The sequence below is a fragment of the Mchenga conophoros genome, linkage group LG14 (assembly GCF_057382185.1).
Source record: "Mchenga conophoros isolate Kocher_MC1m ecotype Shallow Benthic linkage group LG14, M_conophoros_male_GT1.1, whole genome shotgun sequence".
In the NCBI taxonomy this organism is placed as follows: Eukaryota; Metazoa; Chordata; class Actinopteri; order Cichliformes; family Cichlidae; genus Mchenga; species Mchenga conophoros.
In genome coordinates, this window is record NC_140539.1 from 20,272,570 (window position 1) to 20,344,658 (window position 72,089).

Consider the following 72,089-nt stretch of genomic DNA (forward strand, 5'->3'; position numbering starts at 1 on the left):
TATCAAACTCAAAGTAATGTCAGTACTTCCAAGCTTTGAACGCTGCATGGTCGTACTCTCTCCCGCACTCCATATTATCCATTGTTGATCTACACATGTCTGCTGCTGTCATGGATGTCGCACTCTCGTACGTCATTGTCATGAGACACTCTCAGAAACAAAATCACGGTTTAGTAATGGAATAACGCAGCACGCTTATGGGAAAGTAACTGTAATCTAATTACTTTTTTGCAATAGTAATCCCTTACTTTACTCGTTACTTGTAAAAAAGTAATTGGATTACAGTAACTCATTACTTGTAGCGTGTTACTGCCTGAAAGACAAAAGGAAAAAGAGAGCATAGGGACAGAACACATACTATGGGAGAGAAATTACTAAATTTAATGAGTAGCAGCAGCAATGGTATAAAGGGGTTGAAAAGAGTTGGTGGAGAATCAATGCTCAGTGCATATCATAAAAGTCTAAATCCAAACTAGGAACTTAGAAATTCTAGGATCCACAAGTTAGCTTGCTGTCTGACAGCTCTTCCTCTCATAAAGGAATTATGGATTTGATCAACTGGTCTCTGAATGCAATTGACACCCCTTCTCAACGAGAAGTCTGGGCTCGGGTGAGCCTGACTGCTGAGGATATCTACCTATTCGGAACCATGATAACAGGGTTCTTGCTGATCGGAGCTGGCTTGGCCCTGGCTTATCGAAGAATTAAGGAAGCGGAACCGGCTGTTCAAACCCCCACAAGGCTGCCCTCTGGGATTGAAATGATGGGACGAGGGGTGAGTTTCTCAAAATGGGCTCATTGATAAAATATTCTGATTCTGATTCTGATAACTCTTCCTTTTGTCTTCTAAGAGACTAGCAGATCAGAAAATTGAATCTAAAAGTTGGACATTTCAGTAGAGACACTACAGCGATAAATTCCTGCCCAAATTGTGGACTTACAATTTGGTTTTGTATTTTTTCTCTGTTTCTCTGCTCATTTTTACTGTGTTAGAGTATAAATTCAAGAGAATGTGTATTTCCATTGTTTCCTATTTGACTTGACTTGCACTGCCATAAACAGGTGTGGCTGATGAATGCAAGGCCAGCAAGGCTACTCAGGGCCCCGGCTTTTGTCAGAGGAGGCGGGGTAGATGCCTGAAGGTAAGAGGGAGCCAGAACAGGGTAAGTCTGCTCACTGGCACTGGTGGATGAGGTTTGCCCTAAGTTCCAGAAGGTTCTGGATGTTGCATGGGTTGTCTTGGTTGACACTCCTCTACAATGTTGCGTGGAGATCAGGGGTGGTACCTCTGGATTGGCAGACTGGAGTGGCGGTTCCCATCTTCAAGAAAGGGAACCGGAGAGTATGTTCCAGCTATAGGGGGATCACACTTCTCAGCTTCCCCAAGAAAGTCTATTCCAGGGTGCTGGAAAGAAGAGTCCATCCTTTAGTCAAACCTCGGATAAAGGAGGAACAATGTGGTTTTCGTTCTGGTCGTGGAACACTGGACCAGCTCTTTACCCTCTTGAGGATACTTGAGGAGGAATGGGAGTTTGCCCAACCAGTCTACATGTGTTTTGTGAAACTGGAGAAGGCATTCAACCGTGTCTCTAGGGATGCCCTGTGGGAGATGCTTTGGGAATATGGGGTGTCTGGCCCGTTGTATCTCGGGGTCTTGTCAAGTGAGGGGAGAAGGGAGCTGGAGACAGATGGATTGGTCCCATGACTGCAGTGATGCGGATGCTGTACCGGTCCATTGTGGTGAAGAGAGAGCTGAGCGTAAAAACAAAGCTGTCAATTTATGTTCTACGTTGGTCTACATCCCTACTCTCACCTATGGTCATGAGCTTTGGGGATTGACTGAAACAATGAAATCGCAGATACAAGTGGTAGAAATGAGCTTCCTCCAAAGGGTGGCTTGCCTCTCCCTTAGAGATAAAGTGAGGAGTTCGGCCAACCATGAGGGGCTCAGAGTAGAGCTGCTTCTCTTCTACATCGAAAGGAGCCAGATGAGGTGGTTCAGGATTTTGACTAAGATGCTTCCTGGGCATCTCCTTGGTCAGGTGTTCCGGGCAGACCAAGGATAGGCTGGAGCGATTATATCTCTCGGCTGGCCATGGAAAGCCTTGGTATTCCCCCGGAAAGGCTGGAGGAGATGGTCGGAGAGAGGGAGGTCTGGGCTTCTTTTCTTAGGCTGCCCTCGCGACCTGGCCCTGGAAAAGTAGAAATGGTTGGATGGATGGATGGATGTTGAAGGTGGAGCTGCCAGTCAAAACGAAAAGGATAAGACCACAGATAAGATTCATGGATGTAGTGAAGGAGGACATGCAGAGGGTTGGTGTGTCAGAAGGCAGCTAATCTGCTGTTGCGACCCCTATAGGTTGCTGCTGAAAAAAGAAGAGGAACAAGCCAAGTAACCCCTGTAATTTGTGGTCCTAAGCCACACTACACTTGACTGTTGCAAAGCTTGTCAACGTTTTCATTGTAGCATGGCACTTGACAATTATTGATTAGCAGTTTTGCCATGTAAAATTGTCTAGTTGATGATTTATGCCATGTGGCAATATGCTTTCTCTGCAAAATGTAGTACTTTGAGCTGACTTGTTTTTTGTTTTTTGTTTTTTAAAAGGATCTTGTCCAGTGAGTCTTAAATATATGCCTTACCACAATGTGCAAGCTGAGGCTTACACATTATGCCTCAAGCAAAAAAGATTAGTCTTTCAAAAGTAAAGTTTTTGTTTTTTGTTTTGTTTTTGTTTTTTGCATCTTTGCATTTTGTGCATTAAATGCTTTTAAGGATGAGGACTAACCAGCTGGGGTATTGTCTGAAAGTGTGCGTGACTTCTTTTCTGTTGCCAAAGACACTATTACAACATATAACTTACCAGTCATAACAATTTCAGGTTATTGCCATTTTTGTAGATTATTGATGACAATATGAAACTTCAAAAGCAAACTTTTATAGGATGGGTGTTTAAAACTGATCAAACTGCTTAAGTATGAGTTTAATCCACTTATAATGTCAAAAGTATAATTTCCTAACAGGATTTTGAGATTAAGGTCAATTAATGTTGATCCAGTACAAACTAAGCTTTCAATAAATGTCAGAAACATAACTTTGTTACTATGTCTGTCAGTCTGCATTTTTACAAAATCCCACGAAAAACAAAGTAAATTTTTATGACTTAATTGTTCTCAAAAAAAGTCACCTCTGTCATTTGTGCTTTTTGCCTTACTATTCAGAGTCTCTCCCAGAACAGTTTCCACACATCCTATTAAGCCAGAGTTGTTTTGATTTCTACGAAGACTTGTTTTGAAGACTCGTGGAAATAAATGATTTAGAAAGTAGGGTTCTGGCAGGTTTGTTATTGTGAGGAGCCTAAGAGGAGCAACGTTAATGAGGAGGAACTGGAGGACATAAAGAAATCCCTAAACTTTATGTCTGAAGAAATAACAACAATTTCAAAACAACAAAAACTGATACTCAATTTAATGGATGATAGAACTAAGAAGGCAGAGCGAGGAAAAAGACAATAAGATTGCTATGCTGGAAGGACGGGTGTCAGATCTGGAACAAATTCAAGAGTAAATGATGTGATAGTGACAGGACTGGAAACCAAGCATCAGACATACGCACGGGTAGCAGCAGCAGAGAGAGGGGAGCCACCCGAGCAAGAGCTACGCTCTTTGGAAGAGCAGGTAATGGCCTTCTTTAAAAGCAAAGGTATAGAAATGGACAGTAAAAATATTGAGGGATGCCATCCTCTTCCGAGAAAAAATCAAATACCTGCCATTATCATTCGTTTTGTTAATAGAAAACAGAAAAAAGAACTGCTCAAGCAAGGAAGAAAGCTAAAAGGTACAAATGTTTATTTAAATGAACACCTAATCAAGAAAAATGCAGACATTGCAAGACAAGCAAGAATATTAAGAAAACAGAAGAAAATACAGTCAACTTGGACGTCAGACTGTAAAATATTCATTAAGTTAAATGGAACACCAGAGCAGGCTAAGGTTCTAGTCATCAAAGAGATGACTGAACTAGAAAAATATAACTGATAAATGCAAAGCAGTGCTAAATATGATGTGACCGTCCAAGTGCACAACCAACGCAGATGTCTGACAATTTTCAACTAACAACTCATATAGATATTGAAAATAAGACATTGATGTATGACAGCAACATAGATCCTGATTGTAATTTCTTTAACAATAAGACAAATGAATGCAATTATTATACAAATGAGCAACTTAAAAAGGAATTCAAGGTAGAACAGGGTATAACAATGGTTCACTTTAATAGTCGAAGCTTATATGCAAACTTTCAATCCATCAAAGACTACATAACACAGTTTGAACAGCCATTCAATGTGATAGCCATATCGGAGACCTGGATAACTCCTGGAAAAGAAGAAGACTTTAAAATAAATGGATATGAATTCCTTCATGTAGACAGGATCAACAAGAAAGGAGGTGGGGTGGCACTTTACATTGATAAAAACCTAAAGTACAAAAGAATGGGAAGAATGACAACTGTTATTGATGGAGTGATGGAATGTTTATCAGTGGAAATAAGTATAGAAAAAAGGAAAAACCTAATTGTCAGTTGTATATATAGAACACCAGGATCTAAGATTGAGATATTTAAGGATAATATGGAGGACTTATTTACAAATATAAATCAGAAAAGAATGTTTATTTGTGGGGACTTTAATATTGACTTATTGAATCCAAATCATAATAAGAGTAGAGAAGAATTTATTGATTCCATGTACAGCATAGGTTTATTTCCACTGATAACAAGACCGACCAGAATAACATCTGATTGTGCAACTCTATTAGATAATATATTTACAAATATAATAGAAGGAAAGATAAAAAGTGGGCTGTTAATCAATGATATAAGTGACCATTTACCAGTCTTTGCATCGTATAATTGCCATTATAAAGTGAACAACGATGGATATAAGATTATTTACAAAAGAATAAGAACAGAGAAGACCTTAAATTGTCTTAGAAATGAACTTTTAAAGCAAGATTGGAATATTGTATATGAACAAACAGAAGTTAATAAAGCTTACGAAGGATTGTTAAGAACATTTAACACATTACTTGATAAAAACTGCCCAGTAATTGAAATCAATAGGAAACACAACTATGCAGGAAGACCATGGATGACAAAAGGACTACAAAATGCCAGCAAAAAAAAGAATACCCTATATCGAGAATTCATAAAAAAGAGAACAATAGAAACTGAAATGAAGTATAAAACTTACAAAAATAAATTAACTAATATAATGAGATCCTGTAAAAGAGAGTATTACATTAAAAGGTTAGAACACAATAAAGATAACACAAGAGATATATGGAATGTATTAAACAGAATAATCAAAAATGAATCAAGGAATAATGATTACCCTGGGTACTTTATAGAAGGGACAAGAAGTATTAATAACATGGAGGAGATAGTAAATGGCTTTAATGAATTCTTCGTAAACATAGGGCCAAAACTGGCAGAGGAAATAAAGGTTGATGGAATAGAAAGGGACACTGGTGAAAATATTGAAAGGAATAGTAGCTCAATGTTTTTAAGAGCAGTGGAAGAGAAAGAGATTTATGACATGGTTAGAGGACTTAAGAACAAAACCAGTACAGACTGGAATGATATTGATATGGTAACGGTAAAGACAGTTATTGATGGTATCGTAAAACCATTAAAATATATATTCAACTTGTCATTTCAAAAAGGAGTTTTTCCACAAAAAATGAAAGTTGCTAAAGTTATTCCCATTTACAAAACCGGTGAAAGACATCATTTTACAAACTATAGACCAGTGTCAATACTCTCCCAGTTCTCTAAGATACTGGAAAAACTCTTCATAAAAAGATTTGACAGTTTTGTGGAAAAATATGAATTAATGACAGATAGTCAGTATGGGTTCAGAAACAACAGATCAACAGCTTTGGCACTGATAGATTTAATGGAAAAGATAACGGAATGTATGGATAATAAGAGGTATGCGCTCGGAGTTTTCTTAGATCTAAAGAAGGCGTTTGATACTGTTAATCATGAAATTCTATTAAAAAAACTGGAAAAGTACGGGTTTAGGGGAGTGGTTTTGGAATGGTTAAAAAGCTATGTAGGGAATAGGCAACAATATGTACAAATAAATGAATATAAATCTAATTTGATGGATATAGCTTGTGGAGTACCTCAAGGTTCAGTACTGGGTCCAAAAATGTTTATTATGTACTTAAATGATATCTGCAGAGTATCGGAGATTTTAAAGTTTGTAATATTTGCAGATGACACAAATATACTGTGTTCAGGTGGGGAATTGCCACAGGTTTTGGAAATGATCACACAGGAATTAACGATATTAAAGAAGTGGTTTGATATAAATAAATTATCATTGAATCTCGATAAAACCAAATTTATGTTGTTTGGAAACCAAAAGAAAAACATCGAAGTAGAAATATGTGTTGACAATGTATATTTAGAAAGAGTAAATGAAATAAAATTTCTTGGGGTGATCATTGACCACAAGCTCTGTTGGAAGCCACACATTACTTATGTTCGGGGGAAATTGGCACGGGGCATTGCCGTCCTGGGAAAAGCAAAGCATATGTTGGATCAGAAAGCACTACACATTTTATACTGTGCTTTACTACTGCCATATATGAGCTACTGTGTAGAGGTCTGGGGAAACACATACAAAAGTAACACACAAACAATAACTATAATACAGAAAAGGGCCATTAGATTAATAAATAATGTAGGGTACAGGGACCATACAAATGCACTCTTTGTCAAAATGCAAGCTATTAAATTCCAAGACTTGGTGAAGCTTAAAACAGCGCAAATAATGTATAAAGTCAGAAATAAATTGCTTCCCAAAGAAATCTGTAAATTGTTCATAGAAAGAGAAGGTGGGTATAACTTAAGAGGGAAATGGAATTTAAAAATACAAAGTGCTAGAACAACTTTAAGAACTATGTCTATCTCAATTGCAGGAGTTAAATTATGGAACAGTCTAACAGAAGAAATAAAAGACAGTCAAAACATAAAACAGTTTAAAGTAAAATATAAAAACCTAATTTTAAATAAGTATAAGAATGAAGAAAACGGGGTTAACCCAGGATGGTAATGTTGCTGGTAATGGTGTTGCGGTTCTTTTTTGGTTGTTTTTTTGTTTTTTTGTTTTGTTTTGGTTTGTTGTTTTTCCATAACTTGTGTATCTGCAAATATACACATTCTGTATTTTTCATATGAAAGAAACTATACTGTGGTGGGGCTTGCTAATTTCTTGTTTTTGATTTATGTATGTTATGTTTTGTTTTACTTCATATGTTTATATGTTTCATATGTTGTTTGTTTAATTTAAGACAAAAAAAAAATTAAATGAATGAGAGGTAAAACTTGAGGGGGTAGGGACAAATAAGTAAATACTTCAGCCTACTCCTTTTCAAACAAATAATGGAATGATATTTTGTAATGATTGTGAAGGCACATGTTTGAAATGTTTGAAATAAAAATGAACTGAACTGAACTGAACTGAACTGAGTGGCACACAGTCTCCACGTAGAGTCCCATCAGTTTCAAGACAGAGTAAACAAAATGCCATTCTGTAGACCTTGAGTTGATAAACTATTGTTTTAGCCTTCACGTTGCCCTGATACTGTATAGCTTTGGCTTCAGCAGTATTGTGGATATCTAACTGACACATACTTATTAGAAAATGTTTATGCACTCAGACCAAAACAGATGTTTCAGATCAAAAGAATTTAATTTAAAATCTCCAAACTTTAAACATTAAATTTGCCTTCATAGCCTGTTTTTGGGGTAAATAACTGAACACTAAGTTATGCCCAATAGTCCAGGCTTAGATCTGGTGTGCTGATGTTGTGTTAGTATATGTGCATGTTCATGGTGTATGAGAAACCCAATCCAAACTCTGTAACTGTAGACCATTTACCTTTTGTAGAGATAGTAAATGATACCCCATTTTATTTTTTTCTTCACCAGCTTAATGCAACTCCTACATTCTATATTCAGCATTACAAACCTGTATGTTTGACTAAGCTGAAACTGATATCGATTTGCTCCTCCCCCTGTCCATGCAGCCTGGAAACTGACAATACTGAGGAGACTGTGCCAACATTGCGAGAAGATTTAAATGTAAAATTCTGTCCAGAACCAGTATATTCTGAGGCAAAATACAACTAATAAAAATGTATTATTGTATTTATGTAATATGTATAGGAGAAAGGCATGCGCATTATCTTTTGCAGCCTTCAAAAGAGTAAAGCTGTTACATATTGAGACATTATCTAACTAAACTATAAGAAATGTAATTTATTCAGCCTTCATACAAATTTTAAATGGCTGTGCAAAAGGAGGTAGCTTGCAAATTATTTGATAATAACCCAGCTGGTACACCACTGCAAACTAAATTGTTCTTAAGTAAGGCTGTGTCCTCTCTATTTCCCTCTCCACTACAGTTTTTTGCCTGCCATTAAAATCCTCCATCCTTATCTGTCGCCTTCTTTACTTGCTTTGGCACAGTACTTTTTTAACCTCCTAGGACCTGGCGTCCACATATGTGGACATCACATTTTGGGTTATTTAGACCAAAATACTCACTTTTGTTGTACAAGGGCCTGATATCCACTTACGAGGACATTATACTGCTACTGTTCTATCGAAATTTTAAACGAATATCCTCATATGTGGATCTAATTTTTCTTAGAAACAAAAATTAGGTAAAAAAAATAAATAAATCTGGTAATTCTTTGTTTTTACATTCATCAGGTCCCAATCAGCCCAAATATCAAAGAGAAATTAAAAATGAAGGTTAGAAGGTTAAAATCTGCACATTTTTATCAGAACAGTCTGTTCTCAGAATTTCTGTTGCAGATTTTTTTTTTTAAGCTAATAATTTGGATAATAGCTTCAGGTTCTCATTCTGTCTCCTATAAAGTATGGCATTGAATTGAACTTGAATGTATTTATATCAGTTGATGCAACCTTCAGTAGAAACAGGCATAGCCATTGTTTCTCTGACAAGCAGACAAAGTTTTACAACTCCTCACTAAATAGGCTGGCAGAGAAACCACTGTGCAAAGAAAGTGAAATCATTCCAAAAATGTGCTTTGTAAGAATGCAGACTACTTTCAGTCTATTTGAGGACTTTTTTTAATACTTGGATTTGGAAAAGTACCTGAAATGCTGCTTTGGTGGTACTGTGCATTTGAAGGCACTGCCTTACAGTATGTATAACATATGTCTTTCTACTACATCTAGTGAACGCTAACATTGTAGTTGCTACATACTGTACCATTTGTGGAACTCTGTGCAAGCACATTCTAAGTGTAGCTGAGTCTCTCTGGCCTCAAAGAACTTTGTGTAGCTGACATTAGGGATGAAAGATTTACCAAAAGAAAGTTCTAGTAAGGAGAAGACGGGTGAGGCAAAGAGACATGAGAAATGAAGAAAAAAAAGACAAAGTGACAAAAGTGATGCGACAAAAAAAAAAAATGCAGAAAAGAACAGAGGGAGTGAAACATTAGGCACAGGGATCTGAAATATGGGTGAACTTGGGTGAATGTGCCCCACAAATGCTGCACCGCTCACACAAAACCAGCTGCTAAGAAACCTTTCTCTCTCGCACGCTTTATCACATTCCCTCTTTCACCTCTGTCTCGCTAAACTTTTTACCCTCATATTTATCTCATGATGTCAATTAAAAATTAGATGAGTCGGCAGAAAAAACAGCAACTTCAAGCTACAAAGTAGATGAAGCTGCACTTTAAAACCCATAGCACTCTCTCATTGTGCCAACATGTATGGGGGAGGTGGGATTTCCTCTTTAACAAATAATTCAAAGACATTGTTTGTCTGTGTTGAACAGTTATATTCAATTTATAAAAGTATAATTCAACCACAGACATTTGTCTCCAATGTATGATGCACATATGTTTTACAGGATGTATACACAAGTGTAGGCTGGGCTACAAGTTAAAGGACAATTTTACAAACTAACAAAAGCAAAACACAACTTAAAGGTCTCTAAAGTCTACAGGATGTTATGGTAAATGTTTTCTGTCAGCAATCTGAGAATTAGGCTTTACCATCATGCTCAGACAAACAAGAACATATTCTGAAAGTGGGGGAAAAAGTAAGAAATAATAATGATAGATTGGTTTTCAGTAACTTGTTGTCAAACGGCAACTATGAGGATAGTATGTGTATGCATGTACCACTGAATTAACTTTGAGCTTGATGTCTCCAAGTTGAATTTGGGCAACCAGAGAGTGAGCCCTGCATAATGCATAGTATGTGTGCAGTAGTGGGTATCTGGGGACTCCCTGTATATCTCAGCAAAGTAGCAAACTCCTCACTGCTGAACAAGAAGAACAAAGAGCTGCTTGAGCATAATGGCCTAAACATGGCAGCTCTTCTTACAAAATCGTCATCTTTTACTGAGAAAGAAATCAAGTAATTCAGTCAGGGAGTCAAGATATATTTTTAGAATTCCCCCATGACTAAACCAAGGGGTTCACGCTCTTTGGTTACTAAGCAATGCAAAAACCGCTCAGTCTCTCAGGCTATAAATTTTAATCCAGCTCTAATCTTTAAGTGCCTCCAGAAGACTAAAGAGATGCAACCATGGGTTAAACCAGACTGGGATGATCTCATTCGTTACTATTTAAATGCAGGCAGAGTGGGAGTACTTCTACAAGGATTTTTGCACTGTGTAAAGTACTCTGTACATAACATTCATTACACATTGGTTAGGTTCAGATCTTGAAATCTGTTGAATCAATTCTGTTTATTTATATTGCACCAAAGCACAGCTACACTTGCCTCCAGGTGCTTTATATGGTAACGTAAAGATTCTACAATATTAGAGAGAAAACACCAACAATCCAACGAACCCTGTTCATTCCATTACCGTCATCGATTTGTTTCTTGACTAAAAAGGGAATCAGTTCACTGACTGTCACAGGGGGACTAATGATTAGTAAGAACCGCAAAAGACAATTGAAAGTGTCAATATGTAATTGACATTAAATCATCACATTGGCCTAAATTCCATCACACTCTTTCCCCATGGGTGTTAGACTTCACCAGGGCTGCCCTTTGTCACTGATGTTCATTAGTTCATGGACATAATTTAGGTGTAGCCAAGTGATTGAAATTTTGGCGTTCATCTTGGACAGGACTGGTTCACAACTGAGTGTGAGTCGGAATGAGAATCAGCACTTCTGAAGATAGTCTGAGGATATGAAGGAGATTAAGTATCTCAGGGTCTTGTTCAGCACTTTGGGAAGAGTTGAGATCTTCAGTGATGCAGATACTCCACCGGTGTGTACTTCAAGAGAGAATTGGGTGTCAACTTACCAATCATTCCTACCCTCACCTATAGTGACAAACTGAGGGTAGTGACTGAATGAATCAGATTGCGGATACAAGCAGTAGAAATAAGCTTCCTCTGAGATAGGAGTTCAGTCATTCGGAAAGGAATCAGGATAGAGCTGCTAGTTCTCCATACGAAAATGAGCCAGGCGAGGTGGTTTATGTATCTGACTAGGATGCCACTTAGGCAGCTCTTGGATGAACTGTTGTGGGTATATCATATCTACTAGGAGGAGGCCCCAGGACAAACCCAGGATATGCTTGATAGATTATCTCTCAGCTGGCTTGGGAATGCTTTGGTATCCCTCTGGATGAACTGGAGGAAGTGGGAGGTGGGAGAGGGAGATTTGCCTAGACTGCAACCTGGCCTCAGATAAGAGGCAGAAAATGAATTGACTAACAGATGAACAGACAGACAGACTTTGTTCCTTCTGATAATCCCAGCTAATAACCTTAGATCCAGGCTTGATATTAAGTAGCTATTAATTTTCTGTGTTTTTATAAAATATTAAAAATTAAACACCAGTGTTGTTCGTTTATTAACTTGGTTTAAAGAAAACAGTCTAATATAAAGCTGACTCTACATAACTTTGATAAATTACATTTCTGCTTCAAGACCATTTCCATATAGCCACATTCATGAGCTCAACAACAAAAAAGAAAAAAGACTTGAAAAACCTTATAAATCATACTTAGGTTGCACAACATGCACACTACTCAGTTTCCATTATGACAGATGCTGTGTTCAGCTTGGAATGACTGTAGGGTTTGGGGTACACTGTAAAATGAAGGTATGCTATGCAAATGAGGACCTGGAGGTTGTGTAAATTCTTTGTTTCTATCTGTGTCATTCATTGTCATGCTCAGCATGGCTTTCCTAAACATGTTGTACTGGATAGGTTGATGCAGATTGATAATTGCATATTGTACTTGTAGATAGCGAACATTGCATCTTTAGTTTAGGCAAAGTCAGCATATGGGGATTGTGCCACATTCCCATACCTCGATTTCCCCACATCATGTTGATGTTGTACTTTTTGCATATGTGAGTATGAGAGACTTGCCTAGAAATTTCAGTGATGTCACTTTTGTCATCAGAGGGTGTACACAAGGATCTGTGCAGATGTCCACGTTGTGACAACAAAATCACTAGGCTACAAGGGCCCCATATGCTGGAAAACTACAATGGAAACATTTGAAGTTGCACTGTGTAAAGAGATGCACTACAGGCTTTTTTTTCTTTAACTCTGCAACTCCTCAAACTCAGAGATAGAGTACTTATTTCAGCTAAAACAGAATGGAACATTGATTTTAGAATACATTTGGTTCAATTTCAATCAAAGACAGGGGTACCACACTGATCAGGTAGAAGGCATGCTGAGGTTGGTCAGCTGTGACAAAAGATGTTTGGTCATAGGCCAGAAGCTCTGATAGATTCATCAACTGGGCAAATTCAGCCAACTGATTGACTGATGACCCTGCACTAGCATTAGTCATGCTATCTGCCATCCGATACAAGGACTATGTCAAGCTCAGTTTGCAACATATTCTGGATGAAACACATTGGCAATATCCCTGCATTTAATAGCAGGAGTCTGGCCCCATCATCATCAAACCTTTCATGTCTACCTCCTTCAGCAGAAGAATGGAACTGTTGTGGCTTAGCTCAGCTTTTCTCTTCCCATATTCAGATTTGAACCAGAACATCATATTTGCTGTATAATGCTTCCAGAAATGAATATAATACTCCAACATTACAGTTAACTTGTTTTTACAAGAAACACAGAGAAAAAACAACTCACCGTAACTCCCTCAATCAATACCTACCGATCAATAATTCAGTCGGTGAATGGTCTCTTTAAAGGTATAAGGAAACTGAACATTATATAGTCAAACACCCATAGTGCTATAGCAGTAGCAACCAAGACTTGCTTCTCTGGGTAGACCTGTACAGAGATTTCAGGGCCTAATTTTTGTAGGATTTCTAATTCTGTGTTGTGTTGTATATGAAGAAAGACACACTTCTTCATCTGACAAATTTATTTGCCACTCACACCAATTTCAATTGAATCACAACAACAGTTTGTTAATTTATTTTGATCATGTAAACAATATACAAAGTTCATTTAGCAAAAAAAGAAGAGAAAAAATGCTATACATCAGCGGTCCCCAACCTTTTTTTGCACCACAGACCGGTTTATGCCCGACAATATTTTCATGGACCGGCCTTTAAGGTGTCGTGGATAAATACAACAAAATAAAACTAGTACTGGTACCGAAAAAAAGAAAATTTATTCATAACACATGTGAAACGACCCAGGAAAACCAAGTAAACGATAAAAACGATAACAAAATAACGCTGAAAAGCGATAAAAACCCTGAAAACTATACATTTCACACCTGAGCCTCAACTCTTGCTGCCCGGTACCAAACGACTCACGGACCGGTCCGAGGCCCGGGGGTTGGGGACCGCTGCTATACAGAATAAAGCTAATACATTTCAATATTGCTTCAACTGTTCTGATTCCGTTACGTATTAAAAGAGAGTGGGAAGAAGTACACACTTATTTAATCCCACCTCTTTGCAATAAGTTATCAGTCAGTATTTAATCATCCTCCGTACTGATATAATCTGCAGTAATAATGACAAACATATTTCTGATATAATATATACATCACATCATAAAATGTCCTAAAAATTTCCCTTTTTTTATAACTCATGAAGATCATATCTTTATAACTCTTTTTGACCTGCTTTATGTTTGGACATGGCTTCAACTCCATACTCAAACGGTTCCACAGCTTCACTCCACGCACAAAAACACAAAAGCTTTTTCTGGTCATACATACATTCACAGCTTTGAAGTTACAAAAACCCCTTAAATTATAACTTCTTTCTTCCTAAGTTTCTCATCTATTATTACCCCAAGAAATTGATTTTTACTGACTCTTTCAATATCAACACCATTTATTTGAATCTTTGCGTTTGTTCTTAAACCATAATTTCAGTTTTATTCAAATTTAATGATATTTTGCTTTTATCAAGCCAGAACTTCACTTTACTTGTTTCATTAGTCATCTCATCCAATAAATGCTGCAGATCATCACCAGAGCAGAAGATGTTTGTATCATCAGCAAAGAGTACCATTTTTAATACTGTGGACACTTTACAAATGTCTTTGATGTATAAGTTAAAGAATTCTGGGGACAAAAATGATCCCTGGGATATACCACAAGCAATGTCCATACATAAGGGGCAACAACCATTTAATTTCACAAACTGCTTCCTGTCACTTAAATAACTCGGAATTCAATTTAAAACCACCCCTCTGACACATAACATTCCAGTTTTCTTATTAATATATCATGATCTATAGTGTCAAATGCCTTTCTCAAGTCTATCAATAACCCAGCCACATTTTGATATTTGTGTATGGAATTTGTGATGTATTCTATTGAATCTAATAGTACCAATGATGTTGATCTGATTGATCTGAACCCATATTGACTCTCAGTGAGTAGTTTATGTTTATCTATAAACAATTTTTCAAGAATTTTTGAGAATTGAGGTAGTAAAGAGACAGACCTGTAGTTTGTGAAATGGTGTTTGTTGCCAGATATGTATGGAGGTATAAGTTTGGCTTTTTTCTTTCTGTCTGGAAATTGACCAGTTTGAAATGATAAATTACAGATGTATGCAAATGGTTTTAAAATAGCCTCAATGACTTTTCTAACCACTATCATATCAATATCATTACAATTCAAAGATTTCTGATTTTTAAATTTTTTTTTTTGACAATTTCAAAAACCTCATTTTCATCAACGGCTGTGACAACCATCGAATAAGGATTTCTGTCTATCAGGGTATCCAGTTTTCACTCTGCTTACCATGGGTCAGTGATCTAATGACCCTACACTAATGCACACAAAACAGAGAGACGCCAACAATCAAATAATTCCCCTCTGAGCAAGTTCTTTGGTAACAATAAAAAGGAAAACTCCAGCAGAACCAGGCTCAGAGAGGGGAAACCATCTGCCACAAAAGGTAGTAACTATTGTTGGCCATTACAGTGTTTCTTTAGAATGTAAAGGAAATAAATGGCATGGCATTTATATAGTGCTTTTGTAGTCTTACTGACCACTCAGTCAAAATGTCAGTTAAAATGTTTTAATAAAGGTTCTGCTCCACATGCTCTTCAATCTACCTGGTAAAAGAGAAGAACACAGTATAGTATCCAAAATTATTTTTTAAAAAATCCAAAATGTTGAAATAAATGAATCCAACATACAACCCTTTATAGCCTCACCTATACAGTACAGAAAAACCATGGTCTAGAAAAGAAATGCTCAAAAAAAGAAGTGCCTGGAGCAAACTGAACATGTACCTTACAAAGAAAAAGTCCAAAGCAAGAGAATGCACAAATATTGGAAGTTTAAAAAAAAAATTAAAAAGGCTTACAAAGACAACCTCCAGCATTTTTCTTTTCAGGAGGGCAAACTATAACAGTAGTGCTAAACCTCAACATGTTACAAAAAAAGTAACTCTGTAAGAACAATATATATATATATATATATATATATATATATATATATATATATATATATATATATTTCATATGGAGCAATACTGGAAGAGCATATGGGAGAAGGATGCAATGCTCAGTGGCTAGAGGATCTGAGGGCAGACCACAGCGACCTCCCTGAACAGGGTCCAGTAACCATCACAGTGGCAGATATCCAAGAAAGGGTCTCCAGTATGAAGAGTTGGACAGCACCAGGGCCCGACATGGTTCACGCCTACTGGCTGAAGAAGCTGACTGCACTCCACGAGCGTCTGGCAGCACAAATGAACCAGCTGCTAGTTAACGAGAGACACGAACAGGCACATGGGTCAATACATGAGCGGGACACAGAAAGGAATTGGCAAGAATACCAGAGGCGCAAAACACCAGCTACTGGTAGACAGAACAATCAGCCGAGACTGCAAGACCAGACTGACCAACCTGTGCACTGCCTGGATTGATTACAAGAAGGCCTATGACTCAATGCCCCACAGCTGGATACTGGAATGCCTAGAATTGTACAAGATCAATGGGACCCTAAGAGCCTTCATCAGGAACTCAATGGGGATGTGGCGTACAACACTAGAGGCCAACTCCAAGCCCATAGCACAAGTCACCATCAAGTGCGGGATCTACCAAGGAGATGCTCTGTCCCCACTGCTGTTCTGCATAGGCCTGAACCCCCTCAGTGAGATCATTAACAAGACTGGCTACGGATACCGACTACGGAACGGAGAAGTTGTCAGCCACCTCCTGTACATGGATGACATCAAGCTGTATGCCAAGAGTGAACGAGACATCGATTCACTGATCCACACTACCAGGCTATACAGCAATGACATTGGAATGTCGTTCGGACTGGAGAAGTGTAGCCGGATGGTAACAAAGAGAGGGTAGGTAGTCAGAACTGAGGGGATTGAACTACCAGAAGGCAACATTGCAGACATAGAGGACAGTTACAAGTACTTGGGGATCCCGCAGGCGAATGGGAACCATGAAGAGGCCGCTAGAAAAGCTGCAACCACCAAGTACCTGCAGAGGGTCAGGCAAGTCCTGAGGAGTCAGCTGAATGGTAAGAACAAGATCCGGGCCATCAACACGTACGCCCTGCCCGTGATCAGGTACCCTGCTGGGGTAATAGGCTGGCCAAAAGAGGAGATAGAAGCCACTGACATAAAGACAAGAAAGCTCCTTACCATGCATGGAGGGTTTCACCCCAAGTCCAGCACCCTGAGGCTGTATGCTAAGCGGAAGGAAGGGGGCCGGGGACTGGTGAGTGTCAGCACCACAGTCCAGGATGAGACAACGAACATCCAAGAATACATTGGGAAGATGGCCCCAACTGACCGAGTGCTCAGTGAATACCTCAGGCAGCAGAAACCCAAGAAAGAGGAGGGAGACGAGGAACCATCATGGAAGGACAGGCCCCTGCACGGTATGTACCACCGGCAGATAGAGGAGGTGGCTGATATCCAGAAATCCTACCAGTGGCTGGACAAAGCTGGACTGAAAGACAGCACAGAGGCACTAATCATGGCAGCACAAGAACAAGCTCTGAGCACAAGATCCATAGAGGCTGGGGTCTATCACACCAGGCAAGACCCCAGGTGCAGGCTGTGTAAAGATGCCCCAGAGACAATCCAGCACATAACAGCAGGGTGCAAGATGCTAGCAGGCAAGGCATACATGGAACGCCATAACCAAGTGGCCGGCATAGTGTACAGGAACATCTGTGCCGAGTATAACCTGGAAGTCCCGAGGTCAAAATGGGAGATGCCCCCAAGGGTGGTGGAGAATGACCGAGCTAAGATCCTGTGGGACTTCTAGATACAGACGGACAAAATGGTGGTGGCTAACCAACCGGACATAGTGGTGGTAGACAAACAGAAGAAGACGGCCGTAGTGATCGATGTAGCGGTTCCGAATGACAGCAATATCAGGAAGAAGGAACACGAGAAGCTGGAGAAATACCAAGGGCTCAGAGAAGAGCTCGAGAGGATGTGGAGGGTGAAGGTAACGGTGGTCCCCGTGGTAATCGGAGCACTAGGTGCGGTGACTCCCAAGCTAGGCGAGTGGCTCCAGCAGATCCCGGGAACAACATCGGAGATCTCTGTCCAGAAGAGCGCAGTCCTGGGAACAGCTAAGATACTGCGCAGGACCCTCAAGCTCCCAGGCCTCTGGTAGAGGACCCGAGCTTGAAGGATAAACCGCCTGCAGGGGCGTGCTGGGTGTTTTTTATATATATATATATATATACATGTATATATATGAAAAACATTCCCAGTAGCTTTTATTAAACCAGTGGTTCTTAACCTTGTTGGCGGTACCGAACCCCACCAGTTTCATATGCGCATTCACTGAACCCCTCTTTAGTGAAAAATAAAATATGATTTTTTTCAAATTCAAGACAAAGATATGTTTTTTATTGGTGCACAAAATGAGCGGTGCATGTCACGGTGGAGGCTCTGCCGAACCCCTGAGACCGATTCACCGAACCCCTAGGGTTCGATCGAACCCAGGTTAAGAACCACTGTATTAAACGTAATTCAGTGCATTACTCAATCACACAAATCTGACAACACAAAGCAGCCCAATAAAAATGTAAGCGATCGTCACAGCACAGTGATTCTACTGTAGAAACATATTCAGGTGGAAATAGAGGCTACAGCGCTGTAAACCGGACTGCTCATCTGTGGAGTTGTTACCTGTTGAATTTGCTGTCTGTGCAGATGCTTGCCAAGAGCTTAAGTTGTGTTAACAGTTTTATGCAATTGTTTCTGTCCTAGTTATAGATTGTATTGCTTGGTTAACTCTAAGTTATATTTTTGGAAACATTTGTGGACGTGCATGTTAGTCATTGTATCTATAAAGATAAAGTATATAGCTTAAAAAGTTTTGAATGAATTTTGATAAAACCTTCATGTTAACAATCCACTGAGATTGGATCAGGCAACAAACATGATTTGTATCCTGTTTGGAGCTTTTAGAAAATTAGTTTAGCCTTTAAACCTTCGGTAAGATTCAGGCACTTACAAGGATTGGAAGTTACAGCTCTTTCTTAGTAATGCCTTAATCTGTTGTTTCATAGTGACAAACCCAACATCTTCCTGTAGCAGCTGTTTAGTTGGCAATCTTGCTGCAACAAATCCTAAAGTAGAGAGAGAGTAAAGGCAATAAAAACATCTAAACTGTATGAGCATACCATTTGTAATGAGCCTGGCAGCTATGACATCAATTAAAACCCATTAAAATATTTACAAGATTTCACTAAAAAGCAGACCCCTGAGGAAATAAGAAGTAATGCTAGATGTTACTGAATTTGTTCTCAGTGACACTGCAGTTGCATCACGTCAGAAAAATATGTTTAAAACACAGAACATTTAACATGCCATGTTATTATACCAAAACACATCTAAAAAAACAAACATCAATTCACCCTCAACATTGGACCCCTGCTAAGACAGCAGACAGTCTATGAATGCAGCAGGGAGGATTAAAAAACTAATAGAAAAAGAGTAGCAGTTGTAGAGCCATCAGAAAGTGAAACAATAATCAGATACCACAAAGTGTTTTAATTCACATCCTGTGGCACACTGGCACAAAGAGCCAGAGAGAGAGAGAGCAGCTCTGAGGAAAATCTTTACTTCTGCTAACAGAGACAGAAATAAAACACATAGATATGGCGAGAACAATACAGGGAGTGTAATTAGTTTGATTCCCTTATCACAAGATTTTAAATCCTTCCTAATTATAAAGATATTTTTTGATACAGAGATTCAAAGCATGAGAACACAGCTTGTGGAGGAATCTCAAGCTGCATGGGTCACTTGGAGGTCAGTTTAATGAAAAACTTAATTTACAGTAGGCTAGTTCACTAGATCAGTTGAAATCAGGAAACTGCTGCGAAAAAAAAAAAGACTGTTTTACAAATAAAACCATGAAGTGTTCTGGCAGCAACAGCAAAAGAAGGATACTGATAAAATACTATACTTACAAAAGAAATTACTGTTTATTTTGCTGTAAAAATTTGACTCCTATTATTGTACATGCTGAATCTGTTTATTTACTGGGTTGTGGTTTGTTATACATTTGAAGGGGGGTGGCATGAATATGCTTTTTCTGTTAAGAACTGAATAAATGTGAAAGCAAATTCAAAGCCAGACAGAAGAAGCAGGGATTTTTAATGTTTATTGTTTGTTAAATGTTGCAGAAGTGGGAAGTGGAGGTCAGGTGAAAAAATTAGTGCTGAGTTGAGCTCTCTGAGTAGAGCAGGTGGTTATGGAACAAAAAGATGGACATGCTGGGCGCAGCTGCGGTGGTGTGAAGCTGGGCTCAGTCATTGTGGCAGATGCCCAATGAACGACCACTTTAGCTAAATATAACAGAGTTTAGAGCGAAGAACGAATTTATATTTACTACAACAGATTAAATGATTTAAGGGCATGTATCGAGATGACGTGATAGAGGAAGCTACTAGGGATAGGGTGAGATGCACAAAACCCTGTTATTTTGGGGTGGCTGTAGCTCTGGCATCTTCCTAACTTATGGATGCTCTTTGTTTTTATTCTAGATATAGACTATGACACAAATTCTGGTCCCCTAAACCTTTTGTTGTTTATAAAGTCTCAGGGTGTAAAATCTTGTGGTGATCTGGCGGTGGGGATTCGGGCCTTTGCAGAAAAGCTGCAGGACGATGCATCACCCCACACCTGATGGTCATTTGAGCTAGGGCTGTTCGATATGACCAAAATCTCATATCCCTATATAAGACATTACTCATTCTGATAACGATATATATCCCAAAATAGTGTGTTTTCTGTAAATTCTGTGAATCTTGGGCAACTCAACTTATGTGAATAGTTTTTTCCTAGGCGTTGTGTACCTGGAATCGAGTGTTTTGACCAATGCATGAAACTATATTTTTTTAGATATAAGTTGTAACAGCCGCCATTTTCTTTGTGAGTATTAATTACATAGTCTAAGGTTTATTTTGAGCACTGGGCGGCTCTTTTTTGCTGTAAACTCTGTAAACATCTGTAAACTCTCTCAATACTGTTTCACGTGATTCTTGCGTAGGTGGTTGAAGAGGTTTGCCGTGTTTAAATCCATGGTGGGCACCGATTTGCGGCATAATTATTACAGTTTTCTGGTCCTTGTCAGACTTTTCATAACCAAACCATGTCCATGCTACAGAGGTAGCCCCTCGTTTAGGGATAAGGTCCTCAATTTTTTTTGACTGGACCTTCTGTTTGGAGCTACCTGGTTCTGCCTCATCTTCACTGGCTATGCTGGTATTCTCTGTGACCCAATAAAAAAATATTGCCGTAAACAGTGTATTAGGGAAAACCACAAACAACCGACAGGATACAATTTGAAATGATAGATGTTTTCATTTCATCATCCGATATATTTCATCATATCGCACAGCCCCAATTTGAGCTCATGAGTAAGGTTATCATTTGTTGTGTTAACCATGCCAATCATGCTAGCATGCATGTTTGGGGCACTTTGTCTTGTAGGGTTTTCTGTTGTCTAAGCATTTCTTGTTAGTCTGCTTAGTCTTAGAGTAGTTCTATGCACCATTGATTTGATGCTGTGGTTTTGTTTCTAATAAGACCAGTAACTGCTGCTGATTAAGATATTCAGGAATCTGATCAGAAGTCCAAATTCTGTAAATATGCTAAAAGGGAAGCAAAAGGACATACATTTGTCACAAGTTAAAGATTTTTGCAATTTTTCTGTCGCTTGTTAGTAGTTTGAGAAAGTTTACAGACAAGTCAGTGCCTTCCACGTAAACTATAGGTGACCATAGCTACCTGCCAGTGAGCAAAGCAATCACAAGAAGTTTTTCAGTGAAGAATCAAATAATTCCAGCAATTGCCAGCAACTACTTGGCAACTAGTCAATAACGATTGGTGGTTACCAGAGGTTACCAGAGGCAATACTGATGTGGCAGTAAAGATGTTCCCTGCTTTCCAGTCCTGTGTGTGAAGTTGCAGATGTGTTTTCTAACTTGATGTTACCTGTATCAAAATTCGTGTGGAATCTTTGAGAGCTAAGCGACACCTAAAGAGGGCAAAAACAGTTTCAATTCCCAGTGACATGAGGCAGAAAGCAAGCAGGCATTTGAGCAGAAAAAAGAAAGAAAGATGAAAGGAAAAGAAACAACAATAAAAAAAAGTTTTTCAGTGTAGTGATCTCCTAATGAAGCAGCCTCACTAATTACACACTTGAGTGCTTTGAAATATGCACATAAGCTGCACATGTATGAATGCTGCTGTGTTAGAAATGAGTGTGAACCTGTTTGCTGCAAAGTGACTGGAGGCAAAATAAATCATATTAAAACACATTATTGTTTTAGGTTTTTTTTTTTAAACGGGGAGGGGAGCTTTTAAAATAAACTACTGCCAGATGTGTCGGAAAGGAATTGTACTTTCTTGAAAAAAACATAGTCTTGCAATTCAATTTCAAATTTAATGTAAACTGTGTTATGTAATTGCTTGCTTTAAATGCAGACTTGAATTATCTTTGATGGAGCACAGTAAGTGGAAGATATCATATTTCAGAGAAGCAGATGCTACTGAGTACAAAAGATTAGCCGATCAGCAGGAAAAAAGGGGGAGTGGTGATAAAGGTAAGGACAGAAAAACAAAGAATGAGACAGACAGGTAGGCACAGTGAGATATAGAGGGGGTCTCTATTCTTCAGCCAAATCTGCTAGCTTTTGAAGACCAGCCAAACACTCTGTTTACATGACTGCCTTTGCTGGCCAGAGCACACACACAAAATCACAGACAGGTACACACATTTGTCCTTCATACGTTAGAGTATTGTGGATGCTGCAGAATATACTGTAAGAACAAACACTTAAATATTTGTCTTGAATATGAGTCTGCTTCATATACAAAGTGCAATGAAATATGGAAACTGCATTTCAAGCACGAAAAGGGGGCTATTCAATAGAATAGAATAGAATAAATTAGAATAGAATAGAATAGAATAGAATAGAATAGCACTTTATGGTCATTGTACATATACAGTGAAATTATGGGTGCTCGAAACCAACTGTGCAGGAATAAAATATAAATGGTAAGATAGCAGGAATAAATAACAAACAGGAGAAATAAATACAAACTAGATGAATATATATGAAAACAAGAGAAAGGCACACACTGGAGAACAAGGTGCTTGAAAGTAGTGCAAAGGTCTGAATAGAGTACATATGTGAGTGGCCTTAGATTGGTGAGGTGGGTGGGCAGGGATGGTCCAAATAGCCCAGGGGAAGAAGCTGTTTCTGGGTCTGGAGGTGTAGGACCTGATCGACCTGAGGCACTGACCAGAGGGCTGCGGGTCAAACAGGTAATGGGTGGGATGCAAGGGGTTACCTGTGACACCCCTGGTTTTCCTTAGACAAGAGGATCTGGGGATGGCCTCCGGGCTGGCAGCCAATGATTTTTTTGGCGGTGATAATTACCCTCAGCCTTCCTGTCCTCAGTTGTGGCCCCTGAGTACCAAATACCCAGAGAGTACTAGAGCACATTCTCCACTGAGGAGTGGTAGAAGGCCAGCAACAGCTTCTGGTCCAGGTTATTCTTCCTGAGTACAAGGAGGAAGTGCAGCCGCTGCTGGGCCTTCTTTAAAAGGGTGTTGTGGGTCCAGGGGAGATCAGCAGAGATTTTTGTGCCCAGAAACCTGAAGGTGGAGACATATTCCATCCATTCTCCATTTATAATGAGTGGGGAGTGGACCTGTCTGTGCCTCCTGAAGTCCATTGTGAGTTGTTTTGTTTTAAGGATGTTCAGCTTAAGGTTATTTTCTGAGCACCAGCGGGACAAAGTCTCTACCTCCGCCCTGTACACTGTCTCATCTCCATCAGACACAACCATGGTGGTGTGATCGGCGTATTTGACAAAAACGTTGCCTGGGTGGGTTGGTGTACAGCAAGAGGTGTGCAGGGCATACAGTAGGGGGCTGAGAACGCAGCCCTGAGGGGATCTGGTGCTGACTGGAGAGGGGCTGAGTCATTCTGAGGTTCATTCTGAATTAAACTTAACAATAATTGGATTTCATGTTTGTTGAATGATAATTACAAAAGTGATGCAGAAAAGGGAATTCCCTTCCCGGTGTTATTTCATCTCAGATAAAAGTTACTGGCTCCCCAAGATGTTAAAGAATACTACCAAAATTGACTCTTTTGTGACGATCAAACACAACAAGAAAGGCGTGAAAAGATGCATTTTATTCTATTGTAAGATCTGACCAACCGTGGAAATTCAGAAGAAAAAAAAGCACTCTTTGATTCATAACTCAAAAAAGACTGGTTGAAATGGGCTATTTTATTTGCCATGACTGCTCAAATAACCAGAGCAAAACACTGTTAAATTTTAATGGGATGTTCTGGACTGCACAGTGAAAAGCTGATTTCCTCTCCTTTCCTCTTCAAAGAAGAGGAGACTTTTCTTCTTCAATAGACATTGATTATTCCACTACACAGATGAGGCCATGTATGACAACCATCCAAGGATAGATGAAGTTGAAATAAAGCCAGAGTGTGGTCATGCTGCTTTTTATGTAATCAGTGCTTCCCTTAGCTTGGTGATCTCATGTTGATATCATGTATGATGGGTGTGGGTGGGGAGTTACTATCTGCAACAGGATCAGAAATAGGTGGACATCTGTGAAACCCTATTGCTCAGCAACCATTCTGTAACAGCTCCCTCTCATCTTCATCTGAATTGTGTTCTTTGTCATCTTGCCGAGAGCCTTCCCCTCCTCCGCGTCCTCTAGGATTTCACCTTCTGCTGCACAGACATTGTGGAGGACGCACCACGCTTGGACCACTTTAGGGGCAAAGAGAGCCTGAATCTCAGACGCTGTCAGGATGATGATTGCCGGCAGAGATGCCAAAGATGTGTTTATTGACGCTCTTCATCTTGGCATGGTGTTCGTTGCAGCATTCTTCAGCTTGGCCTGCAAAAATGCTATGAGATCATTCATTTTATGTTTTAAAGGCGACCCATTTACAGCTTACCATGAGTCCTGGGGATGTGTATATCTTTTTTCTTTTTTTGTTAACAGAGAGATTTCTTACCTCCCACAGGCTGACAGTAGAGGTAGTGACAGAAAAAAGGATGCCTACTCATTCCCCAGAAAAAATAAGCATCCGGTGGATACCAGCCCTTTTTTCCAAAAGGAGACCTGCAAACAACAAGCCTAAATTGGGAAATAAAATTCACAAAAAGCACCTCTGGCATCATATTTCAGTAGTACAGAAGGGTCACATAGTATTTCTTGCGCTAGGAAGAATCTGTTGTGACTTTAGTCTGTGGAACTAGCAAAGGAACACAATGCCCGGTGGCCAGCAATGTGAGCAAAGCCTATCCCACATCCCCCCTTGCCTGATAACTAAATCTATTCTCGAGGGATTGTCGTCACTTCCTCCAGCATCCTGCCAACTGTGGCTCTTGGCATAGCTAAGATATCAGCCGTTGCTCCCGACAAAGAGATTTACATGCAAGTCAGTTAACAGTGGCCATCACCTCATTTTTTTGGCTTCACCAATGGGGCTTTTGACAAGCCAACATCTGGTCTATGCTGTCAGTGCAATTTCTTGTCAGGCTTAGGCTTAGTCCTAAGCAAAAGCACAGGAACGACAAACATGCTATTTATCTTTGCTTGCATCTTGATATGATATGCATGTGTTCCTTAATATTAAAGTCATTTTTTATAAGGTTGATTACTGTACACACTTGTTACACACACAAGCAAATACAGTGGAATACTCTTTTTTTAATAGTGAGATCTAATAGTATCCCCTGGAACCATGCTCCGCTCACCAAAGGAGCAAAGTCATATCCATCTAGGACAGGGTAACCAACTGTCCCCTTTTAGCCGGGACATCCTGTATAATGAACACAATTTGTTTGTCCCTTGTTCTACCTTAAATGTCCCATATAGTGACCATGACCTGCAATGCAACTTTCTGACCAACAGATGGCACTCTTACAAATATCAAATCTGATTTTACTGCAATTGCATCAGAGTGTTTGTGTCCAGTCACATCCGTCAGTGATGGCCCATCACACACACAAGAGGTGAGGCGTAAAATGTGATTCATGAAATGAAGGTGCCGTTTGGTCTACGTATCATAATAAACTGGGTAATTGAGGCCCCTATATACGGAATTTTATCTAATTTATTATTTATTTATTTTTAAATGCCTATGTGATTTCTGGTATCACTGACTGTATTTTTTTTTCATGTTTTAGATGAGGATTGATTAAACTGAATATCAACATTTTACAGCATTTTTATTATAAGAATATGAACATACAGTACATTTTTGCACTATGCCAAGCTGGCTGCTCGATGTGCACTGTGGCGATATTCGATAGTTAAAAACTTGCCAACGCTCCTTCTAGCTACTTTCCTGTTGTAGCACTATTATGTTTTATAAAGCAAAAACAGTAGCGTGTTACTCGCTTAATGACCAGAGTTAATGTACCACTCAAGTTTCTCTAGCCTATCTCCCTCCATCTAAGGAGGAGCCATCGAGCAAGGAGCTAGCAGCTCAGACCAATCTGAGACCACTACGTTCTAGACCAGAAAAACAACAGCACTGAGAGCTTCCCTAAACTATTAAAACAGCCACGATCCCACCAAAGTTCACTGGTTCACTGTATAAATAGCAAAAACATTTTGCTGAACAGCAGTCAACTTACAAGATCTGATGACCTTAAGGCTTGCTGCGTGTTTATGGAGAATGGACAGTTTAAAGACGGGAGGAAACAGTCTTCCCTGCAGCGCCACTGATAGGATAAGCTTCTGAAAGCCAGCCATTTTCTATCCATTTCCATTTCATTGTCATTATGTTTTATTTCTTCAGTTTATTCCTGATATCCCATTTCCTTATCCATCTGTTCTCACTCTTTCTCTCAGTGTCAGCGTGCCAAGGCCCACACAAAGTGCCACGTTAAACAACCGGAATCAAATCAAAGCACAACAGCAATATCACTTTCCGTCTCTTACTTAATGCCAGAAACATTTATCTTTCTCTTTGTCCTTGCACCTCCACCCGAACCTTCTCTGTCTCTCTGCATCCAGTGCCAAGGCCTGCTGTGGGCCAGGCACCATTTACAGAGCAGCAAGGTCCCTTGGTGAAGACTGACTGACATAACAGAGACGGAAGGAGAGGGAGAGAAAACATTCAAGAAAACACTTTAAAATGGATACTGAAACTCACAGCTACACACAGAAGATTAGTGTGGCAAAAATCTATAATATATTGTCTCAGATATACAGCATCATAATAATGATGATGATGATGATAATAATAATAATAATAATAATAATAATAATAATAAGAAGAAGAAGAAGAAGAAGAAGAAGAAGAATGCTGTTAGAATTTGACATTTTGATTTATCTAAAGGAAGGGGACATTGTTTGACCATTTTGTCTTTAATGCTGGTGAACAGAAGATTTTACAGCACAAAGGTATAATCAAGCAAAATAATTGTACTTTTCTTTTATCCAAGTTTCCCATTAACCCCTGACACTGTACACACTAAGTAACAGGAGTTACTCATTCATTCATTCATTCATTCATTCATTTTATTGTTCTCATTCATCTCACTTTTCTTGAAACCACTAAAATTACTTTAATAAAAAGTGTTTAAAAGATGTCAGCAATGCTTTTACTCAAAATCTGTGTTCTAAAGATTTGGTGTAAAAAGTTTTGCCCCTTTCCTGACTTCATATTTTTAAATATATTTGTCCCACCTAAATGTTTTTAGATCATCAAACAAATGTAAATATTAGACAAATTTAACAAAAGTAAACACAAAATGCAGTTTCTAAACAAAGGTGGGTTTTTTTATTAAGGGTAAAAAAATCCAAACCTTCATGGCTCTGTGTGAAAAGATGATTACCCACTTAACCCAATAACTGGTTGGCCCACCCTTAGCAGCAACAACTGCAATCAAGTGTTTGCGATAACTGGCAATGAGTCTTTTACAGTGCTGTTCAGGAATTTTTGGCCCACTCATCTTTGCAGAATTGTTGCAATTCAGCCACATTGGAGGGTTTCGAGCATAAACTGCCTTTTTAAGGTCGTGTCACAGCATCTCAATCAGAATCAGGTCAGGAATTTGACTAGGCCACTCCAAAGTCTTCATTTTGTTTTTCTTAAGCCATTCAGAGGTGGACTTGTTGGTGTGTTTTGATCATTGTCCTGCTGCAGAACCCAAGTGCGCTTCATTTTGAATTCACGAACACATGGCCGAAAATTCTCCTTCAGGACGTTTTGGTAGACGGAAAAATCCATGGTTGCATTTGCCACAGCAAGTATTCCTGAGGCAGTAAAACAGACCATCACACTACCACCACCATATTTTACTATTGGTATGATCTTTCTTTTCTGAAATGTTGTGTTACTTTTATGCTAGATATAATGGGACACAGACCTTCCAAAAAGTTTGTCTACAGAGCATTGTCTTGAAAAACATGAAGATGTTTTCTGGCAAAACTGAGACGAACCTTTATGTTCCTTTTGCTCAGCAGTGGTTTTCGTTCAAGAACCATGCAGTACATTTTTGCCCAGAATGTCCTTGGATCGTCTTTTGAGGATTTTTTTTAGTCTACTCCACTTTGTCAGGCAGGTCTTATTTAACTGATTTCCTTATTGAGAACATGTGTGGCAGCAATCAGTCCTGGGTGTGGCTTTCCAAAGATGTGATATATCACATTTAATTTATGTTATGACAGGAGTGAGGGATCACTTTTTCACACAGGACCATGTAGGTTTGGATTTTTTCCCCCTAAATAATAAACACCTTCATTTAGAAAGTGCATTTTGTGTTTACTTCTGTTATCTTTGTTTAATATTTAAATATGTTTAATGAGCTGAATGATCTGATTTAAGTGTGACAAATATACAAAAATGTCTCTATGCGGATTATGCAGGCAGAAAAGGAAATCAATTTACCAAATATACACTTCGCAAAGCATATCAAGTCTATAGAGTGAACCTGTTAGCAAACAGCTGTCTATATACCGAGCACATTCAGAGAAAAATTTGTATTTTTAGAAGTGCAAGCTCCGATGTGTGTCTACAGCAGCATTACAATTTTCCTCAGCTTAAAAATAGGAAATTAAAAAAATACAGTGATTAACACACGAACAGGATAAAATTAATGCGATCATATCATTGCATGATTTAGTGCTGCTTGTATGTTTGTTTGTTTTTCTTTCATGTACTTTACCATTGGCTGACAATGACCAGAGGCAATCTGATCTTTTCCCTTTGGTAACATTAGTAATAGCACCTTAAGAAAACTCCTCAATGCTATATGTGTGTAGGGACATTTTATTTAAAGATTAAAAACGCATGAGAAATTCTGCATTCTTGGTTTGTTTTTGTAGTCTTTCGTATATGCTAATTTGCACTGGTGTCCATCATGAGCACACCTAAAAAATGCATGCTGCTCCTTTCCAGTGTGAGCGCATAATACACTTAAACCTGTTAAGAACTGCACCACTGTGGATCTTAAATAGACCTCGTTGCTCTGCACACTCAGACTGTTTTTTGGTTTTGTTTTGTTTTTTGTTTTTTTTGGGGGGGGGGGATCTAGGAAGGTGTCAGATAAGGTCATTCTCTTGATCTCCCAAATTGTATGATCATTTAAATTATCTGTAGAACTCTCTATAGGCGAGCCCTGAGTTTGTGCTTAAAGCATTACAATCAACTTAAAAATTTTGCACGTTTTCCCCTTTACCTCTCGAACTTTGTCTCTAATCCACTCAGCCTGAGCTGTCCTCCTTACGTACTCATTTCTAATCCTGTCCTGGTCACTCCCAGTGAAAATCTTAACATCTTCAGATCTGTCACCTCCAGCTTGGCCTCCTGTCGTTTTGTCAGTGCTACTGTCTCCAAACCATGCATCATAGCAAGTTTCACTACCATCTTGTAAACCTTCCCCTTCAGTCTGCTATCCTTCTGTCACAAATTACCGCTGATACTCATCTCCACCTACTCCACACTGCCTGCGCTCTCTTCTTTGCCTCTCTTGTGCACCGTCCATTGCTTTGGGTAACATAAATAATGGCTGTATGTTGTCTAATGTTCCTTTTTTGGGAAGCCTGTCATTGCACGTTTCCTTCCTTCTTGCAAATGGGAAAGTGCTTGTATAGCGGCAACCTTCAGTCCTGCAGGACGTAAAGTTTCTGACTCGTGCTCTTGTTAAGTCGCTTGGATGCCTTCCGGTAGCAAAAAACGAGGTGAAGGAAAAAAGGGGCAAAACATTTATTTTCCATACAAATTGAAAGGTACAAAAAAAATGCCTCTGGTGGGAGCTCCGTTTACATTCCCTTTATGTTACAACAGAAAATAACATTAAAACGGCGACGGTCAGAAAACTGTTGCTCCACGTCCTGCTTGCTTACCTAACCTTTTACCCACACCCCTCCGCATGCGGGCCAAATACACACCCCCTTTACGACATCTATCAACACTTTACAACAACAACAACAGACTAACAAAGCAGGATTCATTTATGGAGCACAGCATATTACATTATAACATAAAATGAGCAAGATTATAATAGAAACTTAAAGATCCCCATATGGAAAAGAAATAGTAAAAACATATATGATTTACTCAAGAAAGTGGCCACTTTCTCATTACTTTCATATATTTTTTTAGTAAGTATACAAAACATACAAGTTTCATTATATAATTTTTCAAGGGATCTTATATGTGTTTCACTCTTGTATGCTTTTCATACAAGTTTCATACAAGACAGATAAAAACTTTATAAGATTTATATATAACTTTTCCATATGGGTCATGACAAATACTTAAATATGGCATGATGTAACTGAGTAAAATATTGGCCTGGACTTGGCTCCAACAGCTTGTCTTAATACTGTTAGTATTACATGCATGCGCTTTTCATGCATGGCAGTTCAATATGGCACGGACATGAATGCAGTTTTATTAGGAAATAATACATCTTTTTCAATTGAAATGTGGATGCATTGTTTAGAGGTGCTGCTCTTGAAATAGAGATATGAAATGCTACAGTGGAGGAAAATAGAGAGAGTGAGAGTAACAAAGTGTCTGTCATCAGGTCAGTAATGCAACTGGACAGATAGTTATGCTATATTAACTCCTAATAGTTAAGCATATCTTGTGTGTGTACACGTGTGACTGCCAGTGGTGTGCATTTTTGGCCTCTGTCAGTGCCTCTGTTGCTTCTTAGCGTGATTTGAACATTTTATCATAAATGCACACAGACACAGAAAGGCGCCCACACAAAAATGATCTCACAGTCACAAGAAACGTGTCATACCAATGAGGGCATGACTTCAGGGTTTTGAGTAAGATCCTTATCATGGTTGTTGTTCTGTTCGCCTACAGCTTGTGGTGATGATGATGTGATCACAGAAAAGTTATTCATGTTAGCATCTTTTTTAGTGTCTCATTGTTGAATTAGCCCCACCTACGCGTGTGTAAATTTTGAGTTCCCATCAATTACCCTTCTCTACTATCATGGTGATGATGGCATGAAAGCATTTGGTGATCACGTACAACTTGCCAAATGGTGATGCGTTGCAGAAGTGTTTACCTCATTGTGCGACTAATTTTAATCTTTGGAGCCCAGATTTTGTTGAGGTTAGTTTCTCTAAAGAATCTCCAGTTGTTCAAAGATTGTATTGTATTGTGCTTTCAGTGTAAGGATGTCAAGCAGAAGCCAAGGCACTTCGAATTATATCAAAATGGTCTGAGTTTGTCCCTCTGTAATATATGGAAAACTTTGAAAAGCAAACCAAAAATTAATAAGATCCTGACCTTTTAAAATGCTCCTTACTCCCTTTTCTTTACTTGCAGGTGTGATATTTTCTCTCCTTATTGTCTTTGTATTTCTGTTGTTCTTACCTACTGTACTTGTTTTTTCACAGAGCCTTTGCAGATTCTTCTTTTATGATTATATGTTCATGTCTGCCTTTTCTTAACAGTAGCATCTTCTTTCTTCTTTATTCATTCTTTTACCGAGGTCCTCTCCTGTTACTTTGCTAGTTGCTTTTTTCTGAATATTTTTTGTCATTTTTCATAGATTTTTTTTTTCCAACAATATCTTTATTATTTTTTACATTTTAATGACTTACAAACAGTCCAACATTCTAAATACTACATGAACATACACTCCTCTCAGACAGCAAAAAGAAAACAAAAAAGTCATCAGATTTATCACTCCGTTAAAGGCCTACATTTATCATTATCCCAAAACAAATGTCATTGCCCTCAGTCCTCGTCCTCCTCAGATAATACAAATCCTTCTACAAAATTCACAAATGGTCTCCACACCTTCTCAAAAACATCCAATTTCCTTTTCAGTATACATGTTATCCGCTCCAATGGCAAAGCCACCATCATTTGTTTTATCCACTGTGTGATACTCGGTTCCCTTGTTCTTTTACATTTTAGTGCGATTAATCTTTTTGCTTGTAACAAACCCATATCAATAAACATTCTGTCACTTTTTGTGTACCTCATGTTTTCTGGGTACAATCCCAGAATAAGGAAGCCAGGATCCAAAACAACCTCTTTGGATAATATTTGTTTCATAGTTTGTGTTACTGCAACCCAAAAAGAGCCTATCTTCCTGCAATCCCAAATACAATGCCAAAAGTTACCTTTATCTTCATTACATTTATTACAAGTGTCTGGAATATTAGAGTTGTACTTATTCAATTTTTCCGGAGTAACATATATTCGCATTAACCATTTGTATTGCAACAACCTTAGTCTAGAATTAATAGTTTGTTTATGAGCTTTTGCACAAACCAATGCCCATTGTTCCACGGATATGTCCTTCTTTAAATCATTTTTCCAGGCATTCAACCTTCCCAAAGAATTGTCAGATGTTTTGGACCTAATCAATTTATATATTTCTGATATTGCCCCTTTTTTTGAACTGCTTTTGCTAATTATGTCTTCCAATTCTGATTTTGGTGGTTTGGTGGAGGTATTATTTTGATTCGCTCTAATGTAACTTCTAATTTGGAGATATTTGAAAAATTGCTTTCTATCTATATTATATTTATGTCTAAGCATATCAAAGGACATCATATCTTGAGAATCTGTTGCATACAAATCTTGGATTTTTTGGAGTCCTTTAATTGACCATTGTCTAAAAACTTCATCCTCTCTTCCTGGTCTGAAATCCTGGTTTCCCCACATTGGTGTAAACTGTGACAATACAACAGGTTCCTTCATATATCTTTTTACATCATACAACACTTTGACCATGTTCTTTACCATTGGATTTTTCGCCTTTTTAATCAAGTTTATTGCTGTGTCTGAGAAAAAATATAAAGGTAAAGGTGGATGCAAATTAATACTTTCCATCTCTGACCATTGCGGGGCATTATTTAAGTCAAAATAGTATCTTATAGACCTGATTTGACATGCCCAGTAATACCACTCAATATTTGGACACATGACACCACCCTCGTTATATGGTAGATGCAACAATGATAATCTTATCCTTGGTCTCCCATTTTTCCATAGAAAACCGAGAACAAGCTTTTTGATCCTGCTAAACCAATCAACAGGAGGCGGCAGGGGGATGTTCTGATACGCATAAAGCACCTTTGGCAGTATACTCATTTTGTATATATTAATCCGACCAATTAAAGAAATTGGTAGAGACATGCATCTGTCCACTATCTCTGTTATTTCTTTAGAAAGTCTTTCATAGTTATTTTCCACGATCTCACTTAATTTGGGCGAAATCATTATTCCTAAGTACATAAAGTCCTTTACTGTCTTAAAATGAGATGTTACTATGGGTGGGTTTTTCCTTTCTTCTTCATTTAGTAATAAAATTGATGATTTAGATTTGTTAATGACATACCCTGATATTTGACCAAACTCCCCTATCAATCTAAGCAGAGCAGGTATAGATTCTGTTATTTTAGAGAGATATACTATTACATCGTCTGCGTACAACGAAATCCTATGTTCTACTTCATTTACCATAATTCCTGTCAATAATAAACTCGAACGTACAGCTATAGCAAAGGGTTCCATAGCTAATATAAATAGCAGTGGGCTTATCGGTGAGCCTTGTGGACATCCCCGTTTCACCCTTATTGGTTTAGAGATATTTTTGTTTGTCAAGATTTCAGCAGTTGGATTTGAGTGTAATAATTGTATCCATCTTCGAAACACATCTCCATAACCAAATCTAGTCAGAACATCAAAAAGATAAGGCCACTCGACCCTATCGAATGCTTTTTCAGCATCCAGTGAGAGAAAGGCCCTCTCTGAAGAATTGTTTAGTCCGACTATAATATTAAAGACTCTTCTCACATTATGTAGACCTTGGCGCCCCTTGGTGCTGTCTTGTTTTGCATTTTTCTTTAGATTTCGATGAAGTATATGCTATCATAACTCCCCTTAAACATGCCTTAAATGCCTCCCACCTAATGCTAGCTGATGTCTGTGAGCTATTTATAGTAAAATACTCTATTTTTCATAGATTTTTACTTGTGTTCATAGACGTGATTAAAGGGATATGTTTGTGTTTTCATTACAGAAGGATATCAGTTCATCCATCACAGTAGAACATGGAAACACTTAACATTACAAGAGAAGGCTCATACATTAGACACTGAGGGCTAGACTAACCTGCTATGCTTGGGTAGGGAGCTAAAAATTCTAGGTGGGCAACTTTGGTGAGACAAAGATGTCAGGGATTAAAGGTTAGAGCAGTCGACAAGCGGTTTCTGGTTTGAGTCCATATTCAGATACTGATGTTGTGGTGACTGTTTTTAAGCAGGATAAACAAGCATCATCAACAACTCAGCCAAGCTAAGATCAAAAACACGTATTAGTTCCACTTCATGGGTAGATCTGCTTGCATATCTGCTTGTTAAGCCACAAGCTAGTAATTATGATTTAGAATTATGAATTATGAACCTCATATTGTTGATGGGCTTATCTCAGATGAACCATCTGAGAGTTGAAGTCACCATGGAGTTGAAGTCATCTCCATCTTTGTTTTTTTCTATTTGTTTTGTTTTTTATTCTGCTCACAAACATGGTATATCATCTTTAAATGGAAACTAGCTAGTTAACTTCTTGCTAACATCTAACTCTGTTAAATCTCCCTTTTCTATTCCACACACCTGAGCAAACAGCCACACTGATCATTTCATCGGAGCTGAAAGAATCTGGACTGTTTTTAACTCCTAGTGATGCTTTGGTATTTGTTTGGTTTTTGGAAACTGAAAGAGGCTTTGCACCTAAAAATGGCTAATAATGTCAGACTTAACAAGAGGATGGATTCTACTGGTAAAGGAAGTACACTCACTGCAGGTATCAACATCTACACATTTATTCTCTATAAGCCTTCAGTCACACTAGAGTAAAAATAGGATCGCAACCTTCAAGCAACCAGGAAATACTGCTGGTTAGCATGGAAGCCCGTTTCCGCCACTAAAAAAAAAAAAGTATCCATAACTCGACATTTTGAGTTACCTTTCTCAAAATTTCATGTTATTTTCTCGAAATTTCGAGTTAGCGCTGCTAATCAGTAATCTGTAAATTACATAATTTCCTTCTTATCTGGAAGCTGAAGCCCTCAGCTACAAATCCTACAGTTAAGCTACCAGTATTACAGCCAGTCATGAATGCACAAATTGCTGAGTATTTTCAGTGTGGCTTCACATATGAAGAAATCCTTGTGTTATTAGCTGAATCACATGGCGTTAAAATAACTCAAAATTTCGAGTTATGAATACTTTTTTTTTTCTAGTGGCGGAAACGGGCTTCCATAGGTTGAAGATAAGATTGAATTGAAAGCTTTTTGTTGTTTGGACTGATTGCAAGTAGTTGCAGCAACCAACCGGTCACCCAGAGGCTGAGCGTGCAACACCCTCAACCCGTGGATTACTAACACACTGTAATTAGTTAGAGCCTGTCAAGGCATGTACACCATCAAATACTGAAATGCACACACTTAAGTTATTAAGGTTTTTGGCAGACAATTTACTGTAAATTATATAAAATTTAACACAGAAAAGCAATCTTACTTTGCATCCACTATGTGTGTGATAATAGCAGCAAGGGCAGGTGTTCTTATAATAAGTGCATAATTGGCATGGCTGTAAGGACGGTGCCAAAACCTTGGCTCTGTCCTGTTGCGGTTTACTCAGTCCTCACTCAGAGTCCATAGAGCCGAGCCCCGCATATTTGTGCTTTGCGGTAATACTGATATTTTATTGAAGCAGAGCAGAACTGAAGTGAACTTAACAGAGCATCAGAGGGAGGTAAGAGACTCCAAGTGCAAGATACACACAAGCATACATCCTTGTATGCATTTCCTTTTTACAGTGAGAGAGCAGGTTCCAGTGTTATAGGCTTTTAGTCACATTTTACATAAAGATCGCTACACAATGAAACCAATTCATTTTTCTCAGCAGTGCACACACACACAAGCAAAACATTCTAGTTTCTTCATTCCTTTTATTTCCACTGATAGGCACTATTACAAAATCCAGCTCTTTATCTGACAGTGTTAGTGTGTTAGATTCATGTCTTATGTTAGGGTTTGTTAAATTAATATGCACAGTGTCATGTCCAGTTATTTTTAATGTCTGGTAACATACATTAAAAATACTGCCATAAATTTAAGTAAAGAGCATTGTCAATTTGACACAAGGTGGAGTGAGAGACTCTGTATCTATAACTGCGCAAAGGATGTAGAATAAAATACACACTTCATATTTTATTTAAAGGGATTCCTTATTTTTAAACATCATGGTTAGTGTCGATACTTATAGGTATATAGTGACTTCCCTAAGGCTGAAACGTCTCCAATGTTTGTCTGAAAGTTATCCAAAAAACAAAAAAAACAAATGCAAAAGTCTGAGATGAAGACACAAGCCTGTCTCAAACTGAATTTTATTTTCAAGGTTTGATAAGACCATAGGTCCATCTCATAAACCCATTAGGAATCAGAGCACATACTAATACAGAGAGAGGCACTGATATACAAAACAGTTCATCTCCTCCTTTCAAACAGGGAATGAGATACAGTGAGCTCACACTTTCAAATGACTCTTTATGGTTAAGCGTTAAACTAAATTATAAAAAATAAATGATACACATTGACTAAACATGAGCTACAGTAACTCAAATGTTAGTCTGCTGCTGCTTTTTTAATCTTCTCCTTCTTCTTTCCTTTGATAGTCCTTTACACTAGGCAACTTGTCTTAAGTCATGAGTGAAAAGGAGGTATTCACTGTGTACCTTAGAGCGATGGGGGAAAGGGCAAGCTGTATGCATGTATATGAGTATATTTGAGGGGCGCTATGGCTGGAGAGGGTTGTAGAGTCACTCCTGATGTGTGGATTTTGAGAGGTCTGTCAACTCAGTCAAACTCACAGCAGGCCAATATAACCCTGAGGCCACAAGGAAATTTCCCAATGCTCTGGATAGTCAATCCACCAATGAAAGTGCACATATGGAGTTTATTTTCATCTTGCTCGGCTGCTCATTCAATGCAGTCCTTCCACAGAAGTACACAAGAAAATTATAAATACGAATTTGACACCAAAGCACATATCTAAGGAAAAAATCCAGCCAGTCAGAAAAGATGCAAATAGGTTAAAAACTGAGGTCTAGCTGTGTGCATACATATGTGTATATTTGAGGTGTTTTGGGGGTTTTAACAGCAGTAAGACCGCTTTACTCTTTGTTCAAAGTTAACTGTATGCTCTCTGAGACACACTGCCTGTGTGTTTGGAGCTCTGATCACTCTAATGCTGAGCTTACACTGTGCGATTTTTGGCCCATTTTGAGCCGATTTTTGAGTCGTGCGACCGTTTTGGCGATCGGCCCGATTTTGGCCTTCATCGTTCGTCGTGCATCGTGTAGTATACGTGGGGTAACGAGACGCGATTAACACCTCACGACGAGCTCCCGATCATCAATCGCTTGGTCGCGAGGGTGTCACCGCAGTTTGTCACACTGCGCACGCGCAAACACAAATGTCAGCGAAAAAGACGGAGCAGCACAGCTGTGCAGCGTGTGATCTGGACACAAGCGATGGAGGCACAACTTGTAGAACTTTGGAAAGCTCATCCGAGCCTTTTCGATGTGGCCTCACAAAATTATCACGACCATAACAACCTTGAAAATAGTTGGATCTACACTGCTGCTCAATCACAATCAAAAAGGATGCTCAACATAATCTCTCTTTTTTGCACTTCATCACCTTTGGGAAATAATGGGTATCACAATGATGCAGAGGTGTGGACTCGAGTCACATGACTTGGACTCGAGTCAGACTCGAGTCATTAATTTTATGACTTTAGACTTGACTTGAAAAAATGTTCTAAGACTTGTGACTTGACTTGGACTTTTACACCAATGACTTGGGACTTGAATTGGACTTGAACCGGTTTACTTGAAAAGACTTGATATTTTACCCCAAATATAAAATTTAACATGCATATTATATAGAGATTGAAAATGTGACGTCATTCACGGGTAGAACCGCAAAGGATTCTGGGAACTCGTGGCAAGCGGTACTAGCGCACGCAGGCTTTCAATTGAAATCAGTCACACAGCGATAAAAAGAAACACAAAAATGTCAAGAAGCCGTTGTATTATTAACTGCAATAGCCGGTCGCATGACAGCCACGGGAAGCCGACGGGTAAAGAGATCGTTTTTATCGGATTACATCGTTGAAGAGAAATTGTTCGAGCCATGTTTCCGAAGTAACAAAGACGTGACGGATGGCCTGGATCATTCAAAGATCAAATATAACGTCCCAGAACCCTCCAGCTCACAGGTTAGTCTGCTCCAAGCATTTACACGAAGGTCAGTGTCTTTTAGTACTTAATACGTCATTTTCATAACATAATTAGTGATATAGGTTACAAGCAAGTCTGGCGCTGAACAGAAATTGTCGCGCTATGCTCCTTTGTTTATTGTGCATAAATAGTGAATTGTCCTGACACAATATTGCGTTTCGCTTCTGTTATTATGGTACATTAACAAAAACATATACTTTTATTCACAGGATAAAACAGTTGTTTTGTATCACTAATTGCCCAGTACGATTACAGCATACAATATTGTTGTCACTGCTACATTTCTGTGATGGGTACCAGAAATTATTTCCACTACTAATTAATTACCATTGAGCTCAAAGGTCCTATTAATAAACGGTTAACGAATGTGTATTTATGACGACAATTTGTGAGACTGGTAAACTTATGATACGTACGATGGTCTTTCGTTCTACACGGTGCATTTCAAGGTCCTGCACCCATCCGTCGGTAAACTGTACCTGGGCTTGTTGCAGTGACCTGAAGTTACTAAACTTCATGAGTGTGTGCACTCACTCCAAGAACCGTATGATTATAAATATGCATATAAATATGCTAAGATGAGATAGCTGACTTCATCTAACTAGCAAATGTTTTCCAGGCTACGTTGGTGATTCAGTTTTTTTTAATATGTATGATATTTTTGTCATGCGATTTTAAAGCCGGTCCTACAACCGCATCCAAGAATAACGTGCAGCTTATCTCAGAACTGTCGGTGAAAATTATTCTTGGAGCTAGGTTTAATTGAGCTGCATTTTAAAGAGGTGCAATTTCACAATTTGTGTATATTTTCTAAGTTCACTATTTTGTCATGTGTTGAGAAAAACACAGATTAAAAAATTACATGGTCTAATATTTACATTTAGCATAACTGCAACATTATTTTTTCGTTTTTTTTTTTTAAAGACTCGAAAGGACTTGAAATTCAAAGTTTCAGACTTGTGACTTGACTCGGACCTTTACACCAGTGACTTGAGACTCGACTCTGACTTGCCTGACATTACTTGAGACTTGACTTGAGACTTGAGGATAAAGACTTGAGACTTACTTGAGACTTGCAAAACAATGACTTGGTCCCACCTCTGCAATGATGGTTATCACCTTTCAATGTTAAAAAAGGGGGCATTTCACACACTATAGGTTTTTTCCACTTAGAGTGATCCCTATCAGTGCTGCCCACTCCAATAACAGTAGAACAGAAAATAGCGGAAGAGCCTTTTATTGTCATTGTACGTATACAACAATTATTATGATTAAATGGTGATAAAAATCAACAAAGAACAATAATATTGTTACGGCCGAGAGGGCCAGGCTGTGGGTGTGGACTCAAATGCAGACACAGAGGGAGGCAAAACGGGCGTGAACACAGTGCTTTATTTACAAGTGCCTAGTGAACTTACAAAACAGGAAACTATGAATGCTATGAACTATGAATGCTATGAACTGTGAACTGTGAGGCCAAACTGTGAACATGAAACTCTGAGTGCTATGGCTAGGTGCTAGATTTCACGGATGGATCCGGGGAATGGAAAAAAGGGGCAGCGGCTTGGATGGAGGTACGCAGTCACTGTAATGAGAGGAGACAAGTAGTCAGTGGCAGTGGCACTTTAAACCTGCAACGCGTAAGCCCTAACCTCCATAGCCTAATCACAGCTGAAGGATTAGGCTATGGAGGTTAGGGCTTACGCGTTGCAGGTTTAAAGTGTCATGCGAGGAGGGGGTGTCCAGGGGGTTCCGGGTGAGGAGTGTCCAGAGAGGATCCAGAATATGCTTGGAGTGAGGGACTTGGCAGGGATTTAGCACAAAATAAATATTGTCTTAGAAGTTAATCATTTTAACGCTGAGTGCGCTCTCAAGTGCAAGAATGTGTTAAAGACTTTGATGAGTTCTAATTACTCTCTAAATTCTGATAATATTGAGGTTATTGTGCCCATCCCTAAAAATCTTAGAAACTTGTTGTCTAACCTTGGAATGACAGGAATCTTATTTGACCAGGATGTGTCCTTCAGTGTGCATATTAAACAAATGCGTAGCATGTTGCATTGTGCAATACCTCTGCTATTAGAAACATCTCAGAGTGATGCTCTGAGACAGGATAAATTCATGCTTTTATTTCTTCTAGGCTCAACTATTGTAATTCATTATTATCAGGTTGCTCAACAAGCTCCCTAAAAATCATTAGATGATCCAAAATGTTGCAGTCGGTACTCACAGGGAGTAGAAAGTGAGATTATGTCTCTGCCATTTTGGCTTTTCCTCAGTCCCTGTTAAGTCCAGAATTTACCTTAAAATCCATCTTATCTTAAAAAAAGACCTAATAATACCATATCACCCCTGTATAGCACTTTGATGTCAGACTGCTAGTTTACTCCTAGAGTATTTAACAGTAAAATGGAAAGCACCTTTCACCTTTCAAGCCCCTCTTCTGAAATTTTGAACACAACATGGTCCAAACCAAGTTCCGTGGTCAACATAAGTTACCATGGTGATCGCCAAGTAAAAAAGAGCCACTTTCGTGACACAGAAAACTGTAATCAACAGTTCACTAGCCCATTAAATGCCACTTTTTAGTACACCCCTATACAACAGGCTGCATGTAGTAGCATACATGAATGATTGTTCTGTTTTTTGACATTCAGTAAAACTCAAATGTAAAAATGTAAAAAGACAATTCATCTTGCCAAGCATCAAGTTATGCACTGAATCACACTTCATTCCAGCCTCTGGGAATCCATCCATTTTAAGAGTGCACATTGTAGACAATGACAGTTTCCCCACTTTTCCAAAGATGACTTCACAAATGATTGTGTGTCACGATGGTTCACCAACCATACAAGTTGGGTACTCTGGGGGCCATGCACTGATGTTTTCATTAACAAATAGAAATAAAATGAGAAAAAAAATTATAATGACAAAAGACAGATCCATTGACAGAGGTCACACTTCTGCAGCTACAAAAAATGAAATCATGTTCAGCAAACAATGAAGGGTAATGGGTTTCTGTAACAGATGGTATTTAATTTTTAATTGAATGAATAAGGGCAAATGCCAACTGTTACATTATTTCCATTAATATGGAAGTGTGTAGTGAAACTGAAAATAATGATAATTTAGATTTAATTATGTGTCCAGATTAATAGCTTTCTCACCCTCCTCCATCCTGTGGTCTTAATGACAATAAATGAATGGGAGTTTGTGTTGTTATTTACATTTTTTAACAGAATCATTTACATTTTTTTCTTTCTTGGTCCTTTTAAATCCTTCCTGGTTTGTATAAAGCCGCGGTCTTCCTTTAGTATGCTACATTTAATTTTTTGTTAAGGTTTTTGGTGAAAGTAAAATGTGAGGTAAAGTGCAAGTAACATGGGAAACTTGAATGTGAAAAAGTAGCTTTTTAACAGCACAAGGTCTTTTATGCTATTCAGTCTTTTGTTAGCTTTTCTGTCTTCGAAATGCTTTAGTGGCAGGTAACTATTAAATGTATCTCCCAAGGATTTCTAGCTTTTTTCTGACTCTTATACCTTGGTGTTTCCTCTAAGTCTTTTTGCACATTTTCTTCTTTGTACATGTCTCTGTATGCATGCTGCACCACTGTATGTTGAGCAGTTTAATAGACTATGAGATCAAAAGGATGCAATAAAGTGATTTCTAAGGTCTGTTTTTGAGTCAAAGTAGGCTGCTGAAGTGTACAAAAAAATTGGAATCAACTGGACCTTTTCAAAATAAAGTTTGTAAGGTCCACAATAGTCGATGACATTTTACCTCCTTTATTGTCAGATTTGTGTCCATCATGAATGAAACAACCTTGAGTACTCAGCATCCCTTGTGAGCATTTTTATGGATATTCATGTCTGTAGTGATGTGTCATGGTCCTGGGTCGGTGACCCAGCGCTTTCAGTTTGTTATCATTTTCCAGATGATGATGATGATGATTGTTTTAGTTCTGTGTTATATTCGGTCTGCCTCTCAGTCTGCGTCTGTATCTGTCTGTCTATGGTGTCACCCCATCTGTTTGTGAAGCTGTCTGTTTAGATCTGTGTCTTGTTTGGTTCCCCGTGTCTGAGTTTCCTGTTTTATTGTGAAGGTCTCTGTCTGATGTGAGTGTGTTCAGTTTACATTTCCCCTGTCCCGTCAGTTCTGATTTCTCCCAGCTGTGTTGCCCTCCTGTCCCTCATCCCCTGATTACTGGTGTGTATTTAAGCCCTGTGTGTTCTCCTGCCTGTTGTCGGCTCGTCTGCATTCATCCGTCTACCTCTGCGTTCTATGGTGTTCCTGTCTCTGCGTCTCTCTGCCCCGCACCCCTTTTGTATGGTCTCAGGTTTGTCACTTAGTTTCTCCCAGTTTAGGTTTCCGTTTGTAAAGTACTCATACCTCGTTGCCTGTTTTTGTCACCACCACCTTTGTAAATAAAACATCACTCGTATCATCAGTTTGCTGCATCTTGGGTCCTCCTTTTCCTCCACACCACACGGCTCCCTCCGCCAGCCGTGACATGATGTCAGTTAAGGCCACACACATCTTTCTATATGACTGCAGCATGACACAAAATACAGCACTGTGCAAAGGTCTTGAGCTTCCCCTGTAAAGGAGAAAGATGTTCTTGTAATGTTTTTTAAAGGAGTCTTGATCACTTTCTCAAAGTCCTCAAAGTTTTTCTTTGGACTTTGGTTACTTTTTCACTCATTATCAGCCCAGTCCTTATACGATGTGTGACTGTGAAAATCTGAAAATTGTTATTAAATAAGAATGTTTATGTTATGACAGAGACCTGACTGGAGTTCAGGAGATGAGGCTTCAGGAGAGTAGGAAGAGGATGAGGTGGAGATGAAAGAGCAGAGGGCAGTGGTGGAAGAAGCAGATGAAAAAGAGGAGGAGAAGGTGATGATGAAAAAGAGATGATGTAACTATAACTGTAAAAATCTTAAATATTTAGTCATATATAGTTTGAAAGAGCTGTTTGTGGCTTTTAAATTAAAAGTAATAACTGACACTTCCCCCTTTCTTTCTGCTAGACCTCTGGTGGGTTATAGAGGGTTAAATGATGGTGACAAGGAGTCAGCCAAGTAGGAAGAGGGCTGGGACTGTTACGGTTTGGAGGAGGACTCAAGCGCAGGACTCCGGTTCTGATGCTCACAAGAAGGGTTTATTTACAAGTCACCAGGTGTATATACAAGAATGTGCGGGGGGGTGTTATATACAGCTGAGTGGGGGGAAAAGGGGTCTCCAGGGAAGTCCAAGGGAAAGCACGCGTTCTTCAGAATATCCACTCACACGATCACAGGCTCACACTCCAACACTGCCACACGGGAATCACACGGGGAAAAATCCAGGAAGCTCTGTAGACAGGGAGACAGGGTTAAGAACGACGCACAGAGGAAAACACTCTTAACTAAACTTGCTGCAGCTTGACTTCACTAACGTGTGGTAGACAACGATCCAGCGACGAACAGCAGTCACCTCCTGGCTTAAATGCTGCTCCCCTTAATGAGACCCAGGTGTCTCATCTCCCGAGGGCGTGGGCCGAGGGCGTGGGCCGAGGGCGTGAACCCACAGTGAGTTCCGCCCCGGCGAGAGAGAAGAGGAAGAGAGAGAGAGAGAAACAGAGAGGGCTGATCAGCGTGCAGCTGATCCGCCTGGCCGTGACAGGGACTTAGAAGGATTTGTATTGACCAGAGTCAACTGAGATATGCTACACAAACATGACAAACATGAACAAGTGGAGGGAAATGGACCAAAGAGCCCTAAAGGCATAGTTCAGGCTGATTTTTGCACAAAAATATAAGTTTCATTAACAGGTTGCTTTAAAAAAAAAAAAAAAGGAAGAAAAGAAAATGATTTAAACATAGCTGATGTCTTGCTCATCTTGCTCAAGATAATTTTGTCTGTCATATTGGGATAGTCTCCAGCAGTATTGCTATTTTTAGATTGCTCTGTTCAAACTTTGTTCTTACTTCTCTTGCACTCAGATCAAAACCGCGAGTATGGTCTATGTTTTTTGTCAACATTTAGCGTCCAATTGTTAACGCAGCATTCATCTGTAACTTTCTGAGGTGTCTAATGAAATTAGTTTATCTCTACTGTATCCCATCATGTGTAGAAAATTAAAAAAATAATAATAATAAAAAAAACTTTTTTGGCCACGCAAACACAGTCTTCACTCAACACTGATATTTGGCTCCATGCAACTACATCCATGTCCCTAAAAACTGGGACATGGATAAAAACAACTGCACAGGAATATGAAGATTAGAGGAAGGTTGTCCTAACTTAAATCAGGTAGGATTTTTATTTCCATGTATTTCATTCCTAGAACTGTTTGATGAAATCTTCTAAAATCTTAAAGAAGATAGTTTATGACATGTCTAGTCTGAATTCTCTGATGGGCCAATTTTTCACGCCTCAGTGCAACTCAGGCTGTTTCATATCATCTCTAGAGTAATTGGAGTTGAATTTTCTCTCTCTCTCTCTCTCTCTCTCTCTCTCACTCACACACACACACACACACACACACTCTCTCTCTCTCTCTCTCTCACACACACACACACACACACACACACACACACACACACACACACACACACACAAAGAGTGATTATGTGTTGACTTTGGATATGAATGGTTGTCTGACACTATGTGTTAGCCCTGAATTGAATAAGCAGAAGAAAATGACTCGATGCATGCCATAATTTTTACTTGGATATATATTGGGGAATGTTTGGCATTTACACACTGTGATAATCAAACAACACTGATAAAAGATCATTTACTCAGAAATTATTGGTAAAATTTCATGTAATGAAGTAATTAACTGCCAAGGCAATAGATGTTATTATGCCTTGCCATTAAACAAATTAAACTGCTTCAAAATAATATCCTGACTGACTGAGCTTTCACAAATACCACTCTGTTGTTACCCAGCAAGATATCCTCTAATTTTCATCAGAGTCAAAATCATTTTTAAAATTTCTGCTTTTTTCAGCTCCACCGGGTCAATGTTGACCGATGAGGAAATTAAAAATAATAGGAAGGATGTGCAAATTCTGGAAGATAGCAAATTCATTTTGCAGCAGTATTATCTCTTGAGAAAGTACTTACGTTACACCATTAAATTCATTAATACAATTTACACTGTGTAATTGCATTTACGCAAACTACTACATGATAAAAGTGACAAACTGAATATTAGCCATGCACAAGAAAATGCTGTACTTCTCCTCACATATTATTTATACTTTTATTGCAACAACCTTTAAAAAATAGAGCCAGGAAAAGTACTCAATTTCACATCCAGACAACAATCTTTACAAAAATCTGACACTTCCAAACGTGTCAGTATCAGACTGCAGCGTTCTGAACTGCATCCCCTCTCCGACATATCTCCCCATGTCTCTGTTATTAATCTGCATACTAGAAACAGGAGAGCGACTCCCAACAAATGGGAGAAATGTGCACTTTAATTGTGAAAGTGTATGAAATGTACATGAAAAATGTTTGATATAAAAAAGACACCTTTAAAACATAAGATATGAAATACCAGAATTAGCAATAGGTTCCATTGTTTTTGTTAATCTTTTCTCTATTATCATTTATGCATTTAATCTAATCTGTTTATAGCTTTTTAAAATTTGGCTAGAACTGTTGAAAAGGCTACTACAAAACTATTACAACATATCTACATGAGAATTTGTGAATCACTGTGGATGTGTCGGTGACTGTGTGATGTGGTCTTGCAACAGCACTGTGATAAACATCCTAATCCCTTATAATTACATCGGATCACACACTCATACACACACTTGCACTTCACGTCTCTCAGGTGGGATCCTTATACATTTCCTGGTAATTACCTCGTCTATCAGACAAACGAGCTTGAAAAGAAGGAACAAGGCAAAGATGGGGGAGAAAGAAAGAAGAGAGGACTTGGAGAGAGGGACACCATGGAAGAGTCCAGGGAGGCTGAAGAAGGGGGAGTTGGTACATTTAAAGGCAGAGTAGGAGGACAGGAGATGGAGACGGCAGGTGCACACCATAAGTTCTTTTTTGCACCAAGCTGGCTTGAAATTCTACTTCATGTCTTACTCTACTTCCAGTGCTGTCTTAGACTCCTCCATACAGCTGTCACTGCTCCTTTGGCATGCTTTACACCCGCAGTTGTCAAACATAATTCTACACCTTGCCTCTACCTCAGCAGCATAATCTGTATAATCGAATAGCTGTCATTACAAGCAACTCCCCGATTGTCCAACTTACTCTCCCTTGTATTTGATGTTTCCCAAAAATATAAAATAAAACCCTCTCCCTGCCCCACCCACTATCAGTTTCCTTGCTACCTTATTATAACAGTGTATCTTACCTCCCTGTCCTCTGTTTCTTTTGAACAATCGCCTCCATAGTTTGCACTACTGTACCTAAGGAATAAATATTGGTGTAGGTGATGTAAAAGATGATTTACATGCTATCTTTTTATTTGCTAAAGCCTAGTTATTGGATTTCCAAAGTCGGTCACTGTAAAGGATATTGGTGTATAGAATCTGTAAATTCACACCTTTAGTATATTTAATATTTTTCTTTAATAAATCAACAGTAGGATTTAACTGATTCAGTTTCAGAATTTTGTGGATATTTTGCCTTTATTTTATTTTTCCTTTGTGAAATTAAACAAACTTAGTGAGAATTCCCAGAATATGGTTAAACTTTTGTCAGTGTCATCTGTGTTATTTTTAACGCCTGCATTTATTTATCTGTCTATTTATGTATTTATTTATTCATTCATTTATTTATTTATTATGCATTGACTGACTTTTTGCCATTTGGGAGCAGAGTAAGTACACAAGCTGTCCTACCTGACAGAATATAGCCAAGGGTTAAAGTGGGATTTGGCAGGCAGGGAATCAGGCAGTGCAGCATGGAAAAAAAGAATTACTTAGAAATAAGCCACATATTAATTTATTTTATGAGCTCCACTGGATTTTTCTCCGTGTGCAGACTGTGATGAGCTGACCTGTGCTGCATTTCCAGTATTTACTGGTATTTGTGGATTTAGCCAACTGAATTCAACAAGCATATTAGCCAAGCTATACGACTGTGAGTGAGTGAATCTAATCAGCATCATCGCTTCAAATATAAATTGATGTCTGATGTCCTTGATGTAACCTAGAAACTGTGCTCTAGATTTAATCAGTCCAACATAGTGCATCACTGAATTTATCACATTACTAACCGATTGAGCTTCACTAAACTGCTTAGTATTTTCATGCAACCTTTGAATAGAACGAAAGTAGTGCACTTCATGTTGTTTTGCAAGACATTTCATAAAAACATAAATCACCAAAACATTTGATTTTATCTAAAGTATGAAATAAATTAGGAAATGAAATGAAAGATTTCAATTTTCAGTTCATAAAATTTAATTCGCTCAAAATTATTTCTCATCCTCCTCTCCCTTCGTCTCTTCCTTACATCTTTCTGCATCTATCAGTGCGGCATATAAATGATCTCCCTGGGAAATACAGCAACTGTACATTCAGCTCTCAGACACATGTTGTGACAAACTGCACAAAAATAGTTTATGTATCTACGAGTGTTTCTGGAGTTGTTTGAAACTTAAGAAACATTACTCCATTTAAGCTCCTTCTTTCATCTGTAGATGCTAAAGTATTGCGTCCACAGTTTTGGGTTTGCAACATAAATGCATCACAGGCATGGGAATTAAAAAGGATGTGGTATAAGGTGTAAGTGGGTTGTGGGATGTAATTATCGTCATATTACTAAGCAAGTATCTTCATGCTGTCACTGCAAGCAATGCCAGGACACAGCACATGAAAAATTGACTAATTCAGTAGCAACATGCATTAACCAGCTTATCAGATTTAATCATGCGTTCACTGAAGTTTCCAGAACACTGTGCTGGATCGTTCCAGCCCACTTTAACCCTGCATATAAGCACTATAATGGGTAAAAGAACTGAATGTATTGAGTGCTTTTATCCAAAGTGCTTTACAGTTTACTCCACCACACTTATACACACTTATACACTGTGTGAGCTTCCATTCAAAGCACTAACTCACTGTCTTGCTCAAAAAAAGAAGATGTGGATGAAACTAGTGCTGTGTGATACTGGAATTTTTGGCATGGATTCGATACCAAGTAAATACAGGGGCAGTATTGCCGATACCAATGCCAATACTTTTATCGTATAAAGGTAGCTTATGTAGACATGTCACATGTCATAACCTATGATATTAATCTTCATCAATTTGCAAGTTCTTAACTCGTTTAAATGACCAATCACTGTAATTTTTATACTCAGCAGTAATGGGTCTTCATTAATACAGAGCTGGAGATCTATTTCTGAAAACCTGACAATTTTTCTGTACTTGGAGTTCTTGCCTTGTAGTTTTCCTCCCTGAGTGCCCATGCTGTTGGCCTGCCTTTTAAGAAATGTGCATTAAAACAAACAAGCAACCAAAAAAGCTCAAAGAAAAGGCTATAATTATTCAGCAGCATGGCATGGTCTGTGTTATGTGTACATGGTCACTCTGAGCAGTCCCTTGAACTGATGACATAATCAGTTCAGTGGTAGGAGTTGTCCCAGTCAGGGCCACCTCCACAACACCGTGCCACAAACTTATTTTCAAGTTACAAAGACGAAAATAAGTATATGTTCAATCATGTGTCAGTGTGACTAACAGTTAAATTATTTGTTTGAAGAGGGCTCACATCATGTTAGAAACAAGGAAAAAGAACAGGCATCTTTTAAAGTTACAAGATTAAAAGTACAAGAGGTAAACCCAAGTGCAACCTGTCAACCTGTGACAAATTACAGAAAATGGGACAAATTCAGTTCATTTATGTCAAAGGGCTCTATTGTCTTGAGAGTGTATACAAAGTGTGCCTCGATGCAGTAAGATAATATCACCACTGCGAGGAGAGGATAATATTTTTACTGATTCCCAGAACTTTAATGATGGTGTGAAGCCATAATCAGCCTGTGCAAAATGTCTAACAATCACACAGTCCATGTACTGAGTACTGCAATGTTAAATCCACATATGCAAGCTCTTTTTGTTTGTCCATCATAAACCAGACCACAGAGACATTTCAGCATAAACAACATGTGTGCTGTTGCAGTTAATGAAGAACTTAATGGGCTATTTCTTGCCAGTAGTTGGTGTCTGATGAGTTAGAACATTGTGCACAGTAACCACAGCAGAAAATAAAAGAAACTGCTGGTTGGTGAGGCAGCCAGCCAGACAACACACCACTGCTTCTAGAGATGGCTATGGCAAAGGTGGCAGAGTGGGTCATCTACCAATTGAAAGGTCAGGGGATCAATCGCTGACTCGTCCAGCCGTATGCTGAAGCTTCCTTGCCTGGGCAAGATACTGAACCCTGGCTTCCTCCTGACGCATCCATCCAGTGTATGTGCGCAACTGTTAGAAAGCATTCTGGCACAGATAAAAGTGATGTGTGAATGAGACTTGCAGTATAAAACAATTTATATATACTGCAAGTCTTATTTAACATTCCCTTGAGTGCGGGACAGTCATAAGCATCTGGCTAGCTGGCTGGAGGGGGCTGGAGTAAGGGGTGTGAGGTGTCAGAGATGCAAGGAGACAGATGATGAAAGGCTTTGTAGACAAACAGGAGGATCTTGGAATGAAAATATTCTAGCATCACAAACATAAAGCTTTCGCTTGCTCCCTCATTCCCCACAGAAGCCTGATCTGCATATTTGGTTTCTCATGGATTCTTAGACCAGATGTGTAGATTAGTAGATGACCCACTCTACCTCCGGAGCTACAGCTGAATCCCAAACTGAATCCTTCAAACGAGCACAACTGGCAAGAACCTGCAACACAAGCAGTACGTGTTTCAAATAACTAGAAAGGTTGTCTGCCTAAGTAAAATATCAGTGAGGCTTTTAGCTGTAGCTTACTCCAAAAGTTCAAGCCATTTATTGTTATACTACCACTCTGCTACTTTAAATACAATGAAAAAAAGTCTGCTGGTTTCTATTTATTATACCAATAAATGCTCAATAAATCTAAACTTACATCAGTGACACTTAATGGTTTTTCTCTGATATTGCATTTGAATCCTACCAGCAGAAACATGATTGCTTGAAACCGTGTGAGTTAGGCTAGCAATAACCCGTTTTTAAACTCCATCAAAGTATACGAAGAAGCACATAACAACTGATAAAATGCTTCTTCATCATCTCCAGCTACAAATAAGCCATTTTGCAGTATTATTTATATATATATATATATAGGTTGATACTTTACAAAAAACTTGAAGGATGGCTATTGCTTTGTTGTTCGAGGCACATTGAGTGTGAATTTGAGTGATGGACAGTCCCTGCTTGTTGTCTCTGTAGTACTCCGCATGTGCGAGACTGTGCTTATCTCACTTAGTGCTTCGGAAGCGAGGCGGTTATGTTAATTTGAATCTGGAATATTTTGTAACCTCAACATCTCATACTATTACTTGAATACTAAGAAACCTGCTTATTTTCAGTGTAAAAAACTAATTAGTTTTTGTAATGTCACCTTTAAAAATATATACAATGCAAACATCAGTATTTCATTTCTTAGGCTGCTTCAAACCAAAGCTTTTATACGGTTCACCACACAAGAGTATTCCATTGAGGCAGGGCCTGAGAAATCACCACAGATTCCATCATCTCAGTGCAACAGGAAGATAAAGTGTCTCATGTATCTTATGCGAATCGCTGCAACTGAAACATTTGGCTCTACCTGATCAGTCAAGTGTTGTCATGCCATGTTGTCAGCAGGGAATTACTTAAAATTAACTTTTAAAGTTAAACCATACTGACAATTTAAAGATGTCTCACTATAATAATTCTGAATTCAAGAGAGGTTGAATAAAAGAAGTAAACGAGTTTCTGCTTTTTGAGTACCCTCTTTGTGCTTTTTTATGACTCAGCCAAAGGATATAAATCTACTATCAATCACTGTGGCACATATTAGTAGTCTTGCAGTGCCTGTCTAATTTGTTTGTCTTTGGCAAGACATTTATTGCCAAAGACTTCCTTCTTCAAGCTATCTTTCTTTCTTGAAAGAATATCACTATGAACAAGCTGATAGTCTGGTAACTTCTAGCCTCCAGACGCATTTTTAATAACATTTTCACAAATTAATCTCATCACGAACAGTTGTTCCTACTATTATGGGCAGTATTATTGCACCACATTATGCTGGTCTGGTTATGAGTCTTGTCAAAGAGAATTTAATTTATGGCCGTTTTTGTCCAGTCTTGCCGAAAAAAGGTAATAATAATAAAATAAGGCCATCTGGAGAGGCAGCAGTAGTCTTAAAAATGACCCATCACTCATTAACATCAGCTCTGTGTCTCCCCTAACTAAATCCAAAATTTTCCTGTTGTTTCCACTGTGCACAGCGCTCGAACTTAGACATCAACCTTTGTGCTAGCAAGAAATAACAAATTTTACTGCACTGAAACAGCACACTTGTTGCGTTTATATTGCACTTTTCCTGCCTCGTTTGTGCCAGACAATTAAAAAGACATACAAGCCTTAACTTCAGATTGCAACATGTACTTAAGTGTGGATTATGATATTCTCCACAGGCTATTTATGGCTCCAGAGCTTGGTTAAAGTTATGTTGAATTTGAAAAAAAAAACAGCCTGTCTTAGAGGTGGTGACATAAATAACATTGCTCTACAGAGGGGCATATTGGATTTACACTCTGAACACAGAGAAGCCCTCTGGCATAAACTGAATAACAGATCTTTATTTTATTTTATTTTTTTCTTGTGATTTGTCACACTTGACAGATGCTTATACTTGATATTACTTTGTCGTACTTTTGTCATTATTTTAAAAAAGGTCGGCATTCTTTTATCCTCTTTCTGACACGATGTACTGTATAATGGAGTGTGGTCTACAAATGCTTGCCTAATGTTTTTCTCTGCTTTTTAATGAAGAAACAGTAGTATCCATACACTTTTTTGCACAATTTAGTGACTGCATAAATCAATGTGCTTCACTCCCTTTAGTCCTCTGAAAATTTTGTGTTGTTTTTCTGTCTTTCTTTCTTTCTTTCTTTCTTTCTTTCTTTTTTTAAATCTGTAGCTCATTATAGTTTAAAACTATGCCAGGTATCAGAAACAGAGAACAGAGAAATTTCTCTTACATGATTCAATACCTGTTCATAAAAGGAAAGGGCCGAAAGATACCAGATGCCACTCCTCTTAAATGAGTCCAGTGTCTGAGGTCCAATTCAAGTGGCAGCAAGTACTAGATATACAGTACACAATGTATTAGCACGTGAACAAAATGCTTCATACAAACATGGGTCAGATTTGTACATGAAATGTGTATAAAAACACAATTTGCTTTTCACAGGGAAACTGCTGTTTGTTTAAGAACATCAACAATTAATTTTAAATTCTTAAAAGCATCGTGCTGTGAAATTGGTGACCATATGTTATTTTTTGTTAAAGTTCCAAATAGGAACATGTTAGAGATGCTGGCTGCTGACAACATGTGGATGGTCTCTCCACTATCAAGCTGTTGAACAGTGAAACAATTCTGCTGAACTTTGACAGGAGTGAGTTGACCTCTCTTTATGAACCTGAACACCAAAAAAACAAAAAAAAGTGATTCATGCAAATATTTGTTTGCTATGGAAACAAGAAAAGCCAGAGCTGCTACAGCCATTGACTGTTTTGGAGTGTCCTCCATAGGCACCTGTGAGGGAACTTAGACTAAAAGCTCCAAACTGGGATCTCAATCCCAAACTCTACTGAAGAGACAATGAAGTAGGAATATGAATATGTGACTGTTGCATTTGTACTCTCATATGATAATAGCTGGGGAGAGGAAACAAAAGGCACCCACTAGCTGGACAAAGCCTATATGAAGTAGACTTGATGCCTGTTTATTGTGAAGGCACAGACACATGTTGTTATGTGTGTTATATGTTTCTAAATTGAAAATAGGACAATAGCTAAATTAAAATAGTTTCCTGTCAGGGGCCATCTTGAATAGCTAAGAAAATCATGAAAAGAACAGAAAACACCAGTGGAAGTCATTAATGCTCCTTGAAAAAATAAATAAAATAAAAGGATAGCTGGTCCTTTTGCTATTATCCATGCTTAAAATGAATTGGTTAATGGAGCTTGAAATTTAGGTCTAAGCTAATGTTATCTTATTCGTTTTCATTAGGGTGGAAAAGTCCCAGCTACAAGACGGGAGTAAAGGAGTGAGGGGTTTCTCCCAGAGGTGTGGACTCGAGTCACATGACTTGGACTCGAGTCAGACTCGAGTCATTAATTTTATGACTTTAGACTTGACTTGAAATAATGTTCTAAGACTTGTGACTTGACTTGGACTTTTACACCAATGACTTGGGACTTGAATTGGACTTGAACCGGTTTACTTGAAAAGACTTGATATTTTACCCCAAATATAAAATTTAACATGCATATTATATGGAGATTGAAAATGTGACGTCATTCACGGGTAGAACCGCAAAGGATTCTGGGAACTCGTGGCAAGCGGTACTAGCGCACGCAGGCTTTCAATTGAAACCAGTCACACAGCGATAAAAAGAAACACAAAAATGTCAAGAAGCTGTTGTGTTATTAACTGCAATAGCTGGTCGCATGACAGCCACGGGAAGCCGACGGGTAAAGAGATCGGTTGTTATCGGATTATGTCGTTGAAGAGAAATTGTTCAAGCCATGTTTCCGAAGTAACAAAGATGCGACTGGATTGCAGCCATTCAAAGACCAATTATAACGTCCCAGAACCCTCCAGCTCACAGGTTAGTCTGCTCCAAGCATTTCCACAAAGGTCAGTCTGCTGTTGTAGTTAATGCGTCATTTTTCTTAACATAATTGGTGATATAGGTTACAAGCAAGTCTGGTGCTGAACAGAAATTGTCGCGCTATGCTCCTTTGTTTATTGTGCATAAACAGTGAATTGTCCTGACACAATATTGCGTTTCACTTCTGTTATTATGGTACATTGACAAAAACATATACTTTTATTCACAGGATAAAACAGTTGTTTTGTATCACTAATTGTCCAGTACGATTACAGCATACAATATTATTGTCACTGCTACATTTCTGTGATGCTACCAGAAATTATTTCCACTGCTAATTAACTACCGTTGAGCTCAAAGGTCCTATTAATAAACGGTTAACGAATGTGTATTTATGACGACGATTTGTGAGACTGGTAAACTTATGATACGTACGATGGTCTTTACTTTCTACACGGTGCATTTCAAGGTCCTGCACCCATCCGTCGGTAAACTGTACCTGGGCTTGTTGCAGTGACCGGAAGTTACTAAACTTCATGAGTGTATGCACTCACTCCAAGAACCGTATGATTATAAATATGCATATAAATATGCTACGATGAGATAGCTGACTTCATCTAACTAGCAAATGTTTTCCAGGCTACGTTGGTGATGCAGTTTTTTTTAAAATTATATATTTTTTAAAATATCATTTATTTATGTATGATATTTTTGTCATGCGATTTTAAAGCCGGTCCTACAAGCGCATCCAAGAATAACATGCAGCTTATCTCAGAACTGTCGGTGAAAATTATTCTTGGAGCTAGGTTTAATTGAGCTGCATTTTAAAGAGGTGCAATTTCACAATTTGTGTATATTTTCTAAGTTCACTATTTTGTCATGTGTTGAGAAAAACACAGATTTAAAAATTACATGGTCTAATATTTACATTTAGCATATAACTGCAACATGCTTTTTTTCGTTTTTTTTTTAAAGACTCGAAAGGACTTGAAATTCAAAATTTCAGACTTGTGACTTTACTCGGACTTTTACACCAGTGACTTGAGACTCGACTCTGACTTGCCTGACATTACTTGAGACTTGACTTGAGACTTGAGGATAAAGACTTGAGACTTACTTGAGACTTGCAAAACAATGACTTGGTCCCACCTCTGGTTTCTCCAACCTCTGTTTCAAAGAGTTTAAGCATACAAAAACCTTTGACATTCTATTTTTTGCAGTATATTTTCTCCATGTAGGGGAGACCGGGGATAGTTGTAACGTGGGTCAGTTGTAACACTTCCAATTTCTCCAATCAGGGCTAAGTTTCAAATGATGTGACTCATCCTGTGCATGCCCAATTCAGTTCTGCTATCACATGTGAAAAATCAGCACATTTTGTCAAACACAGACAATTTAACACGAAAAAAAGTAATTTGTATGCCAAAAAGTAAGTTTTTCTACTTTATTTATATTTCTAATAGCATTATCTGCTTTGCAGTTAAACTCATCAAACTTAAATTATGTTATTTGTATGTCTATGGGGATATATTCTGTGTAGGTCTTTAGTGCTAATGTTTTAGCCGTTGGCTGTAATGTTAGCTAGTTCATGGCTATAGGAGTCTGGGTCAGTTGTAACAGCAACAGTCTGGGTTAGTTGTAACAATAATGCAGATGTTACAACTTACCACACTATTACTTTAACTTATATTAAACAAGTTTGTGAACGACATCAGCAGAGAGAGGGTCACTGGTCGCTTATGTATATGCGGTTAATTCCTCCACTGTTTGTGTTCCCACACATACATTATGCAGACCACTGTGTCAGAGATGGACCAGTAGGAAGTACTGGTAGTGGAAATAAATCAGGATGGGTGCAAGAAACAGATTTCCTCATCTTTCTGAAGCACTTTGCAAACCACACCAAGGTAAGCCATGATAAAAAGTAATGGAATTGCAATGCTGGTGAACAACTACATTTTTTCAGCTTCATTGTTATGTTCAAAATTGGTGCAAGAGTTGTAGGTTATAATGCCCACTGAGCCAATGAGGCCAAACTCAAGGAAGACCAACCAAAATTAATGAAATATTCAGTTGCAGAAAATTCCATAATTTGTCTTTTTTGGGGGGTTGGAATATGTTCAAAAGCTAGATTTCTGCATTCTGTCACACACACACGGCTACATAAATGGCTCTAAGTGCATTCATGTGTTGAATAAAAAAGATTACATGTTAATGTTTTGTCAGTACCCTTATTTCATTGTGTTACATTTCACCCCAGGATATGTTACAACTAACCCAGACTATGGGGTTAATTGTAACATTTCACTCTTTGTGTTTGAGACCATACCATGCAATGGGTAATTGTGCTGCAGAGAAAATAGCTGCACTATTTAATAGCCGAGACATGTAAATACTTTGCATTACATTTTGAATCCACTACCTTAAAAGAGCTTCAATTTACAGACAGAAATGTGAAAAATGTTACAACTATCCCCGGTCTCCCCTAATTGTTAAGGAAAAAAGGAAAAACAGAGTAAGCCTAAACAGCCATACCCATATCAAGAGCTGCACCCACACTATAAACCCCAGTTCACATATAATGTATATTTTATGTTCACACTTTAAAGAGAATGGAGACTCAGGCCTTTTGCTTTTGATTCCTACATGTTAGTGAGATACCATAGCTGGCTTTTCTGATTTTATCTGTTTTTAAATAAATGAACAAAACCTGAATAGGTTGCTCGTCTCTTTGGCCTCATCTTTCAGTAAGTTTAGACTAAAACCATGACAATACAAAGAGGAAGAACAAAGATCAACAAAAGGAAAATAAAGATAAATTCATACATAAGTTTTAGTAAATTAGTATAAATGTATTACTTCACTCATAAAGCATATTTATGAGCTTCTCTTTTTCAGAATAACTACAGATACAGACAGCTGGTCTTTAAATAATTTGCTTCGGGGCTCCGCTGACTGGCAGATATTACATTTTAAACACAAAAAATGACAGGAAGTAGTACTTGCAATGACTTTAGTGTATTGTGTGTGATATGAGGAAAAGTGATATAAAGTAGAGTAGGAACATTTGGTCTACTCAGTCTGGATATGAAAATTGTCTCCTCGGGCACTGAATATGCGAGAAAAGGGAGCTGCATGCTTGCAGGCTTTAAGTGTTTTGAAGCTTTCCAGTGGCTTCTGTGTATCCCCCCCCCTACTTACATTTTTTTCGCAGTTCTCTGCCAGTTTTGCTTCTCTGTCGTAATCTTACTCTGAAATTTCTCTCAGAAACCTTCTCTTTTTCTTCATTCTACCTTGCTTTACAAGCAAAGCAAAGATCAAGAGTGCCCTCATCTATGTTGATGTTGATAAATGAGCATGAATAAGGACAAAAAATAATGCATGGTATCCCAGCAAGCTTTGCAACACATGCAGCATTGGCAAATCAAGTACATAAACATAAAATGGTAGCCACCCATCATCAACTCTCAGTTCAAACAAGATATATAAAATAAACTCAACTCAACAAATAAGCTCAACAGGAAGCAGGGATCAATGACTCTAACCCAAACGCCCACACGGACACTGTAATGAACCCACCATAAAGCACAAGCAGCTGCCACATATCAATTTCCACAGAGCCATACACAGTAAAGGATGATAGCATTTTGTTAACTCCTGCTCTGAGCGGACCTGGCCACCTAGTGTTCGACAGGGTGTCTGCCAACATATGATTGAGGGCATCAGACACAACAACATTTAGTGTTTCTATTGTGTCTTTGTTGACAGAACGATGGTTTGTGTTACAGAATATCTTGTTGGGAAAAACACATTGTCTGGTATTTACATGGCATTTCTTATGATTCAGCCCTCAAAATGCTTTTTACCTAAAACCTCATTCATCCAACCACAAACACCTTTATATAGCCCTCATATTCTATACCCAAGCTCTGTGTCTAACATTCACGCACACACTCACTCCCGTGAATCTAACAGGGGCAACTCAGGGTTCAGTATCTTGCCTCCTTTTATCTCCCGTTGTTCTGAATGTGGTGTATTTCTCTTTTATTTTGTCAACAGTAGTTTTCACTCTGGAAAAGCTGTTTTTAGTGGCTTAATGAAAAGTTGGAGGGAACAGATTGGATTATATCCCCTATATAGAGTCATCTCTATATTGCCACAGGATCACGAGTAATGAAAATGAATTTCAGTCTCAGTACAAGAGCAGGCCCTAAGCATCAGATCTGTAAAGACAGAAGTCTACCGCAGCTGACAGCCACCTATGAAAAGTGAATACTTGGACTGTGATGCCTTGTGTGTTGGTTTGTCAGAACAAGCAGACAGTTTAGATCCCAACCACATACAGTGGGGCAAAAAAGTATTTAGTCAGCCACCGATTGTGCAAGTTCCCCCACTTAAAATGATGACAGAGGTCAGTAATTTGCACCAGAGGTACACTTCAACTGTGAGAGACAGAATGTGAAAAAAAATCCATGAATTCACATGGTAGGATTTGTAAAGAATTTATTCGTAAATTAGGGTGGAAAATAAGTATTTGGTCACCTCAAACAAGGGAAATCTCTGGCTCTCACAGACCTGTAACGCCTTCTGTAAGAAGCTTTTCTGTCCCCCACTCGTTACCTGTATGAATGGCACCTGTTTGAACTCATCATCTGTATAAAAGACACCTGTCCACAGCCTCAAACAGTCAGACTCCAAACTCCGCCATGGCCAAGACCAAAGAGCTTTCGAAGGACACCAGGAAAAGTATTGTAGACCTGCACCAGACTGGGAAGAGTGAATCTACAATAGGCAAGCAGCTTGGTGTGAAAAAATCAACTGTGGGAGCAATCATCAGAAAATGGAAGACATACAAGACCACTGATAATCTCCCTCGATCTGGGGCTCCACGCAAGATCTCATCCCGTGGGGTCAAAATGATCATGAGAACGGTGAGCAAAGATCCCAGAACCACACGGGGGGACCTGGTGAATGACCTGCAGAGAGCTGGGACCAAAGTAACAAAGGTCACCATCAGTAACACACTACAACGGCAGGGAATCAAATCCCGCAGTGCCAGACGTGTTCCGCTGCTGAAGCCAGTGCATGTCCAGGCCCGTCTGAAGTTTGCCAGAGAGCACATGGATGATACAGCAGAGGATTGGGAGAATGTCATGTGGTCAGATGAAACCAAAGTAGAACTTTTTGGTATAAACTCAACTCGTCGTGTTTGGATGAAGAAGAATACTGAGTTGCATCCCAAGAACACCATACCTACTGTGAAGCATGGGGGTGGAAACATCATGCTATGGGGCTGTTTTTCTGCCAAGGGGACAGGTTGACTGATCCGTGTTAAGGACAGAATGAATGGGGCCATGTATCGTGAGATTTTGAGCCAAAAACTCCTTCCATCAGTGAGAACTTTGAAGATGAAACGAGGCTGGGTCTTCCAACATGACAATGATCCAAAACACACCGCCTGGGCAACAAAGGAGTGGCTCCGTAAGAAGCATTTGAAAGTCCTGGAGTGGCCTAGCCAGTCTCCAGACCTCAACCCCATAGAAAATCTGTGGCGGGAGTTGAAAGTCCGTGTTGCTCGGCGACAGCCCCAAAACATCACTGCTCTCGAGAAGATCTGCATGGAGGAATGGGCCAAAATACCAGCTACTGTGTGTGCAAACCTGGTAAAGACCTATAGTAAACGTTTGACCTCTGTTATTGCCAACAAAGGTTATGTTACAAAGTATTGAGTTGTATTTTTGTTATTGACCAAATACTTATTTTCCACCCTGATTTACGAATAAATTCTTTACAAATCCTACCATGTGGATTCATGGATTTTTTTTTCACATTCTGTCTCTCACAGTTGAAGTGTACCTCTGGTGCAAATTACTGACCTCTGTCATCATTTTAGGTGGGGGAACTTGCACAATCGGTGGCTGACTAAATACTTTTTTGCCCCACTGTATGCTATATCTTCCAAAGAAAGAAACACTGTGTACGTCACTTCACTTAAGCCATCAGAAGTCAGGGTTTTGCCAGGCCTGCACACTTTTTCGGTTCAGTCACACATGGCACCGATTTATATGGTTATTAATCTTGTTATTCTTAATCATATCTTATCTTCCTATATACACATATATAAAAACGTTGTGTATTACACAAACCTTTTCTTTGATGTTGGTATACCTGCTAGTAATCACCAAAAATTATGCATTTAACCTTTAATTTTAAAAGAGGGATTTAAGGGATATATTATACATATTGGTTTCTTTGATCAATAATTTAAGATTTGCATTGCATCCTACTACTAAGCCTACAGTTTCAGGTTAATGTTATGTGTAGAGAACTGCTGGTCCACATAAATGAAAAACAGGGTGTATGGTAGGGTTTTTACATGTGTGTGTGTGCAATGATGAACTATACCCATAAATATTTTTCTTATTCATATTTCATCTCATATTTCATAAAGATAGCATTCCTTCTTAACCATAATGAAATTTGAACATATATATGAATACTATTGAAAGACTCTTAAATGTAGTGTTGTTTTGTTTTATTTTTGGGCAAGGATATTTTGAAGTAGATCAGCCTTATTGGTAGCCTAGCAAACAATGAGCTGCTAGTAATAGTACTAATTAATAAACTAAGGCTCAGAATTTTGGGGCTGAACAGGCTTGAAATTCAGGGATGTTTTACCAGTAGAGGGTAACACACCAGTCACGCAGTCCCTCAAACTTTTTCTCATCACAGAGTTATTTTCTGTCTGAATATCCCCTAACACTCTAGCTACTGGCAGATCCTTCACAATGATACAGACAGAAATGCACACAAGTGCGTATTAAAAACTGGAAAATTCATACTGATGTATCCACACACCAACTCACAGACGCAGCTGTTTTCATAAAAAGTTGTTGGTTATGACCTCTTATAGCAGAATGTTTCAAGCTGATTGCTCCTGTCTGCAGCACTGCAGGCTAACAGCACAAACACACCAGACACACTCATCTCTTTCTCCCTTGCTCTGGCTTTCACAGCTAGACAGACTTTCACACACAAAGGAAAGTTTCCCTGTAGCCTTTCTTCTTCTGTCCAAGTTTGAGACTTACACTAATTAAAAAAATATTTTAGTCATTTATTCTGATGGCACATTTTGTTTCAGAGGAGAATATGATTTGCTGGCAAAGAAAGAGTGGGAGGCTTCCATCACTGCAATGATAACAGCAAGTTGTTTTGACATGTAGAGGGGCTGTCCAGGTTCTGTTACTATCCTTGGTGTGCTTCTATGAAAATAAGGAAATGTATGATACACTTTTTCATGAATGAAGTTCTGTATGTCTAAAACAGGTAAGGACTCAATTTGATAAAACATCAAAGTTACTATATTGTGCTTAGATTAGTGATAAATGTACAACAATAAAATCCACACCATCAAATTATTCATTTCTCAAAGGTTTCCAGGTAGATATTAAAATATTAAAACCTCAGTCGCTTTTTTTTTTTATAGCAACGAATGCTTAGGTCTGCATGTGCCCATCACTATTCTATGAAAAGGTTATTGCTAAGTATTTAAAATGTCACCTTTATGTTAATGTTTTCTTATAGTGAAAGTACTGTTCTCTGATACAATGATCTGCACATGGCAGGTGGAGACTTCAAGCTTGATCTGAAAATGTTAAAAGGAACATATTTTGGGCGATTGTGGCTCAAGAGTTGGGAGTTCGCCTTGTAGTTGGAAGATTGCCAGTTCGAGCCCCGGCTTGGACAGTCTCGGTCGTTGTGTCCTTGGGCAAGACACTTCACCCGTTGCCTACTGGTGGTGGTCAGAGGGCCCGGTGGCACCAGTGTCCAGCAGCCTCGCCTCTGTCAGGGTGGCTGTGGCTTGTGGGGATGAACAGAAAAGTATTTGACCAGCATAATATAATCTGCAGTATGATCATTGCTTTAACAATGTAACAGATAGCTTTAAGATGGCCTTAAGATGTTTATGATGATGTTAATTTTGTATTCCAGGTGCAGTTATAACTATTTTATACATATTGCATATCTGTGCTTATTTGAGTTGATGTTCAGGTTCTTTAAAGGTCTTAAGCTTCACTGACGTGACTGTTCAGGTGATACATGTTGAGGGAAAACTAGAACATAGAAGGAATTGCAATACATGCTTACAAAACACTTATATCAGGTCATTTTATATTAAGGTTTTAGTAGAGGTTCTTGGTTAAAACATTTATTTAGTAGAAGACATACACATAGTCTCAGTGAGCGTCTGGTCTAGTGAAAGGTCAGAAGGGCAACAGGTGAATTGAGAAAGAGCATTTGAGGACGAGACACAGACAGTAGGAGGTGAAGAGGTGACACAAAGAGCATGTGAGGTCAACACATACACACATATTAGTTAGACTTATTTAGAGGAGAGATTAGTTATGTCTCGACAAGAAAGAGGAACAATTCACTTTGAGACAAAGAACGGAAAGTACCAGCCATGAAAATAGAAGATGATTTTCTGGGTGAAAAGTCATGGTGATGTTGATCTGATCTATGTATAAAATGTACCGGTGACGCATGAAGGGGCGTCAGTAAACAAACCCTGATGTTATAAAATAATTGTTTGTGCTTTAGTAAGTCGAAGATCAATTGCTGTTTCCAGTGATCTTCCCACGTGTGAATTAAAATCTTCGTTTGACTTCACCCGGCCGGACCAGTGTGGTTATTTTTCGATCACCTCTTGTACCCTTTCTCAATTTTTGAATCTTAACAGGCTACAATGTAGCTTGCTATCACCAATGTGTGAATGGGTGGGCCAACTGGATGTGTAAAGGGACAAGTAAAGCGCTATACAAATACAGGCCATTTACCATATTCATGTTCAACTTTCTGCTGATGAGGTGATATTTGTAAATTCCTAAGCCCTACTCTCAAAGACCTAGAGGCGGGGTTAACAACCCAATGACAGCCAGGGGTAATTAGGGAAAAATGTGTATTCCCCAACCAGTTGGCAAGTGGTTGCTGAAGGTTTCTAGCATTTACAAGATTAATTAGTTAGCAAACAAGTGTATAGTGCTGCACTAAAAACCTCCTTGTGATTGCTTTGCTTGCCAGCACATTGCCAGAGTTGCTACAGAGTTTGTATATCCAAAGCAATCACTGCTATCAACAAAGCTATCACAAGGATTTCTTTGGCAGCCAAAAGATTTCACATAGTCACTGCCAGCAACATCCAAGAAACTACTCGCCAAGCGCCCAAGGTATGCTTATTTTTCCATGGCAACCTAAGACTTCCAGATAGTCACTGATTGGCCTCTAGGTTTGTGTGACAGGGCCTAAGAAAGAGATAAGATTCCCCTCTTGTTAAAACACTACTTCTCTCCCTCCCAAATGTATCATTGGCACTTTAACAGCACTCAGCACAACTGCTTTTTACCCTATTTGTTCCCACCTGGCGAGACCAGTGAGGCATGAACACAGGAAGGTGAAATATCACTCAACCTTCTTTCCGCTGTCTAAATATTTATTAAAAGGTATGTAGACTAATATTTATGTTGCATGCAATAATTTACATACAACAAATGTTCCTCAGCAGGAACAAGCTCTAACCTCTCAACGAACCACCTCGAACAAGCTGTTGAGAAAATAGATGAATTGATGGTTATGGCTTAGTATTTTTTCACAGTTTATGCAGGGCTGATTATGAAGACATTTCACACCAGGGAATCACTGGACACAGTCAGTGGATACATGAAAACTACTGAGGCAATAAAATGTTCTCTCTCTTCTCTACATTGTTAAGTGTCCTCAGGACTGCCAAATCTTACAAATCCTCTCCGTGTCCTAGCACATCTGAAAGCATCGAGTTAACGGACTGGAACAGCTGCAAGCATTATCTCCTTTCTAACAGGTCTGGAAAGTACTTCTAAAAAAAAGTCAGCCTGGACTCCATTACCAACATCAAACTGTCAGTATTTGGTGCTTTTTTTTTCTTTTTTTTTTAAGGAAGAAAGGAGTACATGTGATTGCCAGGTACTGGTTCCAGCCATACGGACAATACAACCAATACAACACATGCTCTGTTTCAGCTTTGGCGGGTACACAAACTTTTGAAAATGCTGCAGGTAGCACCAGAAAAACAAAAACATTGCAATTATGCAAGACAAAAAAATACTAAGGTGAAATTTAATAATGGATTGGATTTATATAGCGCTTTTCAAGGCACCCAAAGCGCTTTACAATGCCACTATTCATTCACTCTCACATTCACACACTGGTGGAGGCAAGCTACAGTTGCAGCCACAGCTGCCCTGGGGCAGACTGACAGAAGCGAGGCTGCCATAACGCGCCATCGGCCCCTCTGGCCAACACCAGTAGGGTAAAGTGTCTTGCCCAGGGACACAACGACCAGGACAGAGAGCCCGGGGATCGAACCAGCAATCCCCGGGACCTTCCAGTTACAGATACGCTTCCCAACCCCCTGAGCCACGGTCGCCACATGGAATGTAAACAAAACCATATGCCATAAAAATCAAAGAAGTAGCAGTGACAAACATCACTGCATGGTGACACAGCAGCATTTCAGTCAATCAGTCAGCTGCAGGTGTTGAACTCATAGGTGGCAGACGGTCATTTTGATCCCTTATAGAAAGAATGTGTGACAAAAAGTTTGTAGTTGACGTTAATTTGCATAATTACTGTTGCATCCCAGCCTCACAATGCCCTGTCTGCTTAACCCATGTCACCGTTCTGTTACTACGTTTTCCTGTGCTGCACCTCGTCTTACCGGCCCTGTGACTCTCCTGCCTTTCTTTCTTGACAGAAGGTGTGCCCCCGTTCAATCCTCCAGTCATCAGGTGCTACAGTGACACACACAACATTAGCATTGATGTCATTTGTGCAGAGCTATCATTTAAAGCCAGCAGTCCATTACTGTGCCTGTGTTTTTTTCTTTCAGAAATGTTTGCTGGTTTTCCCTGCGGATTAGCAGAACAAGCACATAACACAACACATATCAAATCAGTTTGAATTTAGCTGTGAAGTTGATTTCAAGGTTGAATAAATTATAAGCAGAGTCTGTCTTTCTGAATCTGCGATTCCTCTATGAGACTCTACACAGGACTCTGCTGTTATTTTGAATATACAGTTATGTGAAAAGGTGTTTTTTCCCTTTTTGATTTCATACTTTTTTGTACATTTGTCACTCTTAAATGTTTCAGATCATCAAACAAAATATAAATATTAGACAAAGATAACACAAGTAAACAACATGCAGTTTCTAATGGGGAAAAAATCCAAACTAACATGGCTCTGTGTGGAAAAGTGATTGCCACCCCTACACAGCCTCATTATAACATGTGGTGTATCACATCTTTGGAAAGCTGAGGTCAATTTCTCTAGCCACACCCTGGACTGATTACTGCCACATCGGTTCTCAATTAAGAAATTACTTAAATAGGACCTGCCTGACGAAGTGGAGTAGTCCAAAAGATCTTCAAAAGCCAGACATCATCCTGCTATCCAAGGACAATTAGGAACAAATGAGAAACAAAGTAATTGACATCTCTCAGTCTGGAAAAGGTTATAAAGCCATTTCTAAAGCTGTGGAAACTGTATCTACAAATGGCGAAAACATGGAACAGTGGTTAACCTCCCCAGGAGTGGGCATGGAAATCACTACTGAGCAAAAGGAAGATAAGGACTTGTCTCAGTTTTGCCAGAAAACATCTTATTGAATACTCTGTGGACTGATGTCCATTCAATTCAATTCAATTTTACTTATATAGCGCCAAATCACAACAAAAGTCGCCTCAAGGCGCTTCATAGATGCAGAGAAAAACCCAACAATCATATGACCCCTTATGAGCAAGCACTTTGGCGACAGTGGGAAGGAAAAACTCCCTTTTAACAGGAAGAAACCTCCAGCAGAACTAGGCTCAGGGAGGGGCGGCCATCTGCTGCTGCTTAGGGTGAGAGAAGGAAGACAGGATAAAAGACATGCTGTGGAAGAGAGACAGAGGTTAATAACAGATATGATTCATAGCAAAGAGGTCTATCAACACATAGTGAGTGAGAAAGGTGATTGGAAAGGAAAAACTCAATGCATCATGGGAATCCCCGGCAGCCTACGTGTAATGTTAGCATAACTAAGGGAGGATTCAGGATCACCTGGTCCAGCCCTAACTATATGCTTTAGCAAAAAGGAAAGTTTTAAGCCTAATCTTAAAAGTAGAGATAGTGTCTGTCTCCCGAATCCAAACTGGAAGCTGGTTCCACAGAAGAGGGGCCTGAAAACTGAAGGCTCTCCCTCCCATTCTACTTTTAAATACTCTAGGAACAACAAGTAGGCCTGCAGTGCGAGAGCGAAGTACTCTAATAGGGTGATATGGTACTACAAGGTCATTAAGATAAGATGGGGCTGGATTATTTAAGACCTTGTATGTGAGGAGCAGGATTTTGAATTCAATTCTGGATTTAACAGGAAGCCAAAACAGGAGAAATCTGCTCTCTCTTTCTAGTCCCTGTCAGGATTATTGCTGCAGCATTTTGGATTAACTGAAGGCTTTTCAGGGAGTTTTTAGGACATCCTGATAATAATGAATTACAGTAGTCCAGCCTGGAAGTAATAAATGCATGAACTAGTTTTTCAGCGTCACTCTGAGACAGGATATTTCTAATTTTAGAGATGTTGCGCAAATGGAAGAAAGCAGTCTTACATATTTGTTTAATATGTGCGTTGAAGGACATGTCCTGGTCAAAAATGACTCCAAGGTTCCTCACAGCGTTACTGGAGGCCAAGGTAATGCCATCCAGAGTAAGAATCTGGTTAGATACAATATTTCTAAGCTTTTCAGGGCCGAGTACAATAACCTCAGTTTTATCTGAATTAAAAAGCAGAAAGTTAGCGGCCATCCAGGTCTTTATGTCTTTAAGACATTCCTGCAGTTTAACTCATTAGTGTGTGTTATCTGGCTTCATAGATAGATAGAGCTGGGTGTCATCTGCTTAGCAGTGAAAATTTATGCTGTCTTCTAATGATGCTGCCTAAGGGAAGCATGTATAATGTAAACAGATTTGGTCCTAGCACTGAACCCTGTGGAACTCCATAATTAACCTCAGTGTGTGAAGAGGACTCTCCATTTACATGTACAAATTGGAGTCTATTAGATAGATATGATACAAACCACTGCAGCACTGTACCTGTAATACCTACAGCATGCTCTAATCGCTCTAACAGGATATTATGGTCAACAGTATCGAACGCAGCACTAAGGTCAAGCAGGACAAGCACAGAGATGAGTCCACTGTCAGAGGCCATAAGAAGATCATTTGTAACCCAGAACCTGACTGAAACTCTTCAAATAAGCCATTCCTCTGCAGATGATCAGTTAGCTGATGAACTGTTTGGAGTGTGTGTTTCCCATTACTTCTGGTTTAAAAGTAACACAGCATTTCAGAAAAGAAACATCATACTAACAGTAAAATATGGTGGTGGTAGTGTGACGGTCTGGGACTGATTTTAGAAAAGGAACAGCATATCAACAGTGTTAAGTCTAATTGTTGAATGTTGTCATTATGTTCTTAAATTTGTACAGTCTTGGTTCAAGTAGTAGGATCAAGACATTCCTTTGATCCTGAGCACCTCTCCAGCCACTCTGTGCTGTGATGTGTATTGTGTGAACTGTAACAGTTTGTCAATAAATAGCTGCGAGGGAAGCTGTTCTTTGAAAGATTTTGGGCTGGAGACAGGTTAGGAGCGTGAGCTCCAAGAGCTGGTTCTTGACCAAAAGCTTCCCTCGCTAGCGGGTTGAAGATGTTCTGTTATGTCTTGTTTTCTTCATGATGAATAAGTCTCTATACTAGCGCGGCTTGTGGAAACACAGACCCAACAAACAGTAAACAGGATAACATCTTTATATGATAGGTAAGTTTCCTTTCTTTTTCTAAGTTTCTCCTTTAACAGGCAAATGTCTGGCCAAGTGTTCGTGACCTCAAGCTGAAGTTCACTTGAGTTTTGCAGCAGGTCAAAAATCCAAAACATACCAACACTATGAAAGACTTGAAAAAAATGGAAACTTTGGAGTGGCATAGTCAAAGTCCTGAACTTAGTCCGATTGAAATGCTGTGGCATGACTTTAAAAGGGTGGTTAATGCTCAAAAACCCTCCAATGTGGCTGAATTAGAACAATTCTGCAAAGATGAGTGGGTCAAAATTCCTCCACAATGCTGTAAAAGACTCATTGCCAGTTACTGTAAATACTTGATTGCAGTTGTTGCTACTAAGGGTGGCACAACCAGTTATGTTTAGGTGGCAATCCTTTTTTCACACAGGGCCATGAATTTTTTCCCAATTAATAATAAACACCTTCATTTAGAAACTGTATTTTGTGTTATCTTTTTCTAATAATTACAGTTGTTTGATGATCTGAAACATTTAAGTATGACAAGCTCCAGCAAAATAGGAAATCAGGAAAGGGACAAACATTTTCACACAGCTGCGAACAGCCTGTAAACAATGAAACCAGATGGTACTGTAAATACTCCTCATTCCTAAAGGTCTTACTACTATGTCAGCTTCCACAGTTCAAAGTCTTCAGACAGAATTTAATCCTCACCAGTCGAACTTTTGCGAGTAAATTACACCATATATCTGTAATATAAAAATAAAAAAAAAAAAAAAAAAGGAAAAAGGGGGAGCGTGAGCATTAGATTAGAGGATGTGGATGAACATCTCTCTCTCTCTCTCTCTCTCTCTCTCTCTCTCTCTCTCTCTCTCTAAATGAAAACTAGACAGCTCTAGAATACAGCGGGACAGCTGTGGCTGTGGAGACAATAAGGCAATCAGTACAGCACAACAAACTGTGTGTTGACTCACCCCACCACTAATGTAGCTGAAAAATAAAGTCATATCTACTAACAACAACACTGTAGTTAAAAGAAATCATCCTGTGTATTGAATCTGATCAATCTTTTGTTTTTTGCCTCTGATGTGCTGTCAGAATTTGTAGATGTATCATTGTCAAAGTGTACAATGCAGAGCTATATACACATAAATATGGGGAGTTTGCAACAAGGTTACACCCACTGTTTGAAACATGAAGACCAGATTAGACTCTCATTTCAAGAGTCCACACAAGTGACAACAAGATGAACTTGTACCAGAAAGATGGGAGGAGAAAAAAGGAACAGCTCACGGTGCGAAGCATACCATATCATCTTTGGTGTAGGTAATGTTATTGATGATGTGACAGCTAACAGAAGTAGCAGGATGAATTCTGAAGTTTATAAGGGCTTTACTCTGCTCAGTCAGCCAGTTGCCTCAAAACTGATTGTACAGCACTTCACAGTGAAAATGGATAAAGACCCAAAGCACACTTCAAAAGCAGCCCATGAGTTTCCCAAGGCAAAATGGGATATTGTTTGATACCTGAGTCTGTCACCTGATCTCAACACAATATAGCAATGAAGAGAGACGCACAGACAAGCAGCAACTGAAGGTGGCTGCTATAAAGACCTGGCAGAGCATCTCAAGGGAACAATCACAGGATTTGGTGATGTCTATGGGGTTTTTTTTTTTAGTTTGAGCCTTTGAAAATGGAGGACGTATGAAAATGTTTCCAATTTCTAAACAGTTAATTTGATATTTTTATTAAATTAAAGCTGAATGTCTGCACTTCAATCCCATTTTAAATGAATATCATGGTGTACAGAGGCCAAATGAGAAAAAGAAAATCGTCACTGTCCGAATGCTTATGGATTTACACTGAAAATCAATGTTGAAGTCGAAATAAGAAAAGACAGTATATCCTTTACATTAAAGATTTAAACACAAAATCATGTCAAATTATATCGAGCTTAAAGAAAAACTATTTCTCACATTATTTCAAGGTGTAAACACCAACACACATGTAAGCACACAGTATATGCTACATTGCACTTTGCAAGCTTTGGCCCTCAGCTTTCAGTATACTGTTCAAGGTCTGAACCCATTTACACTGAATAACTCTAATTAGATACAAAAGGGAAAAAAGCATATTTGATGGAAGTGTGGGTGCATAAGCAAAGTGAGAAATGAGGGATAAAGAGATAAACTAGACCTTGACAAGGATAATTCTGCTTAAAGCTGTGAAACTATGTATTCTAAAAGTAATGTCAGATATTCAGGCATAAAAGCCCTGATACAACCTTGTGCACGCATGAAAAAAAAACATGGTAAATAGCGCCTGCACTCTGCATCCTCCTGTAATTATTATCTATTATGAAAACCAGATGTTAATGATAGACACAAAACATTCATTCAGGAAGCACAGTTGTTATTCAGATTTCATCCTCTCAGCCTTTGGCACTGATTAGTCAACTCAAATTATAGGGTCATCTTTTGACTAAATGGCAGATTTTGCCTGCTAGCTAATAGTGCTATTGTATATTTTAGCAGTCTGTCATTGTTTTAGTCCCATGTTCTGGGCCCAGTTGTTTGGTATCATATTAGTTTAAATGCTCGTACTTTTTGATTATTATTAGTTTGTCATTTTGCTTTTATTACCTCTAATATATTAAATCTTTAGTTCTTTTTGCATTTAGTTTGTAGTTACTGTTTGGCAGTTATGGAGTTTGTTATTTGTGTTTAGTTCCCTCATTGTTTCTCCCTTCCTCTTTCTGTCTTCACCTTACTCCAGGTCAAATGAACAGTTTTAGTTCTTGTGTTTTCGTTGTGCTTTGGTTTCTATCTTGAGTTTATTATTTCAACCTCCTGTGTATTAGGGTGAGTCTTTGGTAGTTATCATTTGGGTTATTTCCTGTTTTGCTTTGATAACTGTCTCCTGTGACTTGCTTTGAGTTTTACTTCCCTCCTGTGATTGTCTGCACCTGTATCTCGCTTTCTCCAGCTGTCTCTACTCCCCTAATCACCCTCTGTGTATAAATAGACCTGTTCTCCTTGTAGCCTTTGTCAGATTGTCTGTTGCTGTTCCTCCTGTGCTCCCTGAGTAAATTTGTTGCCTTTGTTTATTTGTTGCCCCTTGGACTTGCTTTTAGTTTTATGTCATGTTTTTGCTTGTAAACTGGAATGTTTTGTATGTAAAATATTGATAAGTATGAGTTTATGTATTTTTTTTTATCAACTACTGTTATGGAAGTATACCAAAGTTCATATGTAACAATGTTACATAACTAATTCTGAGCCATTTTTACTATAGCTTTGCAGGAGTATCAATCTGATCACCTATTTAAGACAACGTAATTGGGTGTGGGGATTCTAAAATTGGTGTATTGAATAATACATTTTGGAGCTTTCTGGAGGATCAGATCCAGATGAGTAACAATGTGCCACTGCAATTCTGAAAACTGAATGAACTGAAATGGGTACTAAAGTCTCTTTTAATTTTATAAAACCTGAAGCCTTTATTTGAATCCCTCTATATTACCTCTAGGTATATAAACTTGT